General features: G+C 39.8%; 2 long non-coding RNA genes across 5 annotated transcripts in view; one reads left to right on the forward strand and one right to left on the reverse strand.

Annotated features, from left to right (window-relative positions):
* Nucleotides 1-47,699: 47,699 nt before the first annotated feature.
* On the reverse strand, nt 47,700-56,046 carry LOC140628321 (uncharacterized). 2 transcript variants are annotated; one of them, XR_012026613.1, is made up of 4 exons: nt 55,740-56,046; nt 55,484-55,709; nt 50,391-50,489; nt 47,700-47,994 (listed from the first exon to the last, which is right to left on the reverse strand). It is a non-coding gene; the product is annotated as an uncharacterized lncRNA (long non-coding RNA). The 2 variants fall into 2 exon arrangements; XR_012026612.1 differs by having other exon boundaries at nt 55,484-56,033.
* A 5,239-nt stretch (nt 56,047-61,285) lies between these two features.
* Nucleotides 61,286-72,089, forward strand: part of LOC140628320 (uncharacterized) — a 110,769-nt gene continuing 99,965 nt past the window's right edge. Inside the window, exons 1-2 of one of the 3 annotated variants that reach the window (XR_012026611.1) lie at nt 61,286-61,521; nt 63,454-68,104. This is a non-coding gene — a long non-coding RNA (uncharacterized lncRNA). The remainder of the gene's footprint in view (nt 61,522-63,453; nt 68,105-72,089) is intronic. The other 2 variants (XR_012026610.1, XR_012026609.1) reach the window with 2 other exon arrangements.

Raw genomic sequence — 72,089 nt, forward strand, 5'->3', positions numbered from 1 at the left:
AAAAATAAAAGAGAAATATTTACCTAAATTGATATGCTAATGATAATCCCTAATCTTATAAATTTCTTTTTTTCTTGATTTGATCTACTTACACTTTGTATGAGTGTGTGTGCATGTGTTTCCATGCAAATGACTTTTGGCTATTTCCTAATCTCTTTTCTAAATATCAAGATGTTTTTCCTTTTTTAAAAAGATTTTATTTATTTATTCATGAGAAACACAGAGAGAGAGGCAGAGACACTGGCAGAGGGAGAACCAGGCTCTATGCAGGGAGCCCGTTGTGGGACTCGATCCCAGGACCCCGGGATCACGCCCTGAGCGGAAGTTAGATGCTTAACCACTGAGCCACCCAAGCGCCCTTTTCTTAATCAATCTTAACTCTTGTTTTCTAAATTATAATTTCAAAGTTTAACTTGTTAACATTCTTTCTCCTACATTCCATACATTTTTGTTCATCTCACTTTATGAGTTGAGTGCTTTATTCATCTATTTTCTTTCCTTTTCTGATTGAATCATTTATAATGATGAATTTGAGTATGGCTTTCATGTTTCCCATAAATTGTGATATGCTGCATTCTCATTATTGGTATTTTCTAATCACTGTAATCTGTGATTACAGTTATAATTTTCTCTGTAATTTGAGATTTATATATAAATAAGCAGTTATCAGGTCTAATTTGTTGGGCAATGGAAAAATAAAAAGGGAGATGTGAGTTATATAATTTATTGCACAGTGATCAGAGAATGTGGGGGGCATAAAGTGTGCTATTTAGAATGTGCAGGGTTTTATTTGAAACCTCCTATATCATCTGGCTTTGTAAATGTCCCACGGACATTTCAAAATTAGATTTAGTCCATGTAGCATATTAATAACATTATACCACATTACTACATTATCATGCACTGCATAATAGCACACTAATTATAATATGGCATATTACATATATTAATCAGAGCCTCTTTATTTGTATTTTATTTTACTGTCATCAATGTAGATCCAGGCTGGATGGCTAGGAAAATAAACATAAATTGTAGGTCATCAGCATGTAGTTAGTAATCAAAACCACATAGGTAAAGGAAGATGTGTATAAATATGGTGATTATAATATTTACTTATAATAGCAAAATACTGGAAACAACCTGAGTGGCAAGAGTAGAGAAAATAGCTAAATATGCTATATTCAAATAGTCTGCTTAAATAAACCACAGCATTTCCATACTGATAAACTAAAACTACAGCATATTACTACACAGGGCTAATGAAGAATAAGATAGATCTATGTGTTCTAACATCAAAGTGCATATGATATAATTAGGAGAAAAAGAGTAATTTGCCTAATTATATATATACATACATATATTATGATACCATTTATGTGTACACATATAATCATAATACTGTATATTTTCTATGGTGATACATATAAATATTGATAAGGATAATTGCCAAATTGATAAATGTCATCACATCTAGGGAGAGAAAACAGCATCAAATTTTAGGGTGATGGCAAAAGGACTTTAGCCTTATCTTTCATGTTTAAATTTTGCCTGACTTGTAAGATTCAAATTAATTTTTAATGTTAAAATACATTGGTTAATAAATATTTTTAATTTTTAATTGAAGTATAGTTGATACATAATATTATGTTAGTTTCAGGTGTACAACATAGTGATTTGACAAGTCTATACATTATGAAATGGTAACCATGATAACTGTAGTTATCATCTGTCATCACTGCAAAGTTTTTACAGCATTATTGACTATATCCCTTACAATGTATTTTTTATCCCATGACTTACTTATTTTTTAATTGGAAATTTGTACCTATTCAACCCCTTCAGGGCGCCTGGGTGGCCCAGTTGGTTAAGTGTCCAATTCAACCTCAGCTCAGGTCTTGATATCAGGGTCGTGAGTTCAAGCCCCACATGGGCTCCATGCTGGGCTGCCCATCCCTCCATGCCCTTCCCTCTGGCAACCACCAATTTGTTCTCTGTATTTAAGTGTCTGTTTCTGTTTGTTCATTTGTTATGTTGTTTATATTTCACATATAAGTGAAATCATATGGTATTTGCCTTTGTCTGATTCATTTCACTTAGCATAATACCCTCTAGGTCCATCCATATTGTTGCAAAGGGCAAGATATTATTTTTTACGGCTGAGTAATATTCCATTGTGTGTAAATATACCACATCTTTTTTTTAAGATTTTATTTATTTATTTATGAGAGACACAGAGAGACAGAAGCAGAGACACAGACAGAGGGAGAAGCAGGCTCCTCAAAGGGAGCCTGCTGCAGGACTTGATCCCCAAACCAGGATCATGCCCTGAGCCAAAGGCAGATGCTCAGCCACTGAGCCACCCAGGCATTCCTATACCACATCTTCTTTATTTATTATCTATTAAAGACACATAGGTTGCTTCCATATCTTGGCTATTGTAAATAATGCTGCAATAAACATAGGGGTTCATATATTTTTTTCAAATATGTGTTTTTTGGGCAGCCCAGGTGGCTCAGCAGTTTAGCGCTGCCTTCAGCCCAGGACGTGATCCTGGAGACCTGGGATCAAGTCCCACGTCAGGCTCCCTGCATGGAGTCTGCTTCTCCCTTTGCCTGTGTCTCTGCCTCTATCTGTGTGTCTGTCTCTCATGAATAAATAGATTTAAAAATTTTTAAATGTGTTTTCAGTTTCTTTGGGTAGATACCAAAGAATTACTGGATTGCATTGTATTTCTATTTTTAATTTTTTGAGGATACTCCATACTGTTTTCCATAGTGGCTGCACCAGCTTACATTCCCACCAACAGTGCTAAAGGATTTCCTTTTCTCTATATTCTTGCCAACACTTGTTATTTCTTATCTGTTTGATATTAGGCATTCTCAATGGTGTGAGGTGATATCTCATTGTGGTGTGAATTTCCATTTCTCTGATGATTAGCAATGTCAAACATCTTTTCATGTGTCTGTTGGCCATCTGTATGTCGTCTTTGGAAAAATGTCTATTCAGGTCCTCTGCCCATTTTTTAATTGGATTGTTTGTTTTTCCATGTGTGTTGAGTTGTATGAGCTTTTTACATATTGTGGATTTTAATCTCTTATTGGATATATGATTTGCAAACATCTTCTAAAATTCAGTAGGTTGGGCAGCCCTGGTGGCCCAGCGGTTTAGTGCCGCCTTCAGCCCAGGGTGTGATCCTGGATACCCGGGATCAAGTCCCGCGTCGGGCTCCCTACATAGAGCCTGCTTCTCCCTCTGACTGTGTCTCTGCCTCTGTGTGTGTGTGTGTGTCTGTCATGAATAAATAAATAAAATATTTTTTTAAAAAGTGGATTTAAAAAATAATAATAATGTGGTTTATGTATACAATGGAATATTACTCAGCCATTAGAAACGACAAATACCCACCATTTGCTTCAACGTGGATGGAACTGGAGGGTATTATGCTGAGTGAAGTAAGTCAATCAGAGAAGGACAAACATTATATGTTCTCATTCATTTGGGGAATATAAATAATAGTGAAAGGGAATAGAAGGGAAGGGAGAAGAAATGGGTGGGAAATATCAGAAAGAGAGACAGAACATAAAGACTCCTAACTGGGAAACGAACTAGGGGTGGTGGAAGGGGAGGAGGGCGGGGGGTGGGAGTGAATGGGCGACGGGCACTGAGGGGGGCACTTGACAGGATGAGCACTGGGTGTTATTCTGTATGTTGGTAAATTGAACACCAATAAAAAATAAATTTATTATTAAAAAATAAAATAAAATAAAATAAAATAAAATAAAATTCAGTAGATTGCCTTTTCAATGTGTTGATCATTTCCTTTGTTGTGCAGAAGCTTTTTAGTCTAGTGTGGTCCCAATAGTTGAATTTTGCTTTTGTTGCCCTTCCCTGAAGAGACAGACCCAAAAAAATATTGCTGAGATTGATGTATAAATGTATACTGCCAATGTTTTCTTTTAGGAGGTTTATGGCTTCAGTCTTACATTTAAGTCTTTAATCTATTTTGAGTTTATTTGTATGTATGCTGTATAAAGCAGTCCAGTTTCATTCCTTTGCATGTAGCTGTCCAGTCTTCCCAACACCAGACATTGAAGAGACATTTTTTTTTTTTTTGCTTCAAAGGATGCCATGAAGAAATTTATTTTTATTTTTTTAAAATTTTTTATTGGAGTTCAATTTGCCAACATATAGCATAACACCCAGGGTTCATCCCGCCAAGTGCCCCCTTCAGTACCTATCACTCAGTCACCCTAACCCCCCGCCCACTTCCCCTTCCACTACCCCTTGTTCATTTCCCAGAGTTAGGTGTCTCTCATGTTTTGTCACCCTCACTGATATTTTCACTCATTTTCTCTCCTTTCCCTTTATTCCCTTTCACTAATTTTTATATTCCCCAAATGAATGAGACCATATAATGTTTGTCCTTTTCCAATTGACTTATTTCACTCAGCATAATACCCTCCAGGTCCCTCCACGTCAAAGCAAATAGTGGGTATTTGTCATTTCTAATGGCTGAGTAATATTCCATTGTATACATATACCATATCTTCTTTATCCATTCATCTTTCTAAAGAGACTTTTTTTCTACATTGTATATTTTTGCCTCCATTTTTGTAGATTATAGTCAATAAATATTTTTTTAAATTTTGACAAAAATCCAACACTTTTCACAATAAAAATGCTCACAAAACTAAAAATAGAAGAGGCCTTCCTCAACCTGATGAAGGGCATCTATGAAAAACCACAGCTATTGTCATACTAAAAGGTAAAAGCCTGAAAACAGTCAAGTAAACTCAATACCCATATTTTAGCTTATAGAATTAACATGATATTAAAGTATGATATCCTATTTTGTAAGGGCAAGGGATATACGGGCACTTTAATACCTTGCTGGAGGAACAGAAATCTATACAATCTTTCTCTTCTAATGATGTCAATTAAAATAATCACAGTTTGACCCATCAATTCCATTTCTTGAATTACCAAAAATAAACAGTTATAGACATGTCTAAAAATATATGTACTTAGATATTTATCTCAGTTTTATTTATACTAATAAATTAAGAAACCACCAAATATCTAAACTTGTGGATAGGTTAAATAAAATATAGTACACAATATAATGTATCTGTATAGAGCCATTAGAAAATAATGTTTCTGAAACTTTTAAAATATTTTATTTATTTTGTCTCTTAATTAGAGACATAGAGAGGCAGAGAAATAGGCAGAGGGAGCACCAGGCTCCCCACTGGGAGCCTGATCAGGACTCCATCCCAGGATCCTGGGATCATGACCTGAGCCAAAGGCAGACGCTCAACCACTGAGCCACCCGGTTGCCCCTCTGAAGTCTTTTTAATGACTTTAGAAATGTAGAAATGTAGAAATATTTATGATGTAATAGTGAAAAGGGCTTTTAGTGAAAAGAAAGCCCTTTTAGTGAAAAGGGCTATAAAATAGTATGGATATTATCCCAAATTTATTTACATGAGAGGAGAAAAATACTAGAATAATACTGATTATCTTTAGAATTATATATATATTAATTTCATTCTATTCTGTTTGCTCTTCTGTGTTTTCCAAATTGTCTATAATGAACATGTATTAACTTTCCAATGAAAACAAACATGTTAACTCTAAAAAACAATTTCACCTAGAAGAATAAAAACAAAAAGTCTTCAAAATGTTCATACACTTTGACCCATCTGACCCAGTAGTTGAACATATAAGAATATACCCCAATCAGAATTTAGGATCCGCTTATCTAATCAGAGTAGACCACAGTGATTTATGTATAAGGTTGATTATTACAGCATATTTTATAATGGACATTTAGGTCTAACAATTTAAAGTCTAACCATTTAATGTCTAAATTTAAAGTGTAACAATACAATATTGATTAAATTAATTATATTTTATCTTATTCATAAATTGTTACAAGCCATGTTGTGGAAAATATTTAATGCCATTGAAAAATATTCCTCTCATATTAAGTGAAAAAGTAGGTTCTGAACAATATATATCGAGAACAAAATCATTAATGTTAAAAAAAATAGTTGACTTTCAGTAAATTTAGGTGGCTACCTACAGATAAATGTGAATGTTTTCAAGCTAAAGCTACATTGGATTGGGAATACAAGAGAAATACCATCTTACTCCCAGACCTGCCTGGCACATAAGAAGTACTCTGTAATCTTTATCAAATTAGATTACTTTCCATTCCTCTCCTCCCATTCCCACGTGCTACTCCTTATAGATATCTATTGTTGGGACTTTCTCATCTATATTTTTTCAGAGAGTTTATGGCCAAGTTGGGGGCAGCACTCTCTGAAGAGGTTTAACATGTAAAAGACTCATTGATCATGGAATAAGGATTTAGAGGGCAAATTTGAAAAGATTGGAGCAGGGTCAGCAATAGAAAGTGAAGTGTAGGGCAGCCCTGGTGGCGCAGCGGTTTGGCACCGCCTGCAGCCTGGGGTGTGATCCTGGAGACCCGGGATCGAGTCCCACGTCGGGCTCCCTGCATGGAGCCTGCTTCTCTCTCTCCCTCTGCCTGTGTCTCTGCCCCTTTCTCTCTGTGTCTATGAATGAATAAATAAAATTTTTAAAAAATAATAATAATAAAATAAAATAAAATAAAATAAAATAAAAATCTTAAAAAAAAAAAAAAAAAAAAAAGAAAGTGAAGTGTAGGGGGATAAGTACAGCATACTGAAAAGAGAGCTGGATATTTGCATTTGGAACAATGGTGGAAGACGGACTGATTTAAGTTGTCTCAACAGGTGAGGACTGTCAAAGACCTAATGAGGTTGGTACATTGTCATCTTTGAACAGCAATCAACTGGGATGTCGCAAAGTTCTGGGATTTCCTCAAGGTTAAGCAGCAACCCTACCACATAAGAGCCCTCAGTTGAAACCTAGTGGAACTTAGAAATTGGAACATTTGGGAGGAGGGGCAAGATGGCAGAAGAGTAGGGTCCCCAAGTCACCTGTCCTCACCAAATTACCTAGATAACCTTCAAATCATCCTGAAAATCTACAAATTCGGCCTGAGATTTAAAGAGAGAACAGCTGGAATGCTACAGTGAGAAGAGTTCGCGCTTCTATCAAGGTAGGAAGACGGGGAAAAAAGAAATAAAGACACAAAAGGCCTCCAAGGGGGAGGGGCCCTGTGAGGAGCCGGGCTAAGGCCGGGGCGAGTGTCCCCAGGACAGGAGAGCCCCGTCCCGGAGAAGCAGGAGCTGCACCGACCTTCCCGGGCTGAAAGGGGCTCGCAGGGAGTTAGAGCAGGACCCCAGGAGGGCGGGGATGCCGTCGGGCTCCCGGGGACACTAAGAGACACCTGCGCCCCGGGGAGAGCCCCACACCCCGCGGCCAAGCTCCCTAAGGGCTGCAGCGCGCACGGCAGGACCCGAAGCAGCTTGGAGGGGCTCAGGCGGCGGCTCCGCGGAGGGGGCTGCAGGGCGGGAGCAGCTCGGGGGGGCTCGGGCAGAGGAAGAGGCTCCGTGTGGAGGGGGCTGGGCAGCCGGGAGCAGCTCGGAGGGGCTCCGGGGCGGCTCCGCGGAGAGGGGGCTGCACGGCCGGGAGCACGAACCCAAAACCACAGGCCCGGGAGCACTGGGACAGAACCTAGGATCCGACCTCCCCCCGGGACAGGCAGAGGCCAGGAGGGCCCAGGACAGCAAGGACGCTCCTGCCCCGAGCTGAGCAGATCAGCGGCCCCGCCCCGAGCATCCAGGCCCTGCAGACGGAGAGCTCCGGAGTTACTGTGGGGGCTTAATCCAGGTTTCCAGAGCTGCCCAGCCACTGCGGTTGTTCCTCCTGGGGCCTCACGGGGTAAACAACCCCCACTGAGGCCTGCACCGCAGGGGGCAGAGCAGCTCCCCCAAGTGCTAATACCTGAAAATCAGCACAACAGGCCCCTCCCCTCAGAAGACCAGCTAGAAGGACAAGTTTGAGGGGAAGTCAAGGGACTTAAAGTACACAGAATCAGAAGATACTCCCCCGAGTTTTTGTTTGTTTGTTTCCTTTTCTGATTGATTTCTGATTGCTTCCCCCACGCTTTTTTCCCCTTTCTTGCTTTTTCTTTCTCCTTTTCTTCTTTTTTCCTTTTATTCTTCCTTTTTTTTTCTTTTTCTCTTTTCTTTCCTTCTTTCTCTCCTCTCTTTTTCTCCTTTTCCCAATACAACTTGCTTTTGGCCACTCTGCACTGAGCAAAATGACTAGAAGGAAAACCTCACCTCAAAAGAAAGAATCAGAAACAGTCCTCTCTCCCACAGAGTTACAAAATCTGGATTACAATTCAATGTCAGAAAGCCAATTCAGAAGCACAATTATACAGCTACTGGTGGCTCTAGAAAAAAGCAAAAAGGACTCAAGAGACTTCATGACTGCAGAATTTAGATCCAATCAGGCAGAAATTAAAAATCAATTGAATGGGGGATCCCTGGGTGGCGCAGCGGTTTAGCGCTTGCCTTTGGCCCAGGGCGCGATCCTGGAGACCCGGAATCGAATCCCACGTCGGGCTCCTGGTGCATGGAGCCTGCTTCTCCCTCTGCCTGTGTCTCTGCCTCTCTCTGTGTGTGACTATCATAAGTAAATAAATAATTAATTAAAAAAAAAGACCATGAGGATAGATTAAGGGAAATAAACGACAGCCTCAGGAAGAAAAACCTACGTTTAATTGGGGTTCCCGAGGGCGCCAAAAGGGACAGAGGGCCAGAATATGTATTTGAACAAATCCTAGCTGAAAACTTTCAAATCTGGGAAGGGAAACAGGCATTCAGATCCAGGAAATAGAGAGATACCCCCCTAAAATCAATAAAAACCGTTCAACACCTCAACATTTAATAGTGAAGCTTGCAAATTCCAAAGATAAAGAGAAGATCCTTAAAGCAGCAAGAGACAAGAAATCCCTGACTTTTATGGGGAGGAGTATCAGGGTAGCAGCAGACCTCTCCACAGAGACCTGGCAGGCCAGAAAGGGCTGGCAGGATATATTCAGGGTCTTAAATGAGAAGAACATGCAACCAAGAATACTTTATCCAGCAAGGCTCTCATTCAAAATGGAAGGAGAGATAAAGAGCTTCCAAGACAGGCAGGAACTGAAAGAATATGTGACCACCAAACCAGCTCTGCAAGAAATTTTAAGGGGGACTCTTAAAATTCCCCTTTAAGAAGAAGTTCAGTGCAACAATCCACAAAAATAAGGACTGAATAGATATCATGATGACACTAAACTCATATCTGTCAATAGTAACTCTGAATGTGAAGGGACTTAATGACCCCATCAAAAGGCGCAGGGTTTCAGACTGGATAAAAAAGCAGGACCCATCTATTTGCTGTCTACAAGAGACTCATTTTAGACAGAAGGACACCTACAGCCTGAAAATAAAAGGTTGGAGAACCATTTACCATTCGAATGGTCCTCAAAAGAAAGCAGGGGTAGCCATCCTTATATCAGATAAACTAAAGTTTACCCCGAAGACTGTAGTGAGAGATGAAGAGGGACACTATATCATACTTAAAGGATCTATCCAACAAGAGGACTTAACAATCCTCAATATATATGCCCCGAATGTGGGAGCTGCCAAATATTTAAACCAATTAATAGCCAAAGTGAAGAAATACTTAGATAATAATACACTTATACTTGGTGACTTCAATCTAGCTCTTTCTACCTTCGATAGGTCTTCTGAGCACAACATAACCAAAGAAACGAGAGCTTTAAATGATACATTGGACCAGATGGATTTCACAGATATCTACAAAACTTTACATCCAAACTCAACTGAATACACATTCTTCTCAAGTGCACATGGAACTTTCTCCAGAATAGACCACATACTGGGTCACAAATCAGGTCTGAACCGATACCAAAGTATTGGGATCGTCCCCTGCATATTCTCAGACCATAATGCCTTGAAATTAGAGCTAAATCACAACAAGAAGTTTGGAAGGACCTCAAACACGTGGAGGTTAAGGACCATCCTGCTAAAAGATGAAAAGGTCAATCAGGAAATTAAGGAAGAATTAAAAAGATTCATGGAAACTAATGAGAATGAAGATACAACCGTTCAAAATCTTTGGGATGCAGCAAAAGCAGTCCTGAGGGGGAAATACATCGCAATACAAGCATCCATTCAAAAACTGGAAAAAACTCAAATACAAAAGCTAACCTTACACATAAAGGAGCTGTAGAAAAAACAGAAGATAGATCCTACACCCAGCAGAAGAAGAGAGTTAATTAAATTTGAGCAGAACTCAACGAAATTTAGACCAGAAGAACTGTGGAACAGATCAATGAAACCTGGAGTTGGTTCTTTGAAAGAATTAATAAGATAGATAAACCATTAGCCAGCCTTATTAAAAAGAAGAGACGACTCAAATTAATAAAATCATGAATGAGAAAGGGGAGATCACTACCAACACCAAGGAAATACAAACGATTTTAAAAACATATTATGAACAGCTATACGCCAATAAAGTAGGCAATGCAGAAGAAATGGACGCATTCCTGGAAAGCCACAAACTACCAAAACTGGAACAGGAAGAAATAGAAAGCCTGAACAGGCCAATAACCAGGGAGGAAATTGAAGCAGTCATCAAAAACCTCCCAAGACACAAGAGTCCAGGGCCAGATGGCTTCCCAGGGGAATTCTATCAAACGTTTAAAGAAGAAATCATACCTATTCTACTAAAGCTGATTGGAAAGATAGAAAGAGATAGAGTACTTCTAAATTCGTTCTATGAGGCCAGCATCACCTTAATTCCAAAACCAGACAAAGACCCCACCAAAAAGGAGAATTACAGACCAATATCCCTGATGAACATGGATGCAAAACTTCTCAAAAAGATACTAGCCAATAGGATCCAACAGTACATTAAGAAAATTATTCACCATAACCAAGTAGGATTTATCCCCGGGACACAAGGCTGGTTCAAAACTCGTAAAACAATCCATGTGATTCATCATATCAGCAAGAGAAAAACCAAGAACCATATGATCCTCTCATTAGATGCAGAGAAAGCATTTGACAAAATACAGCATCCATTCCTGATCAAAACTCTTCAGAGTGTAGGGATAGAGGGAACATTCCTCAACATCTTAAAAGCCATCTACGAAAAGCCCATAGCAAATATCATTCTCAGTGGGGAAGCACTGGGAGCCTTTCCCCTAAGATCAGGAACAAGACAGGGATGTCCACTCTCACCACTGCTATTCAACATAGTACTGGAAGTCCTAGCCTCAGCAATCAGACAACAAAAAGACATTAAAGGCATTCAAATTGGCAAAGAAGAAGTCAAACTCTCCCTCTTCGCCGATGACATGATACTCTACCTAGAAAACCCAAAAGCCTCCACCCCAAGATTGCTAGAACTCATACAGCAATTTGGTAGCATGGCAGGATACAAAATCAATGCCCAGAAATCAATGGCATTTCTATACACTAACAATGAGACTGAAGAAAGAGAAATTAAGGAGTAAATCCCATTTACAATTGCACCCAAAAGCATAAGATACCTAGGAATAAACCTAACCAAAGAGGTCAAGGATCTATACCCTAAAAACTATAGAACACTTCTGAAAGAAATTGAGGAAGACAGAAAGAGATGGAAAAATATTCCATGCTCATGGATTGGCAGAATTAATATTGTGAAAATGTCAATGGTACCCAGGGCAATTTACATGTTTAATGCAGTCCCTATCAATATACCATGGACTTTCTTCAGGGAGTTAGAACAAATTATTTAAAGATTTGTGTGGAATCAGAAAAGACCCCGAATAGCCAGGGGAATTTTAAAAAGAAAACCATATCTGGGGGCATCACAATGCCAGATTTCAGGTTGTACTACAAAGCTGTGGTCATCAAGACAGTGTGGTACTGGCACAAAAACAGACACATAGATCAATGGAACAGAATAGAGAACCCAGAAGTGGACCCTGAACTTTATGGTCAACTAATATTCGATAAAGGAGGAAAGACTCTCCATTGGAAGAAAGACAGTCTCTTCAATAAATGGTGCTGGGAAAATTGGACATCCACTTGCAGAAGAATGAAATTAGACCACTCTCTTTCACCATACACAAAGATAAACTCAAAATGGATGAAAGATCTAAATGTGAGACAAGATTCCATCAAAATCCTAGAGGAGAACACAGGCAACACCCTTTTTGAACTCAGCCACAGTAACTTCTTGCAAGATACATCCACGAAGGCAAAAGAAACAAAAGCAAAAATGAACTATTGGGACTTCATCAAGATAAGAAGCTTTTGCACAGCAAAGGATACAGTCAACAAAACTAAAAGACAACCTACAGAATGGGAGAAGATATTTGCAAATGATATATCAGATAAAGGGCTAGTTTCCAAATCTATAAAGAACTTCTTAAACTCAACACCAAAGAAACAAACAATCCAATCATGAAATGGGCAAAAGACATGAAGAGAAATCTCACAGAGGAAGACATAGACATGGCCAACATGCACATGAGAAAATGCTCTGCATCACTTGCCATCAGGGAAATACAAATCAAAACCACAATGAGATACCACCTCACACCAGTGAGAATGGGGAAAATTAACAAGGCAGGAAACCACAAATGTTGGAGAGGATGCGGAAAAAAGGGAACCCTCTTACACTGTTGGTGGGAATGTGAACTGGTGCAGCCACTCTGGAAAACTGTGTGGAGGTTCCTCAAAGAGTTAAAAATAGATCTGCCCTACGACCCAGCAATTGCACTGTTGGGGATTTACCCCAAAGATTCAGATCCAATGAAATGCCGGGACACCTGCACCCCGATGTTTCTAGCTGCAGTGTCCACAATAGCCAAACTGTGGAAGGAGCCTCAGTGTCCATCGAAAGATGAATGGATAAAGAAGATGTGGTCTATGTATACAATGGAATATTCCTCAGCCATTAGAAACGACATATACCCACCATTTGCTTCAACGTGGATGGAACTGGAGGGTATTATGCTGAGTGAAGTAAGTCAATCGGAGAAGGACAAACAGTGTATGTTCTCATTCATTTAGGGAATATAAATAATAGTGAAATGGAATAGAAGGGAAGGAGAAGAAATGGGTGGGAAATATCAGAAAGGGAGACAGAACATAAAGACTCCTAACTCGGGATCCCTGGGTGGCGCAGCGGTTTGGCGCCTGCCTTTGGCCCAGGGTGCGATCCTGGAGACCCGGGATAGAATCCCACATCGGGCTCCCGGTGCATGGAGCCTGCTTCTCCCTCTGCCTATGTCTCTGCCTCTCTCTCTCTCTCTCTGTGACTATCATAAATAAATTAAAAATTTAAAAAAAAAGACTCCTAACTCTGGGAAACGAACTAGGGGTGGTGGATGGGGAGGAGGGCGGGGGTTGGGAGTGAATGGGTGACGGGTACTGAGGGGGGCACTTGACGGGATGAGCACTGGGTGTTGGTAACTTGAACACCAATAAAAAATTAATTTGTTAAAAAAAAGAAATTGGAACATTCGAAAAAGACACTAAGGATGAGATCTTGAAACATAGGAAGATGTATAAGAGAAGATAGTGTCACAAAGGACAAGAAGATCTTCAAGGGAAGAGTGGTCGACTCCGTCAGAAACCACAGAAGTGGACTTGAATTGGGGCTAAAACTAGACCACAGAAATAAAGACAGTAAAACTAGTTAGTAATATAAAATAAAAATTCCGAACTCTAGAGAATAAGCTATCACATCTATAATTCTACGAAAACAATGAATTCTCAAGATATTTAAGTCAGGAAGATGTGTTTTGTGTTTTTATGATTTCCCTATCTGTTTGAACCAAAGGCTATCCAAAAGAACAAATACAATTGTCAACCTTTTTTTAGAGGTTTGAAATTATTTGTATTTTAAGTGTGCTTAGTCTCATTTTTTCACTGAAGGTCAAACAAATAAAAGTCAGGCACTGACAAGGTTGAATTGTCCCATCTTGTAAGCAAACCTTTGCCTGGAATTTTACTTTGGCAAGCCAGAAGGTCTTCTTTTGCAAAGTCGTGGGTCCCCTTTCTAAAGAAGAGAGGGTCATCCTGAGTATGTTTCTCCCACGGTCATTTATTTCCTCTCAAGCCAACTGGATGCTTCTCTGTCAGAGGGCTCTGTATTTCCATCCAAAGGAATTATAAACACATTTTAGGGGTAAAGCAGATGTTGCTTTGTATAAATGCAGATGTTACTTAAAATCAATGTGCTTATAATAATTATAACTTTCATTTGCATTCTCAAATTCTGGATCACAATTATTGAAAGTCCCATCAGAGATCACTTTATTCCTTTTATCATGGCCTTTCTACTTCTGCTGTTAATTTTACTATTTCTCATTGAATGCTAAGATTTGGACCAATAGACTTTTTTATATGAAAAAAAGGATAACTCTAATCTTTAACAAAATTTAGCATCAACCTTGCAAATAATTATATACAGATTATATTATTAAGGATACAGATTGGCCCTCAGTCCTCAAACGTCCTATATCTATCCTTTCCAAAGAGATCAATCTCCAATTCTTTAATGACTTTAATATTTGTGTTTTGCACAACATAAAATGTCCATCTTCATACAGCCACCCAGTTCTGACCTTTCTCTTTAGTCTCTTTAGTCTGATCCTGGCATCTATTACACGAGCTTCTTACATCTCTCTCAAATGAAGCTACTTAAAGCTCCACAACTATGATATTATCTCTCATTCCTCTAAACTTTAAACCAACTACTTTCTCAACCACAAATGCTCTTTCACGAGGTCTTCACCTGACTAATCTATACTCTTTTACTAAAAGTCTGTCAAGGTATCTTGGGAAATCAATCTCTCTCTCTCTCTCCCTCTTTTCCTCCCTTCCTCCCTCCTCTCCTTCATCCCTTAAATTGAATTGTATCCCCATGTGCTCCTATTGCATGTGTCATACTGCATTGGCATTTTTTAACCCACCCTATTGAGGTATTATTTACAGAAAATAAAAGACACTTTTTAAATATATGGTTTGATGAGTTTTGACAAGTGTATATGTCTGTGTAATCAACACCTTGATCGAGATATAAAACATTTCCATCAGCAAAGAAAATTCTCTCATGCTCATGTCCCTCTGCAGTCAATCCCACCCACATGGGCAGACACTAATCTTATTTCTGTAAACATAGCTTTTATTATTCTAGAACTTAGTGTAAATGAAATCACATAGTATGTGCTTTCTTTGACATTGGCTTCTTTTGCTTAGCACAATGTTTTTAAGACATTCATATTATTGTATGATTGATGGTTCATTCCTTCATATTGCTTCAGGGATATACCATGCTTTGCTTATCCATTTGCTTATTGATGGAAATTTGGATTGTTCCCAGTTTGAGGCTATTATAAAAAAACTGCTATCAACATTTGCACACAAATCTTTGTATAGATATATGTTTTTGTTTCTCTAGAATAAATAACTAGGAATAGAATTGCTGTGTCATATGGTAGATATATTCTTCATTTTATAAGAAACTGCCAAACTGTTTTACAAAATGTGCTCCACACTGGGTGTTATGCTAAATGTTGGCAAATTGAACTCCAATAAAAAAATTTTTTTAATATGCTCCACTGTACATTTCCACCAGCAGAGTATGAGCGTTTTATATCTGAAACAATACTTGGGATGGTCAGATCTTTCATTTTTGCCATTCTAATTAGTATGAAGGGTTATTTCTCTGTGGTTTTAATTTTCCTTTCCTTGATGACTAACAACATTCAACATCTTTTCATCTGCATTGGAATGTTTGGAGAGTCAGCACATTGTCTCTGAAAAAAATCTGATTTTGGAACCAAAAATCCACGTTTGAATTCCAGACCTGCCATTTGCAGTTGTTTAATCCCGGGGCATTATTCAACCAGTCTGAGCCACAGTCAATTTATCTGTAAAAGAGGGATAATGCTATCACACAGGTAAATAAGGTATGTGAGGGATCCCTGGGTGGCGCAGCGGTTTGGTGCCTGCCTTTGGCCCAGGGCGCGATCCTGGAGACCCGGGATCAAGTCCCACGTCGGGCTCCCTGCATGGAGCCTGCTTCTCCCTCTGCCTATGTCTCTGCCTCTCTCTCTCTCTCTCTCTCTGTGTGACTATCATAAATAAATAAAAATTAAAAAATTAAATAATGTATGTGAGATGCCTAGTACAGTGCCTTTTATGTAATAGATCTTAATAAATGGTAATTATGATTATTCTTCTCGAAACTGGTTTAGAACCCTTACCAGTTTTCTTCTTAGGACATAGTCAAAGCTGCAGGAGGCTATAAGCCTTACCTATTCTCGTGTTGCTGTAATTCAGGGACTTGCTCTATATTCCCTTATCCTTTGATTTCCTCTACAGTTTTCTAACTTCGAGTTTTTAATTATTTCCCCAGCTACTGTCCCACTGCCTCACTAAAATGTAAGTTCCCTGAGGAAAGTAATATACCTGTATTATATTCCTCTGTATTCTGAGCAACTAGAATAGTGCATTAAGTACTTGCCCGATGAAGAAAGGAATGAATACCTGCATCCTCCCTCTCTGTCTCACTTCTATGCATTGATGCACACATTGGTTGATCTGCCTGGCTTTCAATTTCAATTTCTCTCAGAAGGCATAAGATGCTTTCTTTTGTAATTACCCATGGATAAGTCTGCCTCACAACCACCCAGCCTCAAAACTCTTAAAGGCTACATGCTAGCCTAAATCAACCTCCCAGTTTTATGCTTATCTGGAAGAAGGGGAGATCTGTAGCCGCAATTCTCTGATCACCCAGTTCACAGTATCTTTTGCTCATTCCTATCACTGGGCTGCTGACCATCCACAGGCTATAGTAAACTCATAAGCATAATTAACCCAAGTGCAATATAGCTTTGTGGTTTGTTGTTTTTTTTTTTTTAATGTAGGCTATGGTATAGGACAAACCTATTATGAAAGAGACCAAACTCTACTGTTTATTTTCTATGTGACTTTTGGCAAGTTACTTAATCCCTCTAAGTATCAAATATCTCCTGTTCTATGTAGGTAAAATAATTAGGTGATGCATATAAATAGCTTAGCTAGTTCCCAGGTCCTAAGTAAGCTGTCAATGAGTGTCAGGGATGACTTCTCTTAAGAAGAAATGTTAGAGCTGAGATTTCAAAGATGAAGAAAAATGTTTGAGCTGAAATTTGGAAGATGAGTAGGAGTTAGCCAAGAAAAGAGTTGAGGAAGAGTACTACAGGCAGGGGGAACAGAATGTGCAACAGTAAGTTTGGGGTGACTCTTCACCAGTATAGTCTTTTACTAGTGCTAAGTAATATTTGACAACAGGTAGTTAGGTATGTTGCCTATCCTAAAAGAGTTTCTTCAAATTGAGATGATAATAGCCATAGTATCTGGCAACTTTGTGAAGCAAGCCCCCAAGCCAGTATACCTGAATCAATCCAATTAGAAGTATTAAACTCTTGGGGTGCCTGGCTGGCTCAGTCAGTGGAGCATATGACTCTTGATCTCCAGGTCATGAATTTGAGCCTCACATTGGGTGTGAAGATTACTTTTTTAAAAAAAAAAGTATTAGACATTTACTAATAATGTCAGTAGAGTCCAGTCCCCTGAGAACACTTTGGTAGAGTATGACTTGGTAGTACTTTAAAGAACCTGAAGCTATCCATTACAAATTGTCTCTATTCTTAATTCCAACCTCTTTTAGCCAGATACTTAGTCATTTCCTGAAAAACCTACACCTTCCACTCATATCAGGAATCTGTTACTAGTATAAACAATATCTCACAAATGACACCAACATTCTTGCCATCGCTAGGGCAAGGCTCCTGGGATCTTGGTGATGTATATGTGAAGGTCAGAGAGTATCCCTAAATCATATGTATGATAATAATATCTCTCTAGTGCGAGAGCCCACACCTTTGCCAAATGGGCCTATTCCATAGAACTGATTTCATGGCCAAGGCCCTTCACTAGTATATAGATACCAACTGTTCACAAGAATTGTAACCATGCCATAGGAAGGTCGTTTTCTTCCAATATTATCTAGATTATCATGAAGTTATTATTTGAGAATTACAGCACTTCAGATGATTTATTCCCTCCTGTACAGCACTTTTAGGAGTCTCTACAAAATTAGACTTCTGAAGTGTCTAGCCTTGCCAATATCTGGAAAGATGGCAAGTAGGAAATGGTCTTCCACACACACTTTGGTAATGTGAATATGCTATAGTGCTATTTTGCATGTCCAAAGTCCCAGTCTTCTTTCAGAAATTAATCAAAACATTCATGTATAATCTCCTGTTCCAAGCAGGAATTCTATCAAAAGAAGTGAGCCCCTGAAGATTTTACAGAGTTTTACTCTTTGAAGATGGGAAAACCTTGCTCAGGGAACTCAATATAGGTTTGCCAAATGAATCCGTGAATACAGGGTGAATGAATACATGGATGGATGAATCAATGAATGGAAAGGAGGAAAAATAATTAGGGTATGACTATAACCTGAAATGTTTAAGCTATCCATAAATCAAATCTCAAGTTATTTTTGAGCACTTATTATATGCAGGCACTATTGCAAGTACTTTATATGTATTATCTCATTTAATCCTCACCACTACCAAATGAGCTTAATGCTGGTACTAGTTATATAGCTAAGGAAATTGAGGCTCAGAAAGTAATTTTCTCAGTCACACAGATATTAAGCGGCAGAACCAGCATATGATCCCAGGCACTTTGGCAATAGGCTTTAATCTCTTCATTTCTAGTTCAACCCCCACTAATGCATAATACATTTGCAAGCATGTATTAATTTAGTAGGAGGAGGTAGTATATCTAAATATGATAGGGTGAAAGAGGTACTTAAATTTGAGGGGAAATGTTGAAGCAAGGAAAATTTTTAAGACATAAAATTATTCCTATGAAATGGTCTTTGGTGATGTTCAGGGCCTCAGACTTTAGGATCTTTACAAACTTGGGTTCAAATTCTGGTACTAACTTGGCTTTGCAACTATGAATAAATTAGCAAATCTCTCTGTGTTTCAGCATCTTCGACCGTAAAATGTGGGTAACATTAGAACCCACATTATGTGGCAGTTGAGAAGATTAGTTAACACAAACAAAGCCCATAATGTTGTGTCTAGGACATAGCAAGAATTCAATCATGTTAGCTAATAGTTATCATCATCATTATTATTAATATCCTAATGGCCCAACTGTATAATACAAATGGAAATGGCAAATTATTTTGACATTTCAAGATATCGATCATATTTGGCACGGTGTTGACATACCCTAAAATTCAGACCACATGAAAATGAATTCAATGGCAAGGAAGACAAAAAGCAAACTGTTTATGATGATCTAGTGAGGATGGAAATATTTTCATTCATAAGTAAATAGGCAATAACAGTGTGTGCTATTTCTGAAAACAAAACAAAACGAAACAAAAGTGGCAGATGAAAATTCAGCATATTTATCCAAAGCCCATTGATTTGTCAAGGGGCCATCATTCCTTGAAGGTCTGTCTTCTCACCCCTCAAGGACTACCTGCTTACAAAGAAGTCTAGGATGCAAACTATCATCTACAACAACACACAATACATACATCCCACTGGAACTTAGAAGATGGCTCCTCACCTATGAATCCTTGTAAACAAGAATGCCCACTATGTCCAGGCAAGTGCTGCTCTATCCCTTCACCAATCTTAACCGTGACTCTGGCATTGAACTAAAGTACAATTTGCTTCCTACATGGCAAATTTAGTTTGAGATTTTTGACTTGTAACATCTAACAGGGAAAACCAGGGAGAATTTTTCGGCTTATATTGTTTCAGGTGCCACAGAAAATCAGCAAATTCACGACACACCAGGCAGTAAGGCAGTATGTGTCAGGCAGGCAGCCAGAGACAGGAATGGGTGGAGGGCAGGTCATGAGCCGATCAGGCGGCCTCTTAGGAGCAAGTGTGAGCATGATCAGGATAAGCAGTGAGTCACAGCAAAATAGGCAAATTGGAAGCCCTACGGGGTCAAGCAAGTAGTCTCCTTCAGGAACCAGAGGAAGGGGGGGCGCTTGGGGGGGACGGGGGACGGGGGCGGGACAGGGGTAAATGCTGAAAACCAAAAGCAGAACAGGAACAAATTACAAATGGAGAATGCAGTCGCATTGCGTCAGAATCAAGTGGACTTTGGCAGCTAAGGCAGCTCCCTGTTCCAGCTTCAGCTGTGCTCCTTCCCCTCCTGCCACGTGAATCTGGCCTGGGGGTTTGCAGCAGAGGCCACGGACACAGCTGGCTAAGGGAAGAGCGTGGGGGTGAGAAGCTGAAAACAGTTCCTGCAAAGAAAGAGTGGGTTTTGCTTTATAAAGGAAATTAGAAATGTGCTAAAGGAGGTATTTGACTATGAATGAGGTATCTGGGTATTTAAATACCCCCAAAGAAAATCACTCAATAGCAAGAATGCCTAAGCTTAGAAAGATTTAACAGAACACAAGCACACACTTCAGTAAATGAGTTAATAAACCATATAGCTAAACATGCATGGCATTTTCGATTCATGCCTCATCTCCTACTCTTTTCAAAGGGCAGAGAGCTGTTTAACAACCCTTCAGTGTTCCAGGCAGCAAACAGGCTCTCAACTATTAATGGCAAAGCTGCCAGAAGCCAGACATACCTGGGAACAGATGAAAGGTTTCGTTTGTTCACCTTCAACATTACTCTAGTTCCCACTCAGGACTTCTGAGCACATTACTGGAAATTTTTTAAACACACAGTTACTGGTGTGAAGAGGTTTCTGAGAACATACAAAGCATACATTCAACAAGAAAGTCCACCTGAAAATCCTGTGAGGGCAGAACTGGATTGGAACATTACAGCATTGCCTGTTCCTTTTACAAAGACCAAAGCAAGTTCAAAGACTCAGAGACTTTCTTGAAAATGATACAAATGTTATGGCTAATTAGGTTTTACCTTGCATGCCAAATCCAACAGATTGGTAGTTGCTTCCTGAAACCCTGTCGTATACCTGATAAAATTAGTAATAACTGCCATGGCCTGGGGACAGGGGAGGGGGCGGGCGGGGGTGGGGGGCGGTGGTGGTGGTAGATATTCACCATTGTTTAAAAGTCTGCTTTGCTTGGAGTCTCATTCCTTTCTTCTGTCCTAGAGATGCAGACTGGCAGCTTGTACACTGGGTTCACACTAAAGATATGCTTTGGCCCTCACGGTATTTTTTAAAAATTAGTTGCCAACATTGGAAAATGAGAGATTTCACGTTTTTGAGAAAGCATTCGAAGTTACTTTTCAAAATGGAAATGTCTAGCAATTTTAGGCCTATCTTTTCAAATGGCAACAGTCCCTAGAGCTGAGTAGGGGCTGCTTCCTCTAGATGGCATGCGCTCTCTTAAATTTGCCTTCTTTCACTCATAGACATTGCCTGTCTGGCCTCTGTAGGATAAATGTGTGCGACCCCCGCACACCTGTTCCTCTGTATTTCTGTTGCTTATCCAAGCTCCTCCATGTTCCTTAATGAGAACTTGGAGGTTCACTGTTGCCTTTTTTACTTCAATTGTGTCATGAAACCAGAATGACTCTCCTTGGCCTCACAGTTGCTGGACTTGCTCAGCCGCAAGATGTCTCACCTGCGTCTTGGCAACCCACTCCCCAGAAACAGAAATATTCTACCTTCAAAAATTTGGAGGGGGGGCGGTTCCTGGCTGGCTCAGTTAGTAGAGCACATGCCTCTTGATCCAGGGTTGAGTTCGAGCCCCACATTCGAGGTAGAGATTACATTAAAAAATAAAATAAGGGGTGGGGGACGCATGGGTGGCTTGTGGTTATGCATCTGCCTTTGGCTCAGGTCATGATCTCCAGGTCTTGGGATCAAGCCCTACAACAGACTCACAGCTTGTGGGGAGTCTGCTTCTCTCTCTGCCTCCGTTCCTCCCCACCCACCCCCTGTTTGTGCTCTCTGTCTCTCTCAAATAAATAGACTTAAAAAGTAAATAAAATAAAATTGCAGTGCCAATATTCTGCTTTTTGTTATCATGTTTTGTTTTACCATACGCTCATATTTGTACAGATGTTTCTTTTTTTATTGGAGTTCAATTTGCCAACATATAGCATACACCCAGTGCTCATCCCAAGTGCGCCTCTCATTGCCCATCACCCAGTCACCCCAACCCCCTGCCCACTTCCCCTTCCACTACCCCTTGTGTACAGATGTTTCTACCTTTATTTCAAGAAATCTACTATCACTTCTCAGCCAGATTTTTTTTTGTGTATGGTTTTATTGGAGTTCGATTTGCCAACATATAGCATAACACCCAGTCTCAGCCAGATATTTAGTCCCTTTACCTTTCCCATATTTTCCATATCTATCAGTCCCTTTCCGGTCTACTTTGTTTCTGTGGCCCATCCTGTCACTGCCTCTCTTGAAATTATTTTCATGTTTTTTCTGTTCCTTTGTTGTTCTCTTATCTTTTTTAAAATTTTTTATTTATTTATGATAGTCACACACACAGAGAGAGAGAGAGAGAGAGGCAGAGACATAGGCAGAGGGAGAAGCAGTTTCCATGCACCGGGAGCCCGACGTGGGACTCGATCCCGGGTCTCCAGGATCGTGCCCTGGGCCAAAGGCAGGCGCCAAACCGCTGCGCCACCCAGGCATCCCCCCTTTGTTGTTCTCTTAAACTTGCTCATCAAACCACATCCCTGAATCCATCCCACCACTCAGCTTCTCCAGGATGATGAAGGCTGCTGGATAAAAATCACACTACAAAGTCATTATCTCTGGTCTTGGTGAACCTTATATCCCTAAATATCACCCTCTCCTAATATCATCAATGGCTATGTCATAGCTGCCAGTTCCCTCAAACTATAAAACTGCTTCCTCTTGACTCACTTTCAGAGGCAACTTTTGCTTTCTACTCTCTGAGAAAATCAAGGCTATCCAATGAGAGGTTCCTCCGCTTGCTCCTCTACCACCTGCGAAATTACTTGAGCTTCCATGCATTCTGACCTCATGTCTCAGGAACAAACATGTACATGTTCCTCCTCCATTTGAAGCTGATTCTTCTGCCCATCTCCTTGACGTTAGCCCATTCTCCTATTTCTGAAGGCCTGACTTTATTCCATTATTTTACCCCTTCTCTCTCTTATCTTTGATAATTCTCTGTGCTGACTTACTCTTTCCTCTCAAAATATGAATGTGCTCAAGTGTTTCCCATCACAAAAACAATTCTCCCTCAACCTCAACTACCCTTCTAGTTGTAGTCCTGTTACTGCTTCTCTTTTTCCACCAAATTTCTTGAAGAGCAATCTCTACTTCTCCTTGCTTTCCATAACTCCTCTATCTACTGATTTTTGGTTTATATCATTACCTCTTCATTGAACCTTTTTTAAAGGTCACCAGTAACCTCCATACTTCCAAATCGAGTAAGGATTTTTTTGCCCTTATTTTGTTTGATGTCTGAAGCACTTCCCCAGTGTTAACTGTTCCCTCTGCCTCCAAACTCTTTCTCCTTGCCATTGATGGTTTTGCTGCTACCTGTATGGCTATATCCTATAACACTTTCAAAAGTGCTGCTTTTGCTTCTCAGCTAAATGTTGTCTTTACCCAGGACTTGGATCTCAGCTCTATGCTCTCCCATGTTATGTACACTCTCCCTTGTGATCTCATGTGCTTACATAAAACTTCAACTAGTATCTGTCAGCTGCAGCATCCAGTCCAGTCGCTTCTCTCAAACTCAAAACCCACACATCCAAGTATATCCTGAATATTTCTATTTGGATCATCTAAAGATACTGTGAATTCCACATGTCTCAAACCGAACTTCTCCCTCTCCTGATTTCCTTCTCTATTAATGACATTAATATCTACCCAGTCTCTCAAGCCAAAAATTTCTGAATCTTTCAAAAGATCCATCCCCCTCTTTTTCATCCAATTCCTATAGTTATAGATTTTAAATGTTTTCTTTAAATATTTATTTATTCATTTTAGAAAGAGATAGCATAAACAGGAAGAGGGGCAGAGGGAGAAGGAGAGAAACCCAAGCAGACTCATGCTGAGCATGAAGCCCTACACAGGACTCAATCCTATGACCCTGAGATCATGACCTGAACCAAAACCAAGAGCCAGACCCTCAACTGACTGAGCCACCCAGGTGCCCCATAATGACATATTTTAAAGGTAAGCAGTACAAAGGAGAAACAGTGAAGACACCATCTTGATAATAAGAGAAACAAGATAATCCCATAAGACCCGATTATAGTTTGGACCTGGGGAATTTGTCCTTCCATAGAGCTCCTATTTGAAATTGCTGAAATACAAATCTGATAATATCACTTCCCTTCAATGACTCCCCCACAGATTTCAGAATAAAGGTAATGCACTAATTTAGAGCACAGGCCCTTCCTGAACCAATCCTTATCAACCTTGCTAGTCTCATTTCCTGCCTCTCCTCCATCTGCCCTCTGCATTAGCCACACTGAACTGCTTGCACTTTCCTGAATGTATTACACAATTTCATATCAGTACTTTTATTCATGCTGTTCCCTCTGCCTAGAATTAGCCCACATTTCTAATCTTTCTCTTTTTTCCCTTGTCTGCTTAGCTAGCTTTAACCTTTCCTTCAAAAATTAACTTAAACATAAATTTCTTCAGGAAGCTTTCCCTGAATCTTGAGTAGGAGCAGAATTTCCCACACCAAAATATGCCTCTTTGGCATAAGGATTATTTTAGGCTGATTATTTTTAAGAAACAGCAGACACAGTAAAAGCCTCTGAAAACTGAGTAGAGGTTACCATTTTGTAAGAGAAATGAACATTTACCAGGAAAATCACCATTTGGAAGGGTGCCTTCCTGACTGTACCAGAAAGAGGAGGAGGGCTCTAAATCTCTAGAAACTCTTATCAATGGAGAAGACAAAGACAATAACCTAAATCTGCATAACAGCTATATCCTTGTTTACTGTGCTTTTCCTGGAAACCTCCCATAAATGGCCCCCATCATTATTTTCTTTTTTTCCTCCCATCATTATTTTCTTGTCTATAGCTTGAGATGGTATATAAGGTGATGGCTTGAGCTATTTGGAGGAGTTACTCAGTTTTCCTGGCTATGACCCATTTACATAGGAGGTATACATCTTATTGAACTTCTGTTTGTTATTCTCCTGTTAATCTTTTTATTACAGAGAGGTCTCAGCCAAAAACCTAGAAAGTTAAGGGGAATATTACTTTTCCTCCCCTACACAATCCTTTCCTGCACCCCCAGTATTCAATGTGTATCTTTATCGTAGCACTTTATCACACTGACATGCATACCTATTTACTTGTGTAATTTTCCATCAAGCAATAAAGCAGGGATTGATTGATTATGTATTTATTATTTCTGTCTCTCTATTACATGATACATTGTTTAGTATGTAGTATATGCTAAATTAATATTTGATTAAAAAACCAATGAAGGAACAAATGAATGGAAAGTTAATTAGGGAACACAAGAGACTAAAAAATCCATGCTGCTGTGCTGCTGTGATTTTCTTTTTAACACTAAATTCGAATTTATATTTAAATTAGGGGCTTTCATTTCAGTTATGCATTTATGAGAGAGAATTCAGGATTTGTAAGAATTCATACTTCTGGTCACCTTTGTGTTACTTTATCATGAGTAAGTTAGACTGTACTTTGCATGATTGAAGTGCTACCTGGCTAGATGCTGGTGGGTCCTGTTAGGGTAAGTAGGCTATATATTATGTCACCAAGGAGTTTTCTTTTACTTGTCAAACCTCTAGTGTCTTACAAAGAATGTCTATGCAAACCGTGCCCCAGCCACTTTGCCCCTGGGACTCTTCTGCCACAGTTCTGCCTGCCTTGCCTCGTCTTGCTCATACTTGCTGCTGTTTAACACTGCTACTTTAATAGAATGAGCCAACCAGGCTCCCCCAGCAAGGTGAGAAAATTTTCCCAGAAGAGCAAAATAATTGTTAAATCACAGGCTTTGTGGATCCAAATTGCTTCTAACCTCATTCAAAGCCTCCTTTTGTGCCTAGAACAAATTTAAATAGTTGTGCTTTTGCTCCCTTTACTACAAGCTCCCCTCATACTCCACCTCCAAAATCAACACCTTCTTGCCAATGAATAGCTTAATTCAGACCTCTCTTTCCTTTTCAATGAATGGGTCAGGAGGTATACTCTGTTCCTTTCCTGCCTGTTCCAAGGCTGGCATGCCCTGTCCAATTATGCCATGGGCCCTCCATAGGATGAGAATGTGCAAGAATGTGGTATCTGAAAAAAAAAAAAAAAAAGAATGTGGTATCTGTCTAGGGAGGGAAGCTTACCACTACTATGCAGCCAGTAAGGACAATAATAAAGGAGCCTTGGACTACTCCTCTGAGCTATCACTTGTGACACAGGTGAGCCTCATCAGCCCACAATAGGCACCAGCTACATGTCCCCAGTCTAGTGACTCAACTCTTCAAACTATCTTGGCTTATCATTTCTGCATTACCTTGGATGTGATACCTTCCTACATTTATTTATGTGTCTTTAACTGTAACACAAGTATTTTTAGAAGGTATTCCTCTCTCATTAAAAAAAAAAAGTTAGGAATCCTGCTGCCCTATTAATCATATCTCCTATTTCCATTAATCTCATTAACACTTTTGCCTGTACTTTTTAAAGCCAGTACGTTCTTCCATCTAACTCCCCTTTATAATCTTTGGTTAGACCACACTGTGTTAATATTCTTTTACTCTGGATTATTTAATGCCTTCAAGATGTCAAGAGTTGCATCTGAGCAAAACATCCCTGTTGACGTACCATCATATTAATACTTTAAATGATCTTTTTAAAGAAATCAAATTAATTACTCTGGTAATCATGAAATCTTTCTTTTTGCATTTTCAAATCTGTTTCTCAAAACGTTTGAATTAATCTCTACTCAGATATTATACATTCCCCTGAGTCTTCAAAATTCTCAAATATCACCAGTGTCTTCACAAAGCCAATCAATTACATTGAAGCCATAGGGAAACTTCTTTTTTTACAACTATCTGTAAATATTCTCTCACATGTTCCTGAATATATTTAGATCTAGATAATTCAAACTGAAACATGCAGTCTATTAAAGCTCAATGCTTTTCATGTTAAATTTAGGCCATGACCAAATCACCAAGCTTGCTAATTAGATTTTACTGTGATTTGATCTGTATGTTGGCAAATTGAACACCAATAAAAAATAAATTTATTATTTAAAAAAAAAGCTAAAGAGTTCAAATCTTAATGCTAACTAAATTGTCAGAATCCGTTCCCTTTTTAACAATTTGATTGATGTGAGAAATTTAAATCTGATCAGAAATATTAGTTCTGAAAACTCCATTTTATGTTTTTCCATGTTATAAAAATCACGTGTCTCCTCTTTAGGCAGAAGTAACTAAAGTGGCTGCCCAAGTCATCTGACCCCCAAGTTTACCTAAGCAAAGAGAAGTGCTTTTGAAAGCTCCAGTTCCTGTAACTATGTCTGTACATTGGCTGGGCTGTGTCACTGGAAGAAAGGCATAGGAAAGGGATTGTCCTGAGCTGTTCCATGTCAACCACTGGGTCTGGCTCAGGACTTTATCGGCACCTTGCTGCCTTTCCAACTGGCAAATTAAGATGAATAGGAGGACATCCACACAGCCATGGCTTCCATTCTACCTGCTGCTGCTGACAGATTATTTATTAATGCCTTCAACTGGCATATTTGGCATTAGGGCTGAGACATGACAAGCTATCTCCTGCATGCAGATGACCAATTTCAGTTGAGTGACAAATATTTTATAATTTCTATATTGCTTTAAGAAATCACTAGGAAGGGCAGCCTCGGTGGCACAGCAGTTTAGCGTTGCCTGAATCCCAGGGTGTGATCCTGGGGACCTGGGATCAAGTCCCACATCAGGCTCCTTGCATGGAGTCTGCTTCTCCCTCTGCCTGTGTCTCTGCCTCTCTCTCTCTCTCTCTCTCTGTGTCTCTCATGAATAAATAAATAAAATATTTTTTTAAAAAAAAGAAAGAAATCACTAGGAAAATATCACCACTGCCCCCTCCCTCCAGAATTCTATTTTGATAATAAGATGCTTTCTTGGGTAAGGAAACTTAAGCTATTTGAAAACTATCTGTGAGTAATTTAGGAACTCTTTATAAATGTTGGCTTCTAAGATTCAGTTGTATCACACAGTATTCATATCTGCAACAGAATGTATTTGAATGGACCCAAAGCAAACGGTATATAATTTAACCCATGGTCCATTTTTGTGCTACAAAATACCAGAGCTTGAGTAATTGCATAAATCATTAGTTAAAAGAGGCATTTCTCCCTAGTCAGTTATAAAAATGAGAACTTCCAGAGAGGCATTGAGAGCATATACTGCCTTCATAAGATCCCAAGAAGGAAGGCTAGAAACACTCTGAGAAGAGCAGAACCAGAGCCAAGAAAATTGGGGCTTGGCACTGAACACAGCCACTGAATGTAGGGCAGTATACTACTATTTCTCCTAGAAAAAAGGAAAAGGCATGGTCATCTTACAGGCTCTGAGTTTAGTTAGAGCAAATCATATTCTGTCCCCTGCCCCCACACTCCTACTTCCATGTGCCTCCAAGTGAGATTGGACAGTTAAACACCAAGGCCAACTCAAAGGAAAGGCACTATCACGATCTATACCCTATAGAAATATGGAAAAGGCCTCTAATGACTGGTAGCCTCAGGACCTTGGGGGGGGGGGCTTAGAAATCTTCATCTGTCACAGATTCTAGATGATCCACATGTAGGGGTCCACAGGCCGTTCTTTAAGTAGCACTGCCTCAGAGAATAATAAAACTATCATCATCATAGAATCCTAGAGCTGGAAGGCCCCCAGAGACTATCAAATCATTTCCAACAGTCAAAGTCAGGCAAAAAAATGGTGTGGACCACCTCTGGGAGATAGTAAACTGCCCATCACTGAAGGCATTCCAGCGGAAACTCAATAACTCGTGAGCAGTAATATTGTAGTGGGACTTCAAACACCACAGGGGGAAGTTAAACTAGGTGATCTTTAGGACAATTTCAAGTCTAAGATCATATTATCTCTAGCTCTGGGAAAAGACAGAAATCCCATTCCCAGAAGTAGAAATAATACTAAGTTCCAACTTATCAGATCATGGGAGCGATGTTTAAAAAAGCAGCTTAAATGCAAACTAAAACAATGCCAAATGTTCTGAGAAACAAAACTATGTGCTCAGAGTCCATGGAGAGAGTCTAGAGGGCAGAGGTCACTTGGTCTAACATGGAGGGGGCAAGAGGAGATAAGCTACTATGGATGAGTACTTCTGACCTAGATCTGACCAGCTTGCTATTACTGTTTGATATTCGTCCTTTCCTGCTTTCATCATGGGGCAGAGGTTAGAAAACAGGATGGCAGTGAGATAGGGAAGGAGAAGGAGTGGGAGCAGGGAAGAATGACATCGTATTCATGGAGGGGTGAGCATGATAAGGAGCAAAATGTCTGAAAAGGCTCCCGGGGGGTAATAACCAAAAAAGGGTTGAGAAAGACTGATTTATATCTAGGAGTGAGATTGCAGTGTACATGTACATTCAACTTTATATATACTGCCAAAGACTTTTCCAGAATGATTATATTTTTAAAAGTACCAGAGACTACTCAATGTATACCCAGGGCTGAAAACAACCCATTCTGCTCCATAGTTCATGGTAGGCAAACAAACAGTATCACCAGTCTGAGTATTCAGGTCAGTTAGGTTCTGTCTCTCATATCCCTTGGTCACCACCACCTTCCCTAATCAGCAGCTTCTCCCTCAGGTTTTGGAAGTAATTTTGTCAAGAATGATACAAAGAGCTCTAGGTGATTTCATCAGTAAATAAATATCTAGTTGTCCTAACTACACATTCTAACTCTGACTCTGTGCCCCAGTAATTAACAGCTGCTCTAAGACTCCTTGTTAGGTTTTTTTTCTCCACCCTTTGGGGCCTCTTTTGCTGAACCCATGCTTTCTATGTCAACAGCCTCCCTTGATTACACTTATCTGTTACTGTCTATTCTGCAAATCACACTCTTAGAAACTCAGCTAAGGAAAGAACAAGAGAAAAGCATTCTCTGAAAGTGATGCTTTTTCAAAATGTTTAAGTTGCTGTATTGACATGACTCTTTGTAATACTTGAGGTATTTACAGAGAAAGTAGTCAATAAGGGTCTTTTAAAAAGAGGGGAGGATGCCTGGATGACTCAGTGGTTGACTGGCTGCCTATGGCTCAGAGCATGATCCCAGGGATCTGGAATCGAGTCTCACATCAGGCTCCCCATGGGGAGCCTGCTTCTCCCTCTGCCTTGTCTCTGCCTCTCTCTCTGTGTGTCTCTCATGAATAAATAAATAAAATCTTTAAAATAAAAAATAAAGTAAAAATAATAAAAATTAAAAACGTGTGAAATCTTCTACCAGCCAATACCATAGCCACTCTCATACAAGTCCACCCACCCTTCGGCTTCCTCGCTCTCAGGTTAAATATAAGGCAGTCCTCTGTACCTTCTCCTTCCCAGCCAGGCTTATTTTTATCACCTGAAGTTGGGTCTTCCCTCCAGCACCTGGCCCGTTCCAGATGTCTCAGATTCTAGCTTCACCTAAGTGTAAGTTAAACCTGTTTGTGTCCCAAGGTTTCTCGTTGGTAAAAAGATCAAAGGTCCCTGCACTTCCTGAGTCTCAGACCAGTTCTCTATGTAAAATACTGTCCCGTTACTGAATTGTAATTTATATTCTTAATCTAAAGGTTGTAAATATTTCTTTTGGATCTTCCTATTCTCCTTACTTTCTAGACATGCCTACATTTAGATAATCAAATAATATCCTCAAATATCACAATTGTAAAATCCTAATTTAAAAAAGGAATTGGTCTTTGCTTTCGCGTTGCATTTAGAAGACTACTGAACTCTGGCAGATGTTGAACTGAAACAGCATTTTTTGGGGCAGTAACTGGAAAAACCAAATTTTCCTTCACTGCTGGCTGCCTCACTAAATCCAAGCTACAGAAATAATAGTGGGAGTTTGGGGGGAGCAGAAGGGGCCTCTGCAGCTCAGATAGCGAGCCAGATAGCACTTCCATTGCTACAAGCTTAGCAAGACTCTAGCTACAGCAAAGTCATTTAGCATCTCTGGTGACTCAACAACCTAGGAAGATATGTAAACTTTGTTAGCTTCCATTACGTCCTGGGGTGCAGATTAATCCTCTTAAACATATCTAGACTTCCAGCCCCTGGACCAAGTAGAAGGACAGTGATTCCCTGGAAAGAAAATATTGGCTTAGAGTAGGAAGAACGGAAAAAACAGGTTCATTTCTTTAAGAAGTTGCAATTATGTATGTTCAGTCGGGTAAAAATGAATCGTGATCTCCCTCTAGTGATCAAAAGGAGAGTAGCCACAAGACTATCTCCTTGAGGTTTTGTTTTTTTTTTTAATAAGACTTTATTTTTTCATAAGAGACACAGAGAGAGAGGCAGAGACACAAGCAGAGGGAGAAGCAGGCTCCATGCAAAGAGCCAGATGTGGCACTCGATCCCAGACCCTGGGATCATGTCCTGAGCTGAAAGCAGATGCTCAACCACTGAGCCATCCAGGCATCCCTTGAGGTTTTTTTTTTTTCTTTTCAACAGGCTGTTATTAAGTATAAAATGTTCATAATTACCTTTAGCAATTAAACATACACACACACAGATATATATACGTATATATATGTATATATATATGTGTGTGTATATATATATATATATATATATATATATATATATATATATATATAATGACCAGAGCATAAGACTGCTTAGAGCAAGGATCAGAACACAAATTGTGGATTATTTGGTTACCAACTACATATGTACTAATTGCTTTATAGATAAGCATAGCAACCTCATAAAATATTAAAATCTTGGGGACTAGAAAACTTCATGTTTAGGGACACCTGGGTGATTCAGTGGTTGAGCATCTGCCTTTGGCTCAGATCATGATTCTGGGGTCCTGGGATGGGGTCCTGCATCAGGCTGCCCGCGGGGAACCCCGCCTGTGTCTCCACCTCTCTTTCTGTGTCTCTTATGAATTAATAAATAACATTGTTTTAAAAAAAGAAAACTTCATGTTTAATAAACTTGTGTCTGAAAGAAGAGGAAACTTCACTTTCTTAATATTGGACTAAATGAATTTACATTGATGAATAAGCTTTTATGAAATGACTGGAATCAGATTATATCACAGATTTCCTTTTCATTTCTCCTGTATCCACTAAGTGCTTTCTATAACAGTGTTTTCTTCTCTCTATTGTTCTAAAATTTGTGATGTTTTTAGTGTTCTGAGGTGTTTGCCCTTAACTTAAGAATCACACTCATGGGCCAGCATTACCTTGATCCCAAAACCAAACAAAGACCCCACCAAAAAGGAGAATCACAGATCAATATCCCCGGTGAAAATGGAAGCAAAAATTCTCACCAAGATACTAGCCAATAGGACCCAACAATACATTAAAAGGATTATTTACCACAACCAAGTGGGATTTATTCCTGGGCTGCAAGGGTGGTTCAATATCCACAAATAAATTCAATGTGATACACCACATTAAAAAAAGAAATGACAAGAGGGAATCCCCAGATGGCTCAGTGGTTTAGCACCTGTCTTTGGCCCAGGGCACAGTTCTGGAGTCCCGGGATCGAGTCCCACGTCAGGCTCCTGGCATTGGGCCTGTGTCTCCCTCTGCCTGTGTCTCTGCCTCTCTCTCTCTCTCTCTCTCTATGTCTATCATGAATAAATAAAATCAAAAAATTTTAAAAAAAGAAAGGACAAGAACCATATGATCCTCTCAATAAATGCAGAAAAAGTATTTGACAAAACACAGCATCGTTTCTTGATAAAAAAAAAAAATCTCTGCAGTGTAGGGATAAAAGGAACATACTTACATACTTTCACATCATGAAAGCCATATACGAAAACCCCACAGCAAATATCATCCTCAATGGGGAAAAACTGACAGCTTTTCCCCTAAGGTCAGGAACACCACAGGGATGTTCACTCTCACCACTGTTCTTCAACATAGTACTGGAAGTCCTAGTCTCGGCAACCACACAACAAATAGAAATAAAAGGCATCCAAATTGGCAAAGAAGTCAAACTCTCACTCTTTGCAGATGACATGATACTCCAAATAGAAAACCCAAAAGATTCCACCCCAAAGTTGCTAGAACTGATATAGGAATTCAGCAAAGTCGTAGGATATAAAATCAATGCACAGAAGTCAGTTGCATTTCTATACACTAACAATGAGGCAGAAGAAAGAGAAATCAAGGAATCTATCTCATTTACAATTGCACCAAAAACCAGAAGATACCTAGGAATAAACCTAAGATATAAAGGATCTGTACTCTGAAAACTATAGAATACTTATGAAAGAAATCGGAGAAGACACAAAGAAATGGAAAAATATTCCATGCTCATGGATTCAAAGAACAAATATTGTTAAAATGTCTATGCTACCCAAAGCAACCTACACATTCAATGCAATCCTTATCAAAATACCATCAATGTTTTTCACAGAGCTGGAACAATCCTATAATCTATATGGAACCACAAAAGACCCCAAATAGCCAAAGGAATCTTAAGAAAGAAAATCATCAAGCTGTATTACAAAGCTGTGATCATCAAGACAGTATGGTACTGGCCCAAAAACAGACACATTGATCAATGGAACAGAATAGAGAATCCAGAAATGGACCCTCAACTCTCTGTCAACTAATCTTTGACAAAGCAGGAAAGACTATCCAATGGAAAAAGGACAATCCCTTCAACAACTGGTGTTGGAAAAATTGGACAGTCACATTCAGAAGAATGAAACTGGACCAATTTCTTATGCCATACATGAAAATAAACTCAAAATGGATGAAAGACCTAAATGTGAGACAGGAATCCATCGAAATCCTGGAAGAGAACACAGGCAGAAACTTCTTTGAGCTTGGCTTGCAGCAACTTCTAGCTAGACACATCTCCAAAAGCAAGTGAAATAAAAGCAAAAATGAACTTTTGAAACCTCAGCAAAAAAGACACTTTTGCACAGCAAAAGAAACAGTCTACAAGATTAAAAGGCAACCTACAGGCAGCCTGGGTGGCTCAGTGGTTTAGCGCTGCCTTCAGTCCAGGGCATGATCCTGGAAACCCAGGATCAAGTCCCATATTGGGCTCCCTGCATGGAGCCTGCTTCTCCCTCTGTCTGTGTCTCTGCCTCTCTTTCTCTCTCTGTGTCTCTCATAAATAAATAAATAAATAATCTTTTTTTAAAAAAAAGGCAACCTACAGGGGCACCTGGGTGGCTCATTCACTTAAGCGACTGCCTTTGGCTCAGGTCGTGATCACAGGGTCCTGGGATGAAACCCCTCATTGTGGGGGGGGGGTCCCTGCTCAGCAGGGAGTCTGCTTCTCCCTCTTCCTGTGCTTGTGTTCCCCCTGCTTGTGCTCTCTTGCTCTTTCTGTCACATAAATAAAATATTTTTGTAAAAAAGAAGTTAAAAATAGAGCTACCTTATAACCCAGCAATTGCACTACTAGGTATTTATCCAGAGGATACAAACCTACTGATTCAAAGGGGCACATGTACCCCAATGTTTATAGCAGCAATGTCCACAATAATCAAAGTGTGGAAAGAGCCCAGATGTCCATCGATAGTAATTGATTATATATATATATATATATATATATATATATATATATATATATATACATATATAATCATGGAATATTACTCAGCCATCAAAAAGAAGGAAATCTTGCCATTTGCAACAACATAGATAGAACTAGAGGGTATTATGCCAAGCAAAATAAGTCAGTCAGAGAAAGACAAATACCATATGATTTCACTCATGTGGAAACAAAACAAATGAACATAGGGGAAGAGAAGGAAAAATAAAATAAGATGAAAATTGAGAGGGAGGTAAGCCATTAGAGACTCTTAACTCTAGGAAACAAAGTGAGGTTTGCTGGAGGGGAGGTTGGTGGGGAGATGGAGTAACTGGGTGATGGGCATTAAGGAGGGCACCTAAAAATTTAAAAAAGAAGAAAGAAAGAAAGAAAGAAAAGAAAGAAAGAAAGAAAGAAAGAAAGAAAGAAAGAAAGAAAGAAAGAAGAAAGAAAGAAAGAAAGAAAGAAAGAAAGAAAGAAAGAAAGAAAGAAAAAGAAAGAAAGAAGGAAGGAAAGAAAGGTGGGCACTTGATGGGATGAGCACTGGGCATTATATGCAACTGATGAATCACTAAATTCTACCTCTGAAATTAATTAAATAAATAAATGAATATGTAAATACACAAGAATCATACTCCTGTGTATTTACTGTTCTTAATTTCTTCAAGATATTAATATCTTTAACGTCTCCCTAATAAAACCAGAAGTTCAGCATGCTCCTAAATTAATTTGGTCACCTGTCATCCCCATTATTTTAATATGGTCTGTAATTTTAGCTATGGATTTTTTTAAAAGATTTTATTTATTCATGAGAGAGAGAGAGAGAGGCAGAGACACAGGCAGAGGGAGAAGCAGGCTCCATGCGGGAAGCCTGATGTGGGACTTGATCCTGGGTCTCCAGGATCAGGCCCTGGGCTGAAGGCAGCGCTAAACCGCTGAGCCACCTGGGCTGCTCTTAGCTATGGATTTTGATGAATATATATTCACTGTTTCTTTTCTTTAGTCCTGAATTATTTTTATTTTATTTTTAAGGCATCAAAAACTTAGCAAAGAAATTTGGTTATCCTAACTTGCTATATTTCTAGAACTATCATTTAGATTTGTTTCTATTTTCATTTGAGTACTTCTGTTCTAGTTTCAAAAGAGGGCTTGTGTAACAAACCCCCTAAGGCCTAGTATCACAAAAACTATTTTTGTTATTCCCTCAAATTTGAATAACAATTTAGCTAGATAAAAAGTCTAGTCTCAACATTCTTTTCTTCAATATTTAAAAAAAAAATGGCTCCATTGCTTTCTTGAGTCCAGAATACTACTGAAAAGTTAGATATCAATCTAACCTTGATTCTTTTATTGTTTTTTTTTAAGATTTTATTTATTTATTCATGAGAGACACACAGAAAGAGGCAGAGACACAGGCAGAGGGAGAAGCAGGCTCCATGCAGGGAGCCGGATGTGGGACTTGATCCCAGGACCCTGGGATCACGCTCTGAGCCAAAGGCAGACACTCAACCACTGAGCCACCAGGTGTCCCTTATTCCAATTCTTTTATAATTATTTTATTCCTTCCAATTGAGCTCTTGACAAGGGATATTATTTTACACATGGCTATGGCTTATCCTTTTAGTAAAATATTTTTATTGGCTCTGTAGTTTGGTTATAACAAATATCATTACTCCCTAAGGACCAAAACAATGCATTGATTTGTTTCAACTTACAATGCTTTTCTACCATGTTGTAAGACTGCCACTCTACCACATATCTCCTTTCTTTTGGTGGACACATAGTAACCAATTCTGATACTGCCTTCAGAGGAGCTCCACAGACACTCCATTTGGAGTACAGATATGGCAGCCTTTAAGTTGCACAGCTGGATTCTTACCAATAGGTGTACAGAAGAATCAGGAGAAAGTAGGAAAACATTCCTCAGCCAGAGGACCTGTCAATATGGGAACATGGATGAAATGGAACAAGTAAGAAAAGGTAAAAGTGAAAAGGCTGATCCAACCTACCAACATCCTATATCTATCACCAAATGGAATATGAGAAATTCCTGAGAAAATTGCAGAATAAGTAGCACCAGTATCTCCAGTTCCCAACTCAGATTCCATAAATCTGTTCATTTTAAGTCATTTATCAATTATTCCCTAGCTTTCTGGGCTTTTCTATTTACGTAATACCTGCATCCTCTAGAATCTCTTTCTATAATCCCCCTACTAATATCCTGACTTCTGGCAATATTGACATACAGTTTCCCTTCCTCTTCTGTTCCTTTCATAGGTTGTTCAGAGTAAGGGTTATTCCCTTTAGTAAATAGTTCTAACTGAGCAAATAACACAGTAGTTTTTTTATTTTCTTCATTTTTTTCCTTTGTCTTCTCTGGAATTTACCAAAACTGAGTAGCTGCAGCTAAGATTTGAGTAAGTCTGCCCTTGCCTAACTATAGCATTTTCCCCAATATGAATTTAGAGAATAGCAAAGAGCCAAGACAAAGGTGATTAGGACCAGAGGGTGAATTTGATCTGCCCTCAGATCCAGGCCTATAAACATAGAAAAAATGTCTGCAAATCCCTTTAAATCCATGGGGGACTCACCCATCTTCTTTTGCCACTACTGCAACCTCTGCTGGCTTACCTTTAATGGAAAGGCTTCATGTGAGATCATTATCAACCCTTCCTGATGGGTCTCCAAAGTCCTTAATTCTTTCATACTTGTGGGGTGACAATAAACATCTTCCCTTGTCACCATTAACACTGGATGCGATCTTCCAGACTCCAAAGTGTTTACTAGAGCACATGAACAGCCTTCAGATAGCAAGATTCCATGCAACTACCAATTGCAGAATTCAAGGAAGTAGACAGTGCACAACACCATGCACATAGTTGTAAACTGAAAACACTCTAATTCTGGGTTCCGGGGAAAAGATGACATGAGCAAGAAAGGAATGTGCATTACCTGGGTGGGTAGCTTCTCAATGACATTACCTTTGCTACTGATCCAACTAGGAAGGCATGGGTTTTTTTTTTAATTTTAGGTTTATTCATTTATTTGAGAGACTCTGTGTGAGCAGGAGGAGAGGCAGAGAAGGAGGGAGAGGGACAAGTAAACTCCACGCTGAGCACAGAGCCCAACACAGGGCTCAATCCCACAATATTGGGATCACAATTTCAGCTGAAATCAAGAGTCAGACACTTAACTGACTAAGCCATCCAGGTGCCCCAAGCCTGGGTTTTTTTTTTTTTCACATTGACAAGAAAAATGTAAACTATATAGAACTCTGGTCTGCTTTCCTGTGTTGACATTCATCAGCTTAACACCTTCTTTGTTTGCCTTTTTCCAAGTAACCAGTAAAACTACTGTTCATATTTATCCAAGTTCTCAATTACTCTTAGATCATGTCCCTTTTATCATATCTGCTTTTCTAACTGCATGGATGATAAGGGACTTTCTGAGGTGTAATCTGGGACAAGACATAATGTGGACATAGGGCCAAGCCTTGAGGCACACAAACATTTATCTTCAAATATCCACTGCTGTACAGAAAACTACAGTACAAAGTCAGCAGATTTCATCACTGATGAAGCCAACAGCTGGCACAGACACCACAGATATCCTGAAGATATTTTGCCACCTTTTTTTCCCAGATGCCTGTCATCCAAGACCCTCCCCCAAAACGCTCCAGGCTATGCACCTGTGTATGTCCAGCCCTGAGTACTAGCCTCCCCTGCTCTATGCATGCCCAGGGAAAGTGTGTAGCAATAGGAGCGCATGCCAAAAGCCAGGGTCTCCACAGCTGCCAGTGAGCTCATAGTTGGCCATGGCTACCGCTGCCTGCCCTCAGCCCCATTACCACATGGGTGTCTGCAACTGGACCCTGCCACTACACAGGCATTTGCAGCTGGCCCCTGCAGCTGAATGTGCACATGCCATTGGCTCCAGCCACCACTGCTGCCTGTTCTGGTCCCTGGCCACCAGAAATGGAGGTGCTGCTGAAGACAACAGCCCTTGCGGCCACTGCAGGCCCCGTGGTGCTTGCAAAGGACCATTCAGTTGTTGATGCTATATTCCACAGCATCCTGAGCTAAAGAGACATCATACTTGATTAGACCTGGTGCTGCCACATGCCCCTGCACTAGGTGCCCCACACCACTAGACCAGGGGTCACAGTATATTCCAGCATATCCCATCCAAAGGCAAAAGGCTTCACTTATAGAAGTCAGTCCATAAAGTCTGGAAGAGGTAACTGCTTACTCAAATGCACAGACACCTATGCAAAGCCACAGGGATGACAAAGGATCAGGGAAACATGTCTCCACCAAAGGAACACAGTAAACCTCCAGTAACTAAACCCACCCCCCAACAACTGGAGATCCAGTAATTGCCCTGTAAAAAAATTCAAAATAATTGTTCTAAAGATGCTCAAAGATGTATAAGAGAACACAAACAAACAACTTAGTGATATCAGGAAAACAGTACAGGAATAAAATAAGAAGTTCAACAAAGAGAAAACATAAAAAGGAAACACATTTATAAACTGAAGAATACAATAGCTAGACTGAAGAATTCAAAAGAGAGCGTCAACAACAGACTAGAATGAGCAGAAGAATCATTGAACTAGAAGACAAATTAATTGAATTCATCCAATTAGAGGAGCAAAAATAAGAAAGAATGAAAACACGAGAAGGAAGTCTATGGAACTTATAGAATACCATATACAGAAATATTTTTTTCATATACATAAATATTATACACATCACTGGAGTCCCCAGAAGGAGAAGAGAGGGGGAAAGGGATAGAAAGCTTATTTAAAGAAATAATGGCTGGGGCATCTGGGTGACTCAGTTGGTTAAGCATCTGCCTTCAGCTCAGGTCATGATCTCAGGGTCCTGGGATCAAGCCCCGTCTCAGGCTCCCTGCTCAGCAGGGGTCTGATTCTCTCCCTCTCCCTCTCCCTCTCGCTCTCCCTCTCCCTCTGCCGCTCCCCCCATTAGTGCGTTTTCTCTCTTTCTCTCTCTCTCTCTCAAATAAATAAATAAAATATTCAAGAAAAGAAAGAATGGCTGATATACCCAACATAAGAGCACTTATATATTTAAAACAAATATTAAAAAAAAACAAATATTAACAGACCTAAAGGGAGAAATAGAGAGCAATATAACCATAGTAGGGGACTTTAATACTCTTTCATCAATGGATAGATCATCCAGACAGAAAATCAATGAGGAAGCAGTGGCTTTGAATGACACATTAGGTCAGATGGACTTGACATATATAGACAATCCATCCTAAAGCAACAGGATACACAATATGCATTCTTCTCAAGCAGACATGGAACATGCCCCAGGATAGATTATATGTTAGGCCACAAAACAAGTCTTAATAAATATAAGAAGATTGAAATTATATCAAGCATGTTTTGTGGGATGCCTGGGTGGCTCAGCGGTTGAGTGTCTGCCTTTTGCTTGGGGCGTGATCCCGGGGTCCTGTGATGGAGTCCTGCATCAGACTCCTTGTGGGGGGTCTGCTTCTCCCTCTGCCTATGTCTCTGCCTCTCTCTGTGTGTCTCTCATGAATAAATAAGTAAAATCTATTTTTAAAAAAAAGCATGTTCTGTGACTACAACAGTATGGAACTAGAAATCAATTAAAAGAAGAAAACTGGAAAATTCACAAATACATGGAGATTAAACCACATGCTATTGAACAACTAATAGGTCAAAGAAGAAATCAAGAGAAATCAAAAATATCTTGAGACAAATGAAAATGGAAATAAAACATACCAAAACTTATTGGATGAGGCAAAAGTGGTTCTAAGAGAAAAGTTCATAGGAATAAATGCCTACATCAAAAACAAGAAATATCTAAAGTAAACAATCTAACTTTATACCTCAAGACCTAGAAAAAGAAAAGTGAATGAAGCCCAAAGTTAGTAAATAGAAGGAAATAAGATCAGAGTGGAAATAAATGATATAGAGACTAAAAGTACAACAGAATAGATCAATGAAACAAAGAGCTGCTGTTTTTGTTTTGTTTTTACATAATGTGAATATCATCTTCTATCACATTCTATCCTCTATTATATGTATCATCTTAACTCCTCTCCTGGAATGTAAGCTTCATGAATATTGATATCTTTGTTTTACTTACTTGTGTATCCCAAGCCCCCAAATTGGTGCCTGGCACAGAGGAGACATGCAATACATATTTGTAGAACAAATGAATGGAAGTTCCAAAGAAGGGACACTCCCCCTGCCCATCAACCTAACTTGGAGTTCTGCATATTTCTTTGTTTAACTGGGAAAAGCTGTAACTGTACTGGATAAAGAGCTCAAGAATTTCATTTTTTCCAGTTAGTCTGCTCGGCTCGTGGCATGCGTGCTAGGGATCCTGAATGTCATTCCACCAACAGCTCTGGGGGCTGGTAATACAGGAGCCCTGAGCAGTTAAAAATTCACAGCTTGTCTGGGACAATCTGCAGTGTGGGCAGCAGCTGGTTTGTCCCACAGGCAAATCCTTCAGGACAGGACAGTTGCAGCCCACATCATTTTCAGAGGACTTCTGATTTGGTGAGAAAACCTGACAAGAGGTTGCCCTTTGCAGCCTGTTTGTATTCCCTTTCAAGAGAGGAAAAGCAGGCACTTTTGCGGCTAAACTTGTGCTGTAACAAAAATCTATGTGCCATTCTGAGCTAAAATGAATGATAAAGTAGCAAAAGGGAGCATTTCTATCTCCTGGGCAGGTAAGAGGAGATAGGGCACTATGCACAAGACAAGGGATGTCTTTTGTGGGTATCACAGTGTGTCCCTATGTGATCATTGGAAGGAGGGAGGTATGAAAGTGATACAGCCACAGGAAGGAGGTAGGTGTGTCAGTGGGAAGATAAGGCGAAAAGATATGAGTCATTGTCTTGGAAAGTAGAAAAGTGAGTTCACAGTGAAGCCCAGGAGGTGTGCCCTACTGGGTTCAAGGTCGATGCTGGTGTGAAGTCCTCTGTGTAAAGTGTCTATTACAGCAACTTTGTTTAAAAACAAAGAAATACAGTAATGCCTAGAAAAGAAAATAAAGATGCTAATGGCTTAAAACATAGTCTTAATAAAAATAGTCTGCCCACCAATATTTAAAAAAAAGAAACAAAGAGCTGGTTTTTTAAAAGATAAACAAAATTGACAAACCTTTAGCCAAACTCACCAAGCACAAAAGAAAAGACTCAAATAAAATCAGAAATGAAAGAGATGTTACAACTGATACCGCAGAAGTACAAAAGACCATAGAAGATGACAATGGAAAATTAAATACCAACAAATTGGATAACCTAGAAAAAATGGATGAATTCATAGAAACATACAATCTACCAAGAGTAAATCACGACGAAATAAAAAATCTGAACATACTGATGACTAATGAGGAAATTGAATCAGTAATCAAAAACCTTCCAAAAAACAAAAGTCCGGGATCAGATGGCTCCACAGGTGAAATCTACTAAACATTTAAAGAGTTAATACCAATTCTTCTCAAACTCTTCCAAATAACGATAGAGGAGGGAACATTTTTAAACTCGTTTTACACGCCGGGACACCTGCACCCCGATGTTTATAGCAGCAATGTCCACAATAGCCAAACTGTGGAAGGAGCCACAGTGTCCATCGACAGATAAATGAATAAGGAAGATGTGGTCTATGTATACAATGGAATATTACTCAGCCATTAGAAACGACAAATACCCACCATTGACTTTGACGTGGATGGACCTGGAGAGTATTATGCTGAGTGAAGTCAGTCAGTCAGAAAAGGACAAACATTATATGGTCTCATTCATTTGGGGAATATAAAAAATAGTGAAAGGGATCAAGGGGGAAAGGAGAGAAAATGAGTGAAAAGAAAATATTAGTGAGGGGGACAAAACATGAGAGACACCTAACTCTGGGAAATGAACAAGGGGTAGTGGAAAGGGAGGTGGGCAGGGGCTTGGGGTGACTGGGTGATAGGCACTGAGGGGGGCCCTTGGCGGGATGAGCACTGGGTGTTATGCTAAATGTTGGCAAATTGAACTCCAATAAAAAAAAACTAATAAAATAAATAAATAAATAAATAAATAAATAAATAAATAAACTCGTTTTACAAAGCCAACATTATCCCGATAACAAACCAGACAAGAACACCACAAGCAAAGAAAATTACAGGCCAATATCCCTGATGTAAAAATCCTCAACATGTAAAAATCCTCAACAAAATATTAGCAAACCAAATTCAACAATATGCTGAAAGGATCATATACCATGAACAAGTGAAAGGAGGACAATGAGGACTCTGAGGTGCTTGGTCTTGGCCAGGCAGCTGCCTTTTGGCATTTCAGGTCAACACAGGATATCTTACAAAAGCCAAGCCTTCAACTGGGGGAGAGATTAATGCTGGGCCATAACTTCAATTAAACCTCCTTAATCCCTAGATCTAAGTATTATGACTATAGACCAGAGTGTAGTTAATTGGGACCAGTGATTCCACCTATCATAGGCATTGCCACAATTGTTTTCATTTCTGACTTACTCAAGCCTGCTTCCCTATGGCATGACATCATATCAGATGTTTTGATCACCTGTAATTTATTATTTGCCTCACATTTGCTTTCCCATCCCCTTTCATACATACCTTCCATTGCTGCCTCTTTTACCAAGGAAGGCTTTCTTCATATGCAGGTCAACACCTTGTTTATTTACCATGTCTGTCAGTTTATTCCTAAACATAGTGTTCATTACCCTGTGTTTTCCCATGTGCACTCACCACTGTGTACAGGTGAACAGAGGAATACTTTATCTTCTGCTTTTATATGGTTCATATCTTTGACCATTATCCCATGACCCAAGGACTGACTTCAGCAGTCTTTCAAAACAAAGGTAATTACTGATAAAAGACTTTCTCTCCTTGACCAAACAGGCTGCCCTGAGCCCTCTCTCTACTAGGCCTTGACCTTGGCCCCAGTCCTACCTTTGGCCTGCCTAGTCCAATTTTAAAAGAATCCTGCTAAAACAGCTGAGATAAAATCCCCCACCCTGATCAACTTCATCATCCTCTACCTTTGATATATAAGTCCTTGGCCTGCCTTTAGCAGTTCTTCTTCTACTCTTGGGGCACCTGGCTGCTTCAATGGGTAGAGTATGTGATTCCTGATCTTGGGGTTGTAAGTTCAAGCCCCACATTGGGTATAGAGACTACTTAAAAACAAAATCTTAAAAAAAAAAAAGAGTTCTCCTACCCTTGATACCTCTTCTTTGAATTTTCCCCCTACTGATCCCTACTGATCCCCTTCCACTTGCAATATTGCAATAGGGAAGGCTTCTTTGGGATGACATTTGAATAGAAGATGCTTGATCAGACAGAGCAATTCACTTGTGCTATGTTAATAGTATTTTTTCACTTGAGATTTTTCTGGTTCTTTGTACGACAAGTCATTTATGATTGTATCCTGGACATGTGGGTATTATGTTCTAAGTATCTGGATCATACTTACATCTTCTACTTTAGCAAGCAGTTTAGATTTACCCCTCAGGTAGGTGATGGTGTACCTTTGTGGTCTGTTTTGAATAACAATTTGGTTTTCAGAGGCCTTGAGAAGCTATTCTGCGCTGCTTTATTTATGTGCTACTCACAGGCCAACCCAAAAATCTAGGCAGGATTTCAATTTCTTATACAGGTTATTTGGGGGGTTTTGCCCAGGATGTGATATGTATTTAAAAATTCCTTTCTCCAACTCCTTCCTTGACTTTCTAGTTTGGAGGAGGAGAAACATCACCTCATCAAGCTTGCCCAGCTCTCTCTCCTAAATATCACCTCATTAATGGAAGGGGAATGCTGCCTCCCAACTACCAACCGGGGCAAGGTATACTAGTAATTTTTAAATGCCAAGGAATTTAATGTTGAAAAACTTTCACTCTCTGTGATTCTCTAGTAGGAAAAAGACACAGATATTCATTCAGCATCTTAGCAAAAAAACACGAAAAAATCCAGATAAGATAGATTTATTGAGTGGAATCTGAGCAGGAAGGCAGAAATGTGTAAGTAAGGAGAATATCCTGAGATCTATGCTTTATTAGAACAGAGACCAGAAAGGCTATGTACAGAACCAAAACCAATGAAGAATGATGGCAAGGAAAAGGAATCTGTTCCTACTTCTGATTATACAATAAAGTTAAATAAACTGAGCCATCAGAATATGTGACATTCATTCACAAGATCTACTTTTTGCTGAGTAAATATTCAATAAATAAACTAAATTAAAAAAATAATGACATGATTTTTTTATACACATAGATGAGTTATTTTCCCATATAGTGCTCTGGGTAAGTGCATTTTCATTAGAAACTTCATTCTTGGGGCACCTGGGTGGCTCAGTTGATAAGCATCTGCCTTCAGCTTAGGACATGATCTCAGGGTCCTGAGATCAAGCCCCGTCTCAGGCTCCACACTCAGTGGGAAGTCTGCTTGTCCCTCTGCCTCTGCCCTTTCCCCTGCTCATTCTCTCTCTCTCTCAAATAAATAAATGCTTTTAAAAAATGAAAATTTGTTCCTAATTCATGGGTGTTGTGTAATTTTTGTTTTTTTTAAAGATTTTATTTATTTATTCATGAGAGACACAGAGAGAGAGAGGCACAGACACAGGCAGAGGGAGAAGCAGGGGCCATGCAGGGAGTCCAACGCGGGACTCAATCTGGGGTCTCCAGGACCACACCCTGGGCTGAAGGCGGTGCTAAACCGCTGAGCCACCTGGGCTGCCCTAATTTTTGTGATACACTTTTTATTTATTTTTATTTTTATTTTTTGGATTTTACTTATTTATTTGAGAGACGGAGAGAGCATGAGCAGGGGGATGGGCAGAAGGAGAAGTAGGCTCCCCGCCAAGCCCTGGGATCATGACCTGAGCCAAAGGCAGACACTTAACTGAGCCACCCAGGTACACCATGTGATGTTTTTTAAAAAATACATTGTTTGGGGGCACCTGGGTGGCTCAGTCAGTTTAGCACCTGCCTTCAGCTCAGGTAACAATCCCAGGGTCCTAGGATGGAGCCCCCACATCTGGCTCCCTGCTCAGCCTGCTTCTCCCTCTCCCTCTGCTTGCTACTCCCCCTGCTTGTGCTCTCTATCAAATAAATAAAATCTTTAAGATAAATACATTGTTTGATGATGATTAAACAAAACAATAGTCAGGAAAAAGGCACTTTCCTATAACACACACACACACACACACACACACACACAAATGAGGTTATTATCACCACTGAATGTTGCTACCTATAACACATGATAAAAAAAAATTTAAATCTCAATAGAAAACATTGTCTTAACAAAAATAACTAAGATAACCTGGGTCAATATTTTTTTAAAATATTTTATTTATTTATTCATGACAGACACACAGACAGAGAGAGAGGCAGAGACACAGGCAGAGGGAGAAGCAGGCTCCATGCAGGGAGCCCGATGTGGGACTCGATCCCGATCCCGGGTCTCCAGGATAATGCCCTGGGCTGAAGACGGCGCTAAACCACTGAGCCACCCAGGCTGCCCAGGTCAATAATATTTTAAAAGCACTTATGTTTATATTTAGGAGAGTTATCATACTTAAAGATGATAAAAGATTCAAAATTGCTTTTCATTTAAGGATGTGTTTCCTAGGGACGCCTGGGTGGCTCAGTGGTTGAGCATATGCCTTTGGCTCAGAGTGTGATCCTGGGATCGAGTCCTGCATCTGGCTCCCTGCATGGAGCCTGCTTCTCCCTCTGCCTATGTCTCTGCTTCTCTCTCTGTGTGTCTCTCATGAATAAATAAATAAAATCTTTAAAAAAAGATTGTTTTATTATATTACTGTAGTGAGACAAAAACATGTGCCCATGTCATAATCCCCAGAATCTGTGACTACTTTATATAGCAAAAAATGGGATTAAGTTAAAGATCTTTTTTTATAAAGATTTTATTTATTTATTCATGAGAGACACAGAGGGAGAGAGGCAGAGACATAGGCAGATATAGAAGCAGGGTCCATGCAGGGAGCCCAATGTGGGACTCAATCCCGGGACCGGAACCCCCGGTCCCCAGGATCACGCCCTGGGCCGAAGGCAGCCGCTAAAACTGCTGAGCCACTCAGGGATCCCCTAAGTTAAAGTTCTTAAGAGGAGGTACTTATTCTGGATTATCTAGGTGAGCTCTGAATGCAATTACTTTGCGAAAGAGACACAGAAGGAGTTTACAGACACAAAGAGGGGAAGACAACATAAAAATGTAACTGAGGGAGATGCTGCTTAAGAATGCCAAATAGCCAATATTAGAAGTTGGAAGAGTCAAAGAAGAGATTGTCTCCTAGAGCCTTCAGAGGGATTGTGGCTCTGCCAACGCTTTGATTTTAGACTTTTGTACTCCAGAACTCTGAGGGAGAAGTTTTTGTTGCTTTAAGACACCTAGTTTATGGTAATTTCTTATGGTAGCCCTAGGAAACTAATACAATTATCCTTACACAACTTTGTTTTCTCCTTGCCTTCTACATGAATTTCATATTCTCTATGGAGTTTCCAATTATGGAGATACTGTCTGAAGAAGGAGCATATAATGGTGAGCTCACAAAGGAAAGCATAAGAGCCAGCAGTCTGGTTCACTAACATTGTACCTTACTCAGCTACAGCTAAGCAGTATTTGCATGTTAATGATCGCCAGTGGCTAGAAGATGCCATAAACATTAGTCAAAGTTTTGCCCTTGACCATTTGATTCTCTTCATGAAGAATTGAGTCATAGGGTTAAGAATTGATCCATGAGGGACACCTGGGTGGCTCAGCAGTTGAGCATCTGCCTTTGGCTCAGGGTATGATCCCTGAGTCCCGGGATCAAGTCCCACATCGGGCTTCCTGCATGGAGCCTGTTTCTCCCTCTGCCTATGTCTCTGCCTCTCTCTCTCTGTCTCTCATGAATAAATAAATAAAATCTATCAAAAAAAAAAAAAAGAATTAATCCATGAGGTTTAGTTTTATACATTTATTTCTGCTTCATTTTTTAAGTTAGAGCAAGTGATGATCCTAGAGCGAAAGGTCCCCCAACAAAGGTAGTGATAGAGGAGGAGGGCCTTGAACAAAAATGATTGTGGTGGTGATGATGGTTTACCATTTATTCCAGGTAAAGGAAGTGGAAGAGGAGGAACAACTCCTTTGGGTAGAGGTGGCACTGGTAGAGATGATGGTGGGCATGGCCCTCTATCTGCCAGTAGATGCAGTGGAAGAGGTCCTGAAATTTATGAGTAACTTGACGACCAGTGTTCCTGTAATATAAATAACCTAATGCTCAAATGCTTGCAGTAGACACTTGTGGGTTTTTTAGAGATTATATTGTATTTATTAATTTATCAATCTTCAAAGACTTAGTACATGCAAGAGACTTGTACAGATATTTAATAAGCACTTTTTTAACTCTACACAATGAGTGTACTTTTGCTAACACTCTAATGCTAGAAGAGTTGGCATCCTCATCAAAAACTTTGTGAAACATGGGATCCCTGGGTGGCGCAGCGGTTTGGGGCCTGCCTTTGGCCCAGGGCGCGATCCTGGAGACCCAGGATCGAATCCCACGTCAGGCTCCCGGTGCATGGAGCCTGCTTCTCCCTCTGCCTGTGTCTCTGCTTCTCTCTCTCTCTCTCTGTGACTATCATAAATAAATTTAAAAAAAAAACTTTGTGAAACAGTACTCCAAAATATTGAAAAATTAGATTTCATGATGAACATATGCAAAGAAGTATTCTATCTGGCTTGGGCCTACTAGACTAGTTTGTTCAAATATGGATAATACAAGGTTATGGTTTGATCCCCTTGGGAGCTAATTAGCTTTACACAAAGAGTCTTAGAGTGCCAACGATCTTGCTATCTTATAATAACATAAGCAACATCTATTTGTATAGTAATATATGCTTATCAAAGTTTTTACATCTATTATCTCTTTTGAGCCTTGTTATAACCCTGTAATATAGGTAGGGCAAGTAGTTTTATCTCACTGTTTATAGATGAGACACTGAGACTCCAAAAGCTTAAGTGATTGGTCAAAGATCACAAATTTAGTGTGAAACATGATTAGGACTTAAACGTAGTTCTTCACACACCTAATTAAGTTCCTTTTCTATTATAACAGATTACCTCCTCATGCCTGCAAGTCATTTGTCATGAGCTGAAGACAGAACCTAGGCAAATGCCCTAATTTGGGGAGTGAAAAAAGGAAGAGTAACCAACCCCAAAAAAGCGAAGTAGGATAGAAAATAAAAAGTCAAATATTACAGGTACAGTAAAGCAAAGTGAGACAAAGAAAAGGCCACCAGATTGGGTCACTTGGAGTTCACTGTTGAGTTTTTTGGTAAATTTTCAGTAGAATGGTAGAAAGAGACCAATTCAAACAACAAACATCTATTGAGGATTGGCTATGTTAAGATACAATCTTTACATTCTGAATATTCCCTCCAAATAGGAGTTGTCTTGAGGAGAGTACTCAATCAGTTGTAAAGTGTAGATCACCTAATAAAGATTTTAAGTATCATGAGAATTTTCCCCAAAGATAATATAGGTGGGAATATAAAGTTGACAGATTTTGAAATGATGGTAGTCAAGATTATAGAGGTCTCCAAAAGCTTTGGAGATCGTTAAAATAATTGAAGATTTTCTTCATGAAAGGAAATGTGGTCCTGATGGTTAATGTTGTGTTATGTGTCAACATGACTGGGCAACCGGGTGCCCAGATATCTGGTTAAACATTATTCTGGATGTTTCTGTGAGGGTGTTATTAGATGAAATTGACATTTGAACTGGTAAATTGAATAACACAGATTGCCTTCCCTAATGTGAGCAGGCCTAATCTAATCAAATGAAGGCCTAAATATAACAAAAATGCTGATCTTCCAACTAGTAGGAAAGAATTCTTACTGCCTAATTGCCTTTCAACTGGGACACTGGCATTTTTCCTATATTAGAATTCAAACTCAAACATTGGCTCTTCCTAGGTTTCAATCATGCTGGCCTTCCAACCAGAACTACACCATTGGTTTTCATGATTCTAAGGCTTCTCTACTCAGACTAGATCTAAACCAATGGTTCTCCTATGCCTGCAGCTTGCCAATTCACCCTGAAGATCTTGGAAATTGCTGCTACCATGATCATATGAGCTATTTCTTTATATTATGTATATTATATTAAGTTATATATTATATATGTTAAATATAAAATATACACATACATATGAAATATATGCATATTTACATATGAATGTTACACACATATATAAAATACATACAAATGTGTATACGTGTATGTATACACACACACATAATATAAATATAAAATCCCTGTTCTGTTGGTTTTATTTCTCCAGAACCCAGAGTCATATGAAAGTGGACCCAATTCTTCAAATAAGAATGAAAATTTTCTATCAAAAATAGTTTTTGCTTGTATAATATATGCTATCACAAAATATGTAGAGAAGCATAAGAAACTAATGTTTGAATCTTTTCCACACATGGAAATGATTTGTCTTGGGAAATCAAATTTGTAGAGTTATTTAAACTAAAATTTTAATTTATGAGAAAGTCTGTTTCTGTTCATATTTTCCTTCTGTTAAACTAGATATTTTCCAAATTGGAACTCATCTTGACATGATACAATATATATGTAGTTTCATTACCTGTGTTCAATTTTGCTGGAATTCTGTTCTAAGCTCTTTGATCTTTTCTTCCGGCATCTTGTTTTGAGCTTGGGTTCAGGCTCTGAATCCTTCATTTATCTACAATGATTATCACCATAAATGCACACTTAATAATATAACTTCCAGAAAGCTTTAAACAATATTATGTATTAAAGAAGTGGAATACCCTTTACTTCTTTAATTCCAGGGTCTTCACTCATGACTATTTTCATGACAATTAAATACCCCTATGTGGGGGGTTGGGCTGGTGTTGGTGGTGGTAGTGGTGGTAATGAAGAACTATGCTCTCAAACTAAGCAAACAAAAGCATTTTTACTCCAGAAATAAAATACTATAAAAAATTCTTTAAACGTGTGAGCCACATTTTTCTTCATACATCATTTATAGCATTTTTTGTTTTGCTATTCAAAATTAGATCTTCATAATTTCATCCTAAATGGGGAAAAACTGAAAGCTTTTTTCCTCTACAGTTAGGAACAAGACAGGGGTGTTCACTCTCCCCACTTTTATTCTACATAGCACTGGAAGTCCTAGCCACGACAATCAGACAACAAAAATAATTAAAAGGCATCCAAATTGGCCAGGAAGAAGTAAAACTTTCACTATTTGTGGATGACATGATACTCTATATAGAAAACCCAAAAGATTGCCAAAAAACTGCTAGAATTGATAAGCAAATTCAGTAAAGTGACAGGATACAAAATCAACGTACAGAAATCTGTTGCACTTCTATACATCAATAACAAAGCAGCAGAAAGAGAAATTAAGAAAACAATCTCATTTACAATTGTACCAAAAACCAGGAGATTCCTAGGAATAAACCTAACCAAAGAAGTGAAAGATCTGTACTCTGGAAACTATAAAACACTGATGAAAGAAATTAAAGATGACCCAAAGAAATGGAAAGACATCCATGCTCATGGATTCAAAGAAAAAATGTTGTTAAAATGTCTATACTGCAAAGCAATTTATACATTTAATGCAATCCCCATCAAAACACCACCAGCGAAACGAACTAGGGGTGGTAGAAGGGGAGGAGGGCGGGGGGTGGGGGTGAATGGGTGACACAGGCACTGAGGGGGGCACTTGAGGGGATGAGCACTGGGTGTTATTCTGTATGGTGGCAAATTGAACACCAATAAAAAATAAATTTATTATAAAAAAATACCACCAGCGTTTTTCACAAAGATAGAACAAACAATCCTAAAATTTGTACAGAACTATAAAAGACCTCAAGTAGCCAAAGCAATCATGATAAAGAAAAGCAAAGCTGGAGGCATCACAATTGCAGACTTTAAGTTATATTATAAAGCTGTAGTAATCAAAACAGCATGGTACTAGCACAAAAACAGACACACAGATCAATAGAACAGAATAGAAAACACAGAAATGAACCCACAATTATATGGTCAAATAACCTTCAACAAAGGAGGCAAGAATATGCCATGGGAAAAGGACAGTCTCTTCAACAAATGGTGTTGGGAAAACTGGACAGCTGTGTGCAAAAGAATGAAACTGGACCAATTTCTGACACCACACACAAATATAAATTCAAATTCAAAATGGATGAAAGACCTAAATGTGAGACAGGAATCCATTGAAATCCTGGAAGAGAACACACGTAGAAAACTCTTGGATATTGGCCATAGCAACTTCTTTCTGGGTATGACTCCTGAAGCAAGGGAAAGAAAAGCAAAAATAATTTATACTGTTTTTAAGCTGAGTTTTTAATTTATTGAAGTTTAATAAATTAGAAAATGAAGTATAAAAACAAGCTGTCAGAAGGACACCTGGGTGGCTCAGCGATTTAGTGCCTGCCTTCAGCCCAGGGTTTGATCCTGGCATCCCGGGATCCAGTCCCACATCGGGTTCCAGCATGGAGCCTGCTTCACACTCTTGTCTGTGTCTCTGCCTCTCTCTCTCTCTCTCTCTGTGTGTCTGTCTCTCATGAATAACTAAATAAAATCTTTAAAAAAAACAAGCTGTCAGTTCTACTTCTTAAATATATTTCATCTTGAAATGAGATCACACTTCTAGAACATTCAAGTTGATTCACATTAATACAAATAAGAATCTTTCTATTGCATCTTTAATTGCTTAGCATTCTAAGAGATGTGCTCCACAAAATCAGACAGTAGAATGATACACGTTATAAAGGCATTCTCCTTGAGACAGTAAATCAAAACACTTGTATAAAATGTTACGAGGGAATGTGAGAGGTTAAAATACAGTGCTAAGCCAGACAGACCATCTAAATGGTGGACATTCTGCTGTGTCCTTGCCACAGCTCTTACCTCAGTCATGCCTCTAAACAAGACCAAACAAACCTATTTAGTGTGGATGTTGCTTGGTCCAGCTAAAGAGAGACCATATTTACATCTTATTTCACCTTTGTTGCAATGTCACTTCAAGTCATTTTAGAAGGCTATAAACAATGCTACTCTTATTTCTCAAAGTGATATATCTTCTTGTCTGGAATTGTCTTTAGCTTAAATGGAACAATAAACACTTTTACTGTTAATCAATATGCATTCTCAGAGTATATTTGACCTTTAAAAATTATAAAAGGCATTCAGATCCAAGTCTGAAGGAAGAGTGGGCGAGCATTATGGATAATAATAATGGTTAGGGTAAAACCTAAAATACTACTTAATAGTTGTTCTCTCCATTGATATCTGAGTCCTAGAAAATGTCCCACAGTAGCTAATCTAAATCTCTAGTATCTTTAAATTTCAATCCCTCCCCAAAGACATTGATCAATCAATCATCTGATAACTCTATTTTTTAAAAGTAATCTCTATATCCAGCATGGGGCTTAAACTCTCAACCTTGAGATCAAGAGTTACATGCTCTACCAACTGAGCCAGCCAGGCCCCTGGATGTGATATCCTGTTTTGTTGAAAGATATGAGCTTGTTTGACTTCACTACTATCCATGTTAAGGTTTCTCTGAATCCAGGTATACCTGGCTGTCTCAGTCTGAAGAGCATGGGAGTTCAAGCCCTATGTTGGAGAATAGAGATTACTAAAAAAAAAAAATAATAAACTTTAAGACTTTTCTGAATCCACACTCCCATACGCTCTCCTAAAATCAGCTTCTCCTTGTGTGCTTCTGAGCATGTGCCCACACAAGACAACATGCATAATTTCCTTCTGCAAATGGTTCATTACTACATTTGCAGAGAGGTATGTGATCTCTCTACTTGTAATTTAAAATTAACCACATGGGGATCCCTGGGTGGCGCAGCGGTTTGGCGCCTGCCTTTGGCCCAGGGCGCGATCCTGGAGACCCGGGATCGAATCCCACATCGGGCTCCCGGTGCATGGAGCCTGCTTCTCCCTCTGCCTATGTCTCTGCCTCTCTCCCTCTGTGTGTGACTATCATAAATAAATAAATAAAAATTTAAAAAAATTAAAAAAAAATTAACCACATGTAGAATTCAAATCACACAAGTTTAAAGTGTGTGAGCAGGGACGCCTGGGTGGCTCAGTGGTTGAGTGTCTGCCTTGGGCTCAGGGCCTGATCCCAGGGTCCTGAGATCAAGTCCCGCATCGGGCTCCCTGCCTGGAGCCTGCTTCTCCCCCTGCCTGTGTCTCTACCTCTCTCTGTGTGTCTCTCATGAATAAATAAATAAATTTAAAAAAAAAAAAAAAAAAAAAAAATAAAGTGTGTGAGCAGGTAAGTGCCTTCTTAGAAGCCCACCAAAGAAGACATAGACATGGCCAACAAGCGCATGAGAAAATGCTCTGCATCACTGGCCATCAGGGAAATACAAATAAAAACCACAATGAGATACCACTTCACACCAGTGAGAATGGTGAAAATTAACAAGACAAGAAACAAATGTTGGAGAGGATGTGGAGAAGGGGAACCCTCTTGCACTGTTGGTGGGAATGTGAACTGGTACAGCCACTCTGGAAAACTGTGTGGAGGTTCCTCAAAGAGTTAAAAATAGATCTGCCCTATGACCCAGCAATTGCCTTGCTGGGGATTTACCCCAAAGATACGGATGCAGTGAAAAGCGGAGACACTTGGACCCCAATGTTTATAGCAGCACTGTCCACAATAGCCAAACTGTGGTTGTCCATTGAAAGATATGAATGGATAAAGATGTGGTCTATATATACAATGAACTATAACTCAGCCGTTAGAAACGACGAATACCCACCATTTGCTTCAACTTGGATAGAACTGGAGGGTATTATGCTGAGTGAAGTAAGTCAGTTGGAGAGGGACAAACATATGGTTTCATTCATTTGGGGAATATAAAAAAAATAGTGAAAGGGAATAAAGGGGAAAGGAGAGACAATGAGTGGGAAATATCAGAGATGGTGATGGAACATGAGAGACTCCTAACTCTGGGAAATGAACAAGGGGTAGTGGAAGGGGAGGTAGGCGGGGCGATGGGGTGACTGGGTGATGGGCATTGAGGGGGGCACCCGATGGGATGAACACTGGGTGTTATTCTGTATGTTGACAAATTGAACACCAAGAAAAATAAATTTATTAAAGAAAAGAAACTAAACAAAAATAACAACAAAACAATAGAATAAATTGATGAAACTAGGAGCTGGTTGTCTGAAAAAAATAGCAAAATTGATAAATCCCTAGCCAGATATATCAAAAAGACAAAGGATCCAAGCAAATCAAATAACAAATGTTGGCAAATCGAACTCCAATAAAAAAATACAAAAAAAAAGAAAATGATAAAAAGAAAGAAAAGAAGTCCACTAATCTTATCCTCCGCTTCTAAAAATGAAGCCAAGACCCAAGGAGTATGACTTACTTAAAGCTATAGCCAATTAGAAGCAAAGCTGAGATCTCATCTTATTGCTTATCATTCTACAGATGAATTCATGGGTGTTAAAACTTACCAGATAGGTTAAGAGTTCTAGTTTGCCAGGTGAAACTCTCATGATCATCATGATGAACCATTAGGGAGACCGAGCATAGATGGCCACAGTGCTAACCAGATATATACAGAGGAAGTTCAGGGAGAGGCCTACTTTGAAAAAGGAGCCTATGGACAGAAGAGGGTAGCACAGAATCCAAGTACAACTGAGCTAACTTACCTATCAGAAGTATGAAATCAATGCCTGCTCTTTGTCTGTGCTTGAACTCTGCATCCACACCACTGGCAAGCGCAGCATGCACCGCAGATCACATTCTTTGGTTTTCTTCTAAAACTGTGACTTGAGGGGCAGCCCCCATGGCTCAGCAGTTTAGCACCGCCTTCAGCCCAGGGCCTGATCCTGGAGACCCAGGATTGAGTCCCACGTTGGGCTCCCTGCATGGAGTCTGCTTCTCCCTCTGCCTGTGTCTCTGCACCTGCTTCTCCCTCTGCCTGTGTCTCTGCACCTCTCTCTCTGTGTGTGTCTCTCATGAATGGATGAATAAAATCTTTAAAAATAAAATTAAATTTAAAAAATAAAACTGTGACTTGAGAAGGAAAGAAAGTATTTTTTATTATCCTTGCCTTGGATACAAATCAATTTCTCTAAGATTCTGCATGAAAAAGAGAAAACTACATGTGTTTTACTAGCTCTGTAACAGAAATCCTTCCTGCCACTACATTCCCTTAGGAGAAATAAGCCTAGGCCTAAAGATGGTCTGGGCTTAATATGCTGCAAACCCATTGTGATGTAATCAACTGTGACCATTTAGTGACTTCACACTGTGATTTGCTGGGATTCAGTGGCCAAGGATACTGATCAGCCTTTCTGCTTACTTAAGCTACTGTCCCTGAGGTTAATGAAAGAAATATCCTGTTAGCTCTACATCCACGGATATAGAAATGTTCCCCACTCACTACTTAATGATTCCAATGAGGGATGAGTATCCTGGAGCTAGGTGGCAAGGGACAGTTTGGATTTTGTACAGCACTGTCACTCAAGCAGCTGTGAACAGCCTGTATAAAAGTGGACTGAGTCCCTTAAGATGCTAAGCAAGGAACAATTTATACATGTATTCAAGATCCAATTTATGGAAGCATACATGCTTAGTACACGTGGCTAGAGCCTCCATTTATTCAAAGTGGCAAAGGTCTTGAACCATACCTTGATTATGTAAACCATCAAGGTAATCCTGGCCCTAAACCTGACTGCTTGCATCCTGCCAAAGTACAACATGGCACCTGTTGCCTCAAAACTGGTGGGAAAATGACTGTCGGTCAGTGGCTGAAAAGATTTAACAGAGTAACAGTAGAAAGAGGTACAGCATATTCCCTCTTGTTGCAACTTGCACCCCCAGATCTCAATGGGGCTCTCCCCCTACTTCCTTCAGGTATTATGTCGCCTTCTCAGTCAGGCCTTCACTGTACAACCTACCGAAAGTGCAGGCCCCCCAGCCTCCCCGTGACTAACTCCCATCCCCTGCCTTTGTGTGCTGCATAGGATGGATCATATATATATAATCAATCTTATTTTTTCATTCTCTCCCACTAGAATGTGAGCCCCATGTGAGCTGGAACTTTTTCCTTTGTCTCTTTCATGGCTGTGTTTCAAGCATTAAGAACAGTGTCTGGCACACAGTAGGTGATCAGCAAAAAATGAAAGTCACCTTTGGCCTAATGTTCATGCCATTCCTAGAGGTGACCCCGTATTGTATAGTGTGTATTTTTCAGGATTTTCTTCCACATATTTATATTCTCATATAAAAGCCTATTAAAAATAGATACTATTCACCTCAATTTAGCTTTGAATATTTCTACAATATATTAAACAAAAATCACTTGTTTCCACTCCTAGTCGGATACAATTACAGCTTTGTAAACATAACCAAAATTAACTTAAAATTAGCTTAAACAATATTCAACATTTTGCTAGTTACGTTTTTTTCTTTTGCTTTTGCTTCAGCATTTTATTTTTTAAATTTTGTAAAAAGATTTTATTTACTTATTCATGAGAGACACCGAGAGAGAGAGGCAGAGACACAGGCTGAGGGAGAAGCGGGCTCCCTGCAAGGAGCCCGATGTGGCACTCGATCCCGGATCCTAGGATTACGCCCTGGGCCAAAAGCAGTCCCAGGTGTCCCAGCTTCAGCATTTCAAAATAGATATATGATCTCACACATAAATCTTAAGCTGTACAATCCACACACTCTACTATAACAAACACTCTAACAGATAAGGGCTTTAAAAGACCCAAATATTATCATTGCATCTAAGAAATTATAATTATAGTCAACCCTTGAACAAAATAGGTTTGAACTGCATGGATCCACTTATACACAGATTTTTTGGGAAACAGCACAGTACGTAAATGTAGTTTTTCTTCCTTATGACTTTCTTAATATGATTTTCTTTTCCCTAACTTATTATAAGATTATAGCATATAATACATATACAAAATATGTATTTATGTTACTGGTAAGGCTTCTAGTCAACAGTAGGCTATTAGTAATTAAGTTTTGGGAGAGCCAGAAGTTATACTTGGATTTTTGACTGCATGAAGGGGTCAGTACCCCTAACTCCTCTCATTGTGCAGGGTCAACTGTATTCCCTAATACCACATGATAATATCCATGTCCAATATCCCTGTTTGACCTAAATATTCTCTCAAATTTGATTTGTCCTTGTTAGGATCCAAACAAGGATCATCCACAGAATTGGCCGAATTATGATATGATACTCTTTTCATCTATACGTCCCCGTAAACCCTTTTTCTTTGCCATTTGTTTAATGAAAATACTGTATTATTTGTCCTGTAGAATTACTCATATTCTGCATTTCTCTGGACGCATCCTAACCCTGAACATACTCCATTATAATCAGAATATCTTATAGTGAGATCTATAGACTTGGTTAGATTCAGGCTAAATTACCTTAGCAAGAATGTTTTATACTCGATGCTTTGTATTCCTATTACATCATATAAGAACACACACTGCTGATACAAAGATTGATCAGTGGATCATAGTATTCTTACCTTGATTCACCCACATAACATTTCCCATCATTCTTTTACTTAACTTTTATTAAATTTATGTGTGGGCTTACCCTTTTATTATTGATATGAAATTCATACTCTATATAATTCATCATTGTAAAGTGTACAAGTAGGTGTGCTTGGGTGGCTCAGTCGGTTAAGTGCCTTCAGGTCAGGTAATGATCCCAGGGTCCTGGGATCAAGCCCCACCTTGCAGAGAGCCCCACATCAGGCTCTCCTCTCCCTCTGCCTGCAGCTCACCCTGCTTGTGCTCTATTTCTGTCAAATAAAATCTTAAAACAATAAAGTGTCATTGTTTTTTAAGCATGTCCACAAAATTGTGCACCTATCATCACAATCATTTTTAGAATATTTTTATCATACCAAAAAGAAAGTCCATACCCATTAACAGTCATTCCCTATCCCCTAGCCCCCAGCCCTTGACAACTTCTAATTCATTTTTTCCTCTATGGATTTGCCTATTCTGGACATTTATTGTAAATAGGGTCATGCAATATGTATTCTTTTGTTTGCTTTCTTAAAAGTCCATGGTATGGATATAGCACATTTTGTTTAAATGTTCATCAGTTGAGAGACATTTGGCTGTTTCCCCTTTTTATCTTCATGAATAATGCTGTGATGAACACTCATGTACAAGTTTTTGTTTGAATATCTCTTTTCAGTTCTCTGTTATATATACCCAGGAGTGGAATTGCCAATCACGTGGTCACTCTATGTGTAACTATTGGTGGAACTGCCAAATGGCTTTCCCAGGTGTCCATACCATTTTACATTCCCACTAGCAGTGTATGTGAGATTCAATTCTTGACATCCTCATCGCAAATTGCTATTTTCCATTTTTTTAATTTATTTTTATTTTTTAAAATATTTTATTTATTCATTCATGAGAGATACAGAGAGAGAGAAGCAGAGACCCAGGCAGAGGGAGGAGCAGGCTTCATGCAGGGAGCCCGATGTGGGACTCGATCCGGGTACTCGATCCGGGGACTACAGATCACTCCCTGGGCTAAAGGCAGTCGCTAAACCGCTGAGCCACCCGGGGATCCCCTCCATTTTGTTTTTAATATAGCCGTCTTGGTAAGTAGGAAGTGGTATCTCCGAGTGGTTTTCAGTCTTATTTCCCTAATGACTAAATGATATTGGACATCTTTTCTTGTGCTTATTTGGCCATTAGCATGGAGGGACCAATAGATATGCAGCATGAGAGCCCCGTGTGTGAATACATCCTCCGCAACACTGGTTCACAATGGCAAAGCCATTTAGACCTCAGTTCCCTGGTACAATGAGTAGGTAATAGTTACTGAATCTGTGTCTGTCCAGGGAATGGGGACAGAAGAAAATGCTTTGACTTGTGCATTTGCGTGAGGAAATGGCCACCGCTCCCTAAAGTGAAGGACAAGAAACACAGGGAGGAATCCGGGGCGGCAGCTGAGATCCAGAGCCCAGGGGTAGGTCAGGTAATTCCACCAGGGGAGGAAGTGGAAGGTCTTTCACCTTCCACTCTACCTGGTGGGAAGGAGTGGCAGGGAATTAACCCCTCCCTGCACCCCCTGGGAGTGGAAAGCAGCTGAGTTTTATGAGATTTCCTGTTGACCTGAAATGCAAAAAGGCAGCTGCCCCACCAGGACAAAGACCCTCAGGGTCTTCATTGTCTTCCTTCCTTCCGCCTTAGAAATTCCCACCACTTCTGCCCCAACAACTGGGAATGGGTGAGAAAAAGGGTTTGGGAGTCAGAGCCTGAGCCAGGCTGGGAGTAGCAGGACAGCAGGTGATCTTTGAAGGGACAATACAGGTGTGGGCAGGGGTGACTTCAGTTCTCCCTTAAAGTAGGTCTGTATTCCTGTATTTGTGAAGATTTAAAAAAATAATAATAATCAAGAAAAGGCTGCATTTGTCAATTGAAATAAGAAGAGTTAACAAAAATATCTTCAGTCAACTGTTGAGTAACCAAATAGCTGGTGGTTACCCATAGGCCTAGGGAGCTCCTAAGACAATTGTTGGGTTTTTCTTATTTTAAGATTTTATTTATTTGAGAGAGAGAGAGAGAGAGAGAGCACGTGTGCTCAAGCGGGGGGGGGGGGGTGCAAAAAAGTAGAGGAGAAGCAGGCTCCCAACTGAGCAGGGAGCCCAGAACTCTGGGATCATGAGTGAGCCCAAGGCAGATGCTTAACCCATCGTGCCATGCAGATGCCACTGTCTAGTGCATTTCTAGATGCACTAGATGCATCTAGAGAAATGCATTTCTCTCTCTCTCTCCTTAGATTAGAACTTGCTGGGAGGATACAGGACCAATTAATACCCCTTATCTCGAGTGGCAGCGTCACCTGTTAGGTTCCTTTTCCTCTCATAATCTACACGCGTCTCCATTATGGGAGCATTATTTTGCCAGACCAACATGTTCCTCTTTCAACAGTTAGGAAGAAATCGATAAATAAACTGGCCAGGCAGGAGAAACCTGCCAGTCGCTGTGATTACTTCGGACCCAGGACATCCCTATCCACCTAGGCGGTGTGCAGTAGTCATGCAAGAGCGCCGACTCCCTAGCAGGTCCTCAGCAAAGAGCGGGAGGGAGGCGATGGGGAGGAAGGAGTGCCTGCATTTTTTCGGATCCCAACACTCACCTGGGGAGGAAGCAATTAAAGTTTTGATAACTTCATGCATATGAATGATGCAAACTTGTAACAACGTTTGGAAGTGTATTTGTTTAAACTTCTTTTCCCTCTAAATAGTTTTGGGACCGTTGAACGGTAAATTTTGTTTCAGCACATTCATCATTTTGCCGGCACGGACCCTACAAGAAGGACAAATTGATTTTCCAGAGCAAATGCAAAAACGGCTTTCGGCTCTTACCTTCCCACGCCCACCTCTCTCCGCCCCTTCCAAGCGCCCGGGAACCTTCCTAAGGCTGCCCCTCCCCTCCCTCGGGCGGGGCCAACGCCGAGGAACCCGGATTCTCATCCCTCCCTCCCCCCACCCCGGACCTCCATCCCCCGCCGGCTCCGGGGAGTGGGAGCCGCCGACGCTGGGGGAGGGGCTGTGGCCTGCCCCGGGGACTAGGGCGCTGCTTTACAGCAGAGGTGGCCCCGGGCCCAGTCAGACCGTGCAACCCCGCGCGAGCGTCCCAACTCCCGTGCTCTGTCCCTCCGGCGCGCGGCCTCCGCCAGGTGGGTCCTTCGGCCTCTGTCCCGCTGCCTTTCCTTCCCTTCCTCGGCCGCGAGGGGCCCCGGGGCTGGGGGCCAGGCTTGGGCGGCCCTTGCGAGCCCGGGGGCCTTCCCGATCCCCCAGCGTGCTGGCAGCCTGTGCCCGGCGCGCGACCTCGGCCGGTGGCGGCGGCCGCGGGGACTGGCATTTCGGCGAGGCGGGTCGGGCGTGGGCGCCGGGAACGGACCGCCGCCTAAGTTCTAAGTTGTGCGCCCTGGCGCGGCCCGGGGAGAGCCCGGCAGCGGCTCTCCCGGACCGACGCCCCCCTCCCCCGCCCCGCCCGGCCCAGGGCCCGGGAGCGTTTCCCTGTGGCTGCTGGGGGCGGGGGGGTCCCCCGGACCCCTTCTCTCTCCCCTGTCCTTCCTCCCCATTTGCGTGGCCGCGGGAGGCTCGGCTTGGTCGGTTTGGATGGAGGGCTCCTCGGGACGTATCCTGAGAGAAGTAACTTATCGTGTTATACTCTATGTTGGCAAGTCGAACTCAGATTAAAAAAAAAAAAAACATAAAAATCGTATTAAGAAACATGCTGCTTCTAGGGAATGAGAGAGGAATAGATGTCCTTGTTGGCCGTATTGGGCTCAATCCTCTCTACTCATTTCTGACAAACTTTCCTGAAAATCTTGCGAGAAACCTGGTGCCAGTGACTGGCCTGGGAAACTATTGCGTCCTGTAAGTTGTTTAAATCAGGAAGGGAGACAAACTATAAGAGACTCTTATTTTTTAAAATTTTTTCATTGGAGTTCGATTTGCCAACATATAGTATAGTCATAGGAAACAAACAGGGTTGCTGGAGCGAAGGGGGATGGGATAATTGGGTGAGGTAACAAGCACTGTGTATTATGTGGTACTGATGAATCACTGACCTCTACTTCTGAAACTAAAAATATACGTTAATTAATTGAATTTAAATTTAAAAAACAAAAGTAAATAGTTTAAGTAAAACCATTAGATTCACATAATAGGTCGCAAGAGAATATGAGGAGATGTCATCCATGATGGGACTTGGTGAGACCAGAGTTAATTTTCACAAGTAGTTTGTGCTCCTCCTGATGTATAACTTAGCAGGGGGGGCTAAATTTGAAGAGGTAAAATGACCTAAGTGAAAGAATCTAGTCTCTTTTAATTTAAATTCAATTTCACTGACATAGTATATTATTAGTTTCAGAGGTGATTTTAGTGATTCTATATAACACCCAGTACTCATTCAATCACATGCCCTCCTAATGCCCATCACTCAGTTACCCTGGATCCCCACTCACCTCACCTCCAAGCAACCCTTAGTTTACTATAGTTAAGATCCTCTTATGGTTTGTCTCCCTATTTTTGTCTTCTTTTATTTTTCCTTCCCTTCCCCTATGTTTATATGTTTTTCTTAAATTCCACATATGAGTGAAATTATATGGTATTTGTCCTCCTCTGATTTATTTTGCTTAGTATACCCTCTAGTCCCATCCATGTTGCAAATGGCAAGATTTCATCCCTTTTGATGGCTGAGTAATATTCCATTTTCTTTATTCATCTGTCAAAAGACATCTGAGCTCTTTCCACAGTTTGCCTGTTGTGGGCTTTGCTGCTATAAACATTAAGGTGAGGGGCCCCTTGGAATCACTGTTTGTATCCTTTGGGTAAATACCTGGTAGTGCAATTGTTGGGTTGTAGGGTAGCACTATTTTTAACTTCTTGGGGAACCTCCATACTGTTTTCCAGAGTGGCTGCACCAGTTTGCATTCCTACCAACAGTTCAAGAAGGTTCCCCTTTCTCTGCATCCTCGCCAACATATATTGTTCCCTGTCTTGTTAATTTTAGCCATTCTGACAGATGGGAGGTGGTATCATTGTAGTTTTGTTTTGTATTTTCCTTTTTTATAAAAAAAAAATATTTATTTATTTGACAGAGATCGAGAGAACACAAGCAAGGGGAGCCCCAGGGGGCGAAGCAGGCTCCACGCTGAGGAGGCAGCCCTGTGCAGTGCTCTATCCCAGGACCCTGGGATCATGACTTGAGCCAAAGGCAGACGCTTAATCTACTGAGCCACCCAGGCACCCGATTTGTAATTTTTGGATGATGAATGATGTTGAACATCTTCTCATGTGTCTGTTAACAATCTGGATGTTTTCTTTGGAAAAATGTCTATTCGTGTTTTCTGCCCATTTCTTAACTAGATTATTTGTTTTGGAGTGTTGTGTTTGATAACTTCTTTATAGATTTTGGATACTAACCCTTTATCTAATAAGACATTTGCAAATATCTTCTCCCATTCTGTAGTTTGCTTTTTAGTTTTGTTGATTTCTTCACTGAGCGGAAGCTTTTATTTTGGTGAAGTCCCCGTAGTTCATTTTTGCTTTGGTTTCCCTTGCCTTAGAAGATGAGTCTAGCGAGAAGTTGCTGAGGCCAAGGTCAAAGAGATTGCTGCCTGTTTTCTCTTCCAGGATTTCGATGGATTCCTGTCTCACATTTGGGTCTTTCGAGTTTATTTTTGTGTATGGCGTAAGAAATTGGTCCAGTTTCATTCTTCTGAATGTGACTGTCCAATTTTTCCAACACCAGTTGTTGAAGGGATTGTCCTTTTTCCATTGGATAGTCTTTCCTGCTTTGTCAAAGATTAGTTGACCAGAGAGTTGAGGGTCCATTTCTGGATTCTCTATTCTGTTCCATTGATCAATGTGTCTGTTCTTGGGCCAGTACCATACTGTCTTGATGATTACACCTTTGTAATATAGCTTGATGGTTTTCTTTCTTAAGATTCCTTTGGCTATTCGGGGTCTTTTGTGGTTCCATATAGATTATAGGATTGTTCCAGCTCTGTGAAAAACATTGATGGTATTTTGATAAGGATTGCATTGAATGTGTAGGTTGCTTTGGGTAGCATAGACATTTTAACAATATTTGTTCTTTGAATCCATGAGCATGGAATATTTTTCCATTTCTTTGTGTCTTCTCCGATTTCTTTCATAAGTATTCTATAGTTTTCAGAGTAGTACAGATCCTTTACGTCTTTGGTTAGGTTTATTCCTAGGTATCTTCTGGTTTTTGGTGCAGTTGTAAATGGGATAGATTCCTTGATTTCTCTTTCTTCTGCCTCATTGTTAGTGTATAGAAATGCAACTGACTTCTGTGCATTGATTTTTATATCCTGCGACTTTGCTGAATTCCTGTATCAGTTCTAGTAATTTTTGAGTGGAATCCAGCCTCTTATATTCCTGTATATTTAAAACTTTTAATAGCTTTCTGTTAGTTCTATGACCTTACTGTATTTCATTCATTAAATGATTCCTACTCTGTAGTATCAGAACTCCCACAAATCCATTCTGTCCATGTTTATTTATGACAGATGTCACACCTTATTCAGACCTTGGTGAAATCTGAAAAACAAAAAGGTTACATAATTATATTTATAGAAATGAAAGAAGGACAAAGTTTGCTTTTATACACATGTGTTTATGTGTCACATACCTATCCAGATACACATATCTTGTTAGCCATTCATGAACAAAAATAAAGCAGGTGGAAGGGCCATGCTGTTGATTGTGTTTTCTCCAAGAGAGTAGAATTTTGAGGAGGCTATTTCAGACCATTTTCTAACCATATCTCTATTCTTTTTAAGGACAAAATAGAAATTTAAGTTATGTCTTTTTTTAAGGATTTTATTTATTCATGAGACACAGAGGCAGGCAGAGACCTAGGCAGAGGGAGAAGCAGGCTCCCTGCAGTGAACCTGATGTGGGACTTGATCCCAGGACCCCGGGATCAATGACTTGAGCCAAAGGCAGATGCTCAACCACTGAGCCACCCAGGCATCCCTAAGTTATGATTTTTAAACACTATTTTTTGGAAAAGTTGATGATAATCAAACAGCACAGATGTTAATAATGAATTTTTTACCTAAAATAATAGCTATTTCCACAAATGCATTTAACCAGGCCCCCAAATTTTCAGGGGCTTTCCTCAAGCAATACGATTACTGGTGGTTTACATTTTCATCTTTTTACAGTTTTCTGTGCAATAGGAGGATCTGAAAGAAACAAGCTTCTTTTTTAAAAAAAAAGATTTTATTTATTTATTCATGAGAGGCTATATAGACTTTAAACAGGTTTATTTTTTTTAAATTTTATTTATTTATGACAGTCACACAGAGAGAGAGAGAGAGAGAGAGAGGGGCAGAGACACAGGCAGAGGGAGAAGCAGGCTCCATGCACCGGGAGCCCGATGTGGGACTCGATCCCGGGTCCCCAGGATCGCGCCCTGGGCCAAAGGCAGGCGCCAAACCGCTGCGCCACCCAGGGATCCCAAGAAACAAGCTTCTTAAGCAATTTCAGGTTATCAAAGATAATGAAGACTAATGGCAATACAGGTTTTTCCTATCAGAAATTAAATTCCTATGAAACTTATCTTTTTTTTTAAGATTTATTTATTTATTAATTCAGAGAGAGCGAAGAGAGAGGCAGAGACACAGGCAGAGGGAGAAGCAGGTTCCATGCAGGAAGCCCGATGTGGGACTCGATCCTGGGTCTCCAGGATCACACCCCAGGCTCCAGGTGGCGGTAAACCACTGCGCCACTGGGGCTGCCCCCTATGAAACTTATCTTAAGCTGAAATGGCATAAAGCTAAGAGGGTCCCACACTTTGAAAAGTTTGACAGTTACTGTTAGGCCACATCCCTTTTAAGAACAATAGTAGTACCTGGTTTTGCTAATTGAAGAAAATCCAAGGTTTGTTACTTTTGCAAAGAAAGCTGTTACCGTATTGATGTTGGTCTTTCATAAAAGTGAAGTGGTGTAACTCAAACTTTTGGGAAGCAGGGGACACTCAAGAAAAAAATACGTATGAAGTGAACCAATTAGATATAGACAGAAAAGTCTAGAAGGAAAGAAAACACATTTATGTTGGATATTTCTGGATGATAGTGTGTGCTTGTGTTTCTTGTTACTGATATTGAGGCAAATGTTTGGTCTTATTTCCAAAATTTAACACCTCACATAAGTTCTGCAAAGAAGATTTGATGGCATGAAATAGCAATTGAAATTTAAGAGTTAGGGACTTTCACATAAGGGACGGCACCCATTTTAGGTATTCAAAGAGATTGACTCCACACTTTGTGTAAAAACATCATCCTGTGAAAAGGCATTTGACTCTCTGCACGTGTAGGACAAATCCTTGCAAGAAAATAACAAGTGATGACTTGAGACCATGTAAGATGAGCCAGATTTGGGTCCCCTGAGTCGCACAATCAGTTAAGCATCCAACCCTTGGTTTCAGCTGAGGTCATGATCTCGTGGTCCTGAGATTGAACCCCATGTTAGGCTCCATGCTCAGTGCAGAGTCTACTTGAGCTCTTTCCCTCTCCCCCTCCTGCTTGTGTTCTCAAATAAGTCTTTTAAAATTTATTTCAATTACTTTATTTTTAAATATTTATATACTTAAGAGAGAGAGCAAGCAAGCACAAGCCAGGGGGAGCAGCAGAGGGAGAGGGAGAAGTAGGGTCTCCGCTGAGCAGGGAGCCCAATGTAGCGGGCTTGATTCCAGGACCTTGAGATCATGACCTGAGCCAAAGGCAGATGCTTAACCAACTGAGCCACCCAGGCACCCCTAAATAAATCTTTAAAAAAAAAAAGATGAGCCAGATTCAACACAGGGACAAGAATATAGTTAATACATAAAAAGTTAATACAATAAACTGGTAATACAAGCCCCTCAGAGGGGCAGGTCACGAGTAGAAACTCTTGATGTGTAAGAAATTGTCTAACAGTGCAATTTTTTTTCCATTCTATGAACAATTTTATTCCATGCAGTATAGAGTACACAGAACATGTAAATATATAGGATATACTCCTGAACATTTTGATAAGAGAAAACATAGCAAGTGATTGCCTAACTTTTAAATCTCTTTCCTAAGCTCTTGCCCATGCTTAATTTTTTTTTTTTTTATTGGTGTTCAATTTTTGTTTGGATTTTCCTTGAGTTGGTAAGGAACCTTTTTGTATATTTAGGGTAGTTTTGTGTTTCTCTGTGGACTGTTAATATTTTACTATGGGTGGTACTGAAATTATTTCTAAAGCTTCCTCTGTTTTAGTAAGACTACCATGAGTTGGAAGTATTTTTTTCTATTTATCATTGCTTTTCTGACTTTATGAGGTTTTGTTTTAATACGGTGAATTTTATCTGTTTATATGTATCCTGTTTGATGGGTTTTGAGTGAAAGGTAGAAAGGTTTTTCCTACTGTACAGTTACAACGGAATCAGCCCATGCTTTCTTTTAATAGTTATATGATTCTCTTCATTGCACATTTAATTCTTGGATCCATGTAGAGTTTATCCTGGCTTATTGTGTGTAGAACCAAGAACTTTTTTTTTTTTAAGATTTTGTTTATTTATTTATGAGAGACACAGAGAGAAGCAAAGATACATAAGCAGAGGGAGAAGAAGCAGGCTCCATGCAGGGAGCCCGACGTGGGATTCGATCCTGGGACCCCAGGATCACACCCTGAGCCAAAGGCAGACGCTGAAACGGCTGAGCCACCCAGGCGTCCCCCAAGAACCTTTTCTAGGTAGGTACTCTTTGGTCCCAAATCTGTCTTTACTTCCACTGATCTAGGAGGCTTTTGTATGCTAAATCCTCTTTTTTCCCAAGATTTTGTTTGTTTATTTATTTGAGAGAGAGAGGGTACAAGTGTGGGGGCGGGGGGGGTGGTGGAGAGGGACAAGCAGCAGCCTCCCAGCCTAGTGTGGAGTCCAATGCAGGCTTGATCCTAGGCCCTGAGATCATGACCTTAAGCTGAAGTCAGATGTTTAACCAGCTGAGCCACCCAGGTGCCCCCGTATGCTAAATTCTTTTACGCCTTTGGGTCTATTCTTTTTTTTTTTTAATTGAAGTGTCTTTGACATACAGTATTAAGTTAGTTTCAGGTGGGAATACCTTGGCTGGCTCAGTCAGAAGAGCATGTGACTCTTGATCTTGGAGTTGTGAGTTTGAGCTCTACACTGGGTGTAGAGATTACTAAAAATAAATTCTCTTTAAAAAAATAGCTTCAGCTGTGTAACATAGTGGATTCAATTACATACATTATGACATGCTCACCACAATAAGTGTAGTTGCCATCTGTACTACAGTATTATTGACTATATACCCTATGCTGTACTTTTCATTCCCGTAACTTATTTATTTTATAACTATAAATTTGTACTTGTTAATTCTCTTCACCTATTTTACCCATCACCTCACCCTCCTCCATTCTGGCAGCAATATGTTTGTTATCTGTATTTCTGAGAATATTTCTGCTTTTTGTCTTGTTTGCTTTGTTTTTTTTAGATTCCACATGTAAGTGAAATCATGGTATTCATCTTCCTCTGTCTGACTTCACTTAGTTAATACTGTCTAAGTCCATTCATGTTGCTGCAAACGGCAAGATTTCATTTTTTATGGCCAATACTCCATCATGTACATATGTACCACATTTTTATCCGCTGATCTATCAGTGGCACTTCCATATGGATGCTTCCATATCTTGGATATTGTAGGTAAAGCTGCAGTAAACATAGGGTGCATGTGTTTTTCTGAATTACTGTTTTTGTTTTCTTCAGGTACTCAATAGTAGAATTATTGGATTGTATGGTATTTCTACTTATAATTTTTGGAGGAATCTCCTTGTTTTCATAGTGGCTGCACCAGTTTACATTCCCATCAGTAGTGCACGAGTTCCCCTTTTTCCACATCCTCACGAACACTTGTTATTTCTTGTCTTTTTGATACTGGCCATTCCAACTGGTGTGAGGTGATATATCTCACTGTAGTTTTAATTTGCATTTCTCTGATGTTAGGTGATGTCAGTTATCTTTTCATACGTCTGTTGGCCGTCTGTATGTCTTTGGAAAAATAGTTGTTTGGGTCCTCTGGCCATTTTTTAATGGGATTATTTTTTGTTACTGAGTTGTAGGAGTTTTTTAATATATTTTGAGTATTAACCTGTTATTGAATATATGATTAGCAAATATCTTCTGTTCAGTAGGGTGCTTTCTCGTTGTTTGATGGTCTCCTTTGCTGTGCAAAAGTTTTTTTAGTTTGCCATTGTGCCAATTGTTTATTTTTGCTTTTGTTGCCCTTGCCTTGGGATACATATCCAGAAAAATATTGCCCGGGCTGATGTCTTAAGAGTTTACTGCCTCTGTGTATGTGTGTTTTAGGAGTTTTAAGGTTTCAGTTCTTACATTTAGGTCTTTAATCCATTTTGAATTTATTTTTGTGTATGGTGTAAGAAAGTAGCCCATTTTGGTGTCTATTCTTGGCCTTTTTGTTCTATATCTATATGGTAGAGCTAGTCATCCCACCACATGGCTATTCATTATCAGAACTCTCCTGATATTCCTGTCTGTTTATTTTGTTGTCCCTTATGAATAATGGAAAACAACAGGACCTTCTAAAGCCTTTTGGATTTTTCTTGGGATTAGAATAGATTAATTAACTGATGATGAACATACTTAAGGGGTTGAATCTTTTTATTCAAGAATATAATACATTTTTACTCTTGTTTAAGTGTGCTTTTCTGTCTTTCAGGACACTCATGTTTATCTCATGTAAGTTTTTCATGTTTTTGTTAGATTATTCCTAGGTATATGATCTTTAATTGTTGGTAATATAAATCTGTTTAGTAATGGAATATTTGTCCATGGAATCAGGCTGAAAAAAAAAAAGGTAGGGTCCTTGATTGTTAAGAATTTTGTTAACCTCAGTGAAGGTTATAAATATTTTCCATACTTGTTCTTACCATCTCTAGGAAAGGTGAAAAAAATTTAAAGCATAGCTTCTGAGTTTTGGATTTTCCAGCACTGGGGGGGTAAAAGTTGTGTGAAAAGTTACAAATCAATTCTCTGAAATATTTTGTTTTCTCTCTTAAGTGTAGTATTGCAAACAGAATTCAAATGTTACTGCTTTTTTAAAATATCTCATTGGAGGGTGCTAAAACCTTTGGATTTCTCCTTTAACACATTTGCTGAAAATCCAAAGATTTTGGAAGTTCATGTTATGTGGGGAAGATGCTGACTGAGACCTTATTTGCTGAGCACAGGCCAAGACCCAAACAAACAGCCTCATGTGGTCTCTACCCCAGTACTGTGAGCATGGTGATCTCAGTGTACCCTTTTGACAAGGGTTCATGCTGACTTGAAGATAGAGTGAACCTCTTACGTGAAGTCTCAGGTATATTTCCAAACAAGAGGATCTTGGTAATCTTACTGGAAGCCAAGGAGCACAGGCTGGCTAGACCATTGCAGATAAGAAGCATGGGCAACAGACATTAATCCAGTGATTCCAGAAGATGATATAGCTCTCAATTGATTAATTTGAAAAGGGTATTGACACCCTACTGTACCTAACAAGATAGGCTAAGTTTAGAGTACTGTGCAGCCTATAAATCAGGTTTTTAAAACGAATTTATTTACTTATTTGTTTGTTTGTTTATTTATAATAAGAGAATGAGAGAGAGAGAGAGAGAGAGAGAGAGAGAATGAGCAGGGGAAGGGGCAGAGGGAGAGAGAGAAGCAGACTCCCCACTGAACAGCCCAGATGCAGGGCTCCATCCTAGATCATGACCTGAGCCAAAGGCAGGTGCTTAACCCACTGAACCACCCAGGTACCCCCGTAAACCAGAATTTAAGAGGATCAGAATAAAACAGTTCTAAATATTGCATTGTTTTCTTTTCAAGGCCTAGTTAAATATGGCATACAGTGGTTCCCTTCAAACATATGGAATACACAATGCTTAGTCATGTTCTTCTTTAGGATCTTCCATTGTTCCTATTTGTGCTTTGAATGTACTTAGGTCCTTATTTGCTGATGAGAGCTAAAGTAAAATATCTGAAAATTGGAGAATCTAGTTCAAAGCATGGCATGAAAGGGGGCTTTCCAAAACTGGTTGATGCCCAAGCGTCCATGAAGCCTTAGACTGTAAGTTAGACTCCATCTCAGTGTAAACCTACTTTAGTCAAGGAGACATAAGGAAACACATGGAGTGGAGGCAGGTATTTGCATATTCATCAGGATATACCTTTTACCTTTTATATTGACCTCAGTGAAGACGACTAGTCAGTTCCATTAGAATTGGAACATCTAATACTGGGCAGGATATATTTAGGTACTCCTCTTGGAAAACCATTTGGCAACATTGATCGAAAAATGAAAGTATATGAGAATTTTGGTTCATTCTGTTGCTTCTCTGAAAATAGGGGAGAATTATATTTACATATAAATGAGCAGAGGAGTGCATCCAAGAGAGTGTCTTTCACCCAGGATTTGTAGAATTGAGAAGTAGAAAGGGACCAAAAGGAGGACCCTCTGGAGGTAGAGTGGGATGTCCTGTTATTCAGCCATGAGGGAATATACACTGCCTACCATAAAAAGAATGAGAATGTGGTCCTTGTGGGCCTGAATCCTTGGGAGAAGTGTGTTCTCTCTTGAGGGGAGAAAAGCAGAAAGGTTCCTGCAGGGTCAAAGTTTGGTGAGTCTCCTTTAATATAAAACCAGAAAAAAATACCTGGGTG

Source organism: Canis lupus, chromosome X (genome assembly GCF_048164855.1).
Source record: "Canis lupus baileyi chromosome X, mCanLup2.hap1, whole genome shotgun sequence".
Lineage (NCBI taxonomy): Eukaryota > Metazoa > Chordata > Mammalia > Carnivora > Canidae > Canis > Canis lupus.